The 72089-nt window shown below is 35.6% G+C and overlaps 1 protein-coding gene and 3 pseudogenes across 1 annotated transcript; 2 read left to right on the forward strand and 2 right to left on the reverse strand.

Moving 5' to 3' along the window:
* The first annotated feature begins 39167 nt into the window (after positions 1 to 39167).
* LOC149264353 (putative disease resistance protein At1g61310) lies at positions 39168 to 45561 on the forward strand. Its single transcript, XM_089398475.1, has 2 exons — positions 39168 to 41325; positions 45467 to 45561. Exons 1-2 carry the CDS (start codon positions 39168 to 39170, stop codon positions 45559 to 45561), a joined length of 2253 nt encoding a protein of 750 aa, XP_089254601.1.
* Positions 45562 to 45658: 97 nt separating this feature from the next.
* Positions 45659 to 46865, reverse strand: LOC149264354 (putative E3 ubiquitin-protein ligase ARI1 pseudogene; annotated as a pseudogene).
* A 297-nt stretch (positions 46866 to 47162) lies between these two features.
* On the reverse strand, positions 47163 to 48179 carry LOC149264355 (stomatal closure-related actin-binding protein 1 pseudogene; annotated as a pseudogene).
* A 57-nt stretch (positions 48180 to 48236) lies between these two features.
* Positions 48237 to 48628, forward strand: LOC149264356 (autophagy-related protein 8f pseudogene; annotated as a pseudogene).
* Positions 48629 to 72089: the final 23461 nt, after the last annotated feature.

The following is a 72089-nucleotide window of genomic DNA, read 5'->3' on the forward strand; positions in this document are numbered from 1 at the left end:
AGCTCCTCTAAAGGTATTAGACCTTTAGGAATGATGTTGTCTTTGAGCTGCAAAACTTCCATTTGATTTACTTCCATATCCGCATCACTGTCATTATACTCCACATCAATAGAAGTGTCGTTGAATTTACCTTTATTTTGCATAAAATCATCGATCTTATCATCATCTTGAAACACTTGCCAATATTGTTGATTGTCTGGGACAGCTGGGCGGTGTTTCACATGAATCTCAAATTTTTTGTTTGAATTCATTGGAACTTTCAAATTACTTGCTGCTGTTGCAAGTGAATCCGCAACGATATTCTGAGCACGAGGGACACATGTCAAAGTATAATATGAAAATACTCTCAAAATATCAAGTACCGCATTTCGGTAGGCCCGCATTCGAGGATGCTTTGCTTGGTATTCCCCTTTCAGTTGCTTGATAATTAGCTTGAAGTCGCCATACACTGAAATCCTTTTAGCATTCAACTTTCTAAGAATTTTCAAACCAGCAATTAAAGCCTCATACTCAACCTCATTATTTGAACAATCAAAAGCTAGTTTATAAGAGCATACCCTTACATTGATAGGCACTTTGTTTGGAGCAAATACAGGGTTGTGTATCCAAATGCCAATTCCAGCACCTTCCCTTCCTACCGCGCCATCAAAATCCATGATCCACAGGCCTGCTTCATCTTCTTCCAAATGCTGAAATTCTTTTTGTTCTGTTTCTCGTCCTTGCTTTCCATCATTATGCTACTGTTGTCGACTAGCTGATTGCTCAGCAGTACTATCAAGTCTTTGCCTTTCTTGCTTTAAGACCTCTTTGAAATTTTTAGTGATCTCGAGAATGTCTTCTACTTGAACTAATTGGCTATTTACATCACTAAAGCTATCTGAATATAAAACAAATGATTCCAAATCAATATGTACATAGTTTATTGGATGATTTACCAGTTTCTCCTTGCTAGTGATCATGTACTTCATCTTTTGTTCCCAGTATAGTTTCCTCATCTGACCAAACATGGGAATGGTAGCATAGGAGAAATCAAGTTGCATTGTCCCTTTAATCTTTGCTCCCCAAGATCTGGAAAGAAGCATGCCAAATCTAGGAGGTATATCTGCCATGACCACATCCATCAAAATATTTTTAGCTGGAATCTGATCCAAACTAACCACCAAGTCTTTGATAAGACCAATGCACCTTACTCTACTAGAATCGAAAGAGTAAAGGTCATGATACCTTCTAGTGATATCCAATCCCAATTTCTCCATGATGGCCTTAGGCATAATATTATGAGAGGCTCCGGAATCAAACATATCATTATGTAACACAAAGTCATGCACCCTAAGACTGATGTAGAAAGGAGCGACATCACTATCTTGAGACTCACCTTCCAATGCTGGCCCAAAAATCAACTCAGGACTGTCATCCTCCACGTTCACCATATCAGAAGATGGATCTAAATTCAAAATTTTAGACACCTGACCTTTATAATTGTTGTTCTTCATCAACTCAGTCAAAGGAATGGATATTTTAATCTTAGCAATTTCATTTTCCAAGTTAAAAACTGAAACTTTTTCTACCTCTTTCGCTGAAACATCCTTCTTTTCAGTTTTCTCCTTTGACCCACTAGGTTGATTGGAACTCTCATTTGCTGATGGCATTTTTTTGGTGGTAGGGTCAACTGTCTCTTTTTCCTTTTTCTGCACATTAGGAGGATCATTCTTTGACGCTATTGCCTCCTTCCTTTTCTGAATTGGATTAATGGGCACATCTCTATTTTAGAGCGAATATTTTCGCTGCTGAGCTGACAAAGCAATCATGTATCCTCTTTGGTATTCATCGGACTCTTCCTCAAGCACTGTCTCATTTGCCAAAATGAAATTTTCATCGCTTTGCTCAGCTGAATTCTCGGAGTACTCCTCATATTCAGTGATGAAAATTGGCATATCATCAGGAGTAAAGAAATGATTTTCTTCACCAATCACATTCTCCTCTTCATCTGATTCCGGTCCATGTACAAAATTATGCTGTAGAGGTGTCTGCACCGGCTGCTGCGCTGCTTGATATTGTGCTCATTGTTCTCTTTGTTTGATCCTAAATTGTGGCTGATGTTGACCACGGAAGTTAGGATTTCTAACTTGTGGTTTAGACTTGTCAAGCTTCATCCTATCAAGCATCTGCTCCACCTTCCAAAGCACTTTATCTGATGAGAAAGACTCTTCTTTTATTGTGACTTTCTTTTCATCTCTTGCTCTAGCTCGCTTGGCAAGCAGATTTGCTTCAACGCTGACCGCAATCTTCTACATGTCTTCCAAAGTGGCTGGATCTCTCTCTCTTAATTGATAAGCCATATCAGTATCAAAACCATCCGGAAACACGATCAAAGCTAGCCCCATGGGTGGCTTTATGTGATCAGGAATTGCATTGTAAACGGAATTGAATCTGATACAGTAATCTTGGACAGACTCACAACATTCCGCTTGATGTGCTCGTATTCAGAAAGGATCTGAAGAGGATTTTTCTTCACTTCCCAGCGGTCTAAGAATTGTCTCTGTAGATTGGCCAATGTAGTGATACTTGCAGCCGGCAAAGCTCTAAACCATTTCCTTACTTCACCACCAAATGTTTGTACAAACAGTCTCATTGTCACATTTTTTGCATCAATCTCATGGAGGTCGAAGAAATCCATCATTCTATCCACATGTTGTTGAGTTGTAACACTGTGAGGAGTGCCATCAAACAAAGGAATTTTGCTTTGATAATCGGCGGGCATATCATCCAAATTTTGAGGCAGCACAAGGGGTGCAAAATGAGCAGCCATCACTCTTGGTGGATTGGGTCTTGGGGATGTTGGGGGAGTGGGTGCAGCCGATGTAGGGGGTGTATGTGGAGGCGAAGCAATTTTGGATATTTTAGGAGCAGAAGGAGATGATGAAGGCAGTACTACTGCAGAATTTTGATCAGAGATAATAGGTTGCATGGGGATGGTGGGAATAAAAGGTGGTTCGGTGGGAATCCTTGAGCTAGATGCAATCGCGGAGGACCCAAGGGTTGCAGATGCAAATTCTAAGAAATCAGCGAGGTTTGAAGCCACAATTGAATTTTGGAGCTGTTTCAAGATATAATCATCGATCGATTTATTAGCCTTTTCAACTTCAAGAGATTTGACAAATTCTGGATTCAAGACAGTAGAACCAACAACACTTTCGGATTTTGTTTCAAACAGTGACAAATCAAACTGTTCATCAAACTCAAGATCTTCAAGATACTCAAAGACCACAGGACATGAATGAGATTTGAACATGGGAATTATGGAACTTTGCTGACGAAGGATTCTTGGAATAAGATTGGGATTTTCATACACAGGAGGAGGATCTGGATCTGGATTAGCTCTGGTATATCTTCTGGAAGCCAATGTGCTATTATTTCCAAGAGATCAAATGGACACTAACAACTTGTTCAGCCTATCAAATCCTAAAATTATCATCCAAAAGCTTAGAATTATCAGAAGTACTGGGGTTTATAAGACTAGACCGGAGATTGACTGAATTAGCTTTTATCTACTTGTGCTAATGCAAAGCAAAAGCGTTTTGAAGGCTACCTGGCTAATCTTCAAACTTCATCTATAGTTTATGAAACGAAGAATACTAACAAACAAAGAATTTCTTCCCCAGTATGGTCGCCACTATGTTAGAGCCTAGATTTACCTCAGGCTGAAAAAGGTAAGATCCAGGTCAACATCAAACGACGCTTGGCCTGGTAGCTAGCCCTACTAGGTCGGGAGAGGGCTCTCTCCGGGTCAATCTCAACGAATTACGATCGATGAGGGCTTGAGATGACTAATAGAAATACTGATTTTAGGCTAGGTATATGTGTGCAAGAGTTTGATTGAATAAAATGATGATTTGTTGGCTCAGATGAAAAGGCAGATTTTGGGTGCGGGGAATGAGGCTCAGTCTTGCAGAGGTCTCAATGGGGCAAGGTAGGCAATTGTTTTTGGCACTTAAAATTGAATGAGATGGATGGATTAGATAGGTGAGGAGCTGAAGAGGACAAGGAAAGTCATGGATCCTCTCCAAATAGCTGAAAACATCAAGAAACTAAAACAAACCTCAAGTAGAGCACTGCAACTTCAATGGATTCTACTTACACTCTTGCTTGTTTAGTTAAGAAAAAACAAGATAGAGAATGGCATACATAAACACATAAGAAAATGCACAATTACAAAAGAAAGAACTGTACCAAGACAAATTTCCACATGGATCCCAAAGAGTGCTGCAAACCCTGGTCTCAATTCCTTAGCCAAAATGTTGATATGAGTGTACAATGAAGCTCAAGGCTTTCTCAAAAGTCCAACCATGCCAATGACTGAAAAAATACATAATATTAGACAAAGCATAGCTCATCCTAGCCTCTAGGGGTTGACATCACATGTTTAGGAGCTGTTCCAACCAATTCTAAACTGAGAACTAGAAATCAGGCAGTGGAACAACATGCCTCTAGAAACAAGGAACTGATTCATTCAGTTTCAAACAACATTTTACCGCATAAATCTACCTCCATAAGTGAAAATTTGACAAATTTACATCATGATCCATCAATGTACATTAAATTACATCACAAATTTTCCATTAGGAAAGTGAAAAAGTCAAACTAGCCAAAGCTGGGCGAAAAACAAAGCAAAACTTGGTCAAACTGGCAATTTTTCCTCTATGCGTCGCGCCTGATTCTCTATGCATAGCGCCTGTTTGGACCCACTTTTGGAGGCCTTCCCGATGTCCAAATTCGTTCCAAGTGTGCTTTTTGGAAAGGTCTACCTGTCTACGTTCCAACCCAAGTGGAATTTTCCAATTTGGCCTCGATTTGCCCCTCCAAAATTTAGTTCTCCCAACACTACTTCCTGTGTGTCAAAATAGGGGCAGTAAGGTCATTTTTTGAGTGTTTTTGAACTTTTTGAGGGCTCAAAACCTGCCAAAATTTCTTCGCCATTGGTAGGCAAGCATAATGTTTGATGAAAAATCCAAAAATGTTGATTTTTTTTTATTTGGAGGCTCCTAGAAAAAGCGAGCGCCACGTGGCGCGACACATAGGGCAGAAAACTCTGTTTTTTGTGCCAAAATTTTCAAAAATGCAAAAATTGCTCCAAATTTTTTTGAAATTTGGGCTGAGTCTTCTCTACCAAGAGCTATGTTGGGCCAAGGAAGCCTCCGCCAATATCCGAAGTCGATCATGCTCCTTTTGCCTCTTTGATGCCTTCTTCAATTTTGCCTTTAAGCTTCTTATTCTCGCCTTGCAAACTTTGTTCCTTGCCATATAATGAAAATCCATGTGTCTCAACAAGCTTTTCTCCTTGTTGGCCTTATCCAACAATTTCTCTAAGTGTATGTTGTCTCTTTCAAGCCAAGACTCTCAATCGGCATTGATCTCTTGCTCAAGTGAAGTGAGCTCCACCCTCCGCCTTTGGGCAGCTTGGCGATTCTCCCGAATGTTTTGTAACTCCATAATCACCTGCTGATCTTCAAGCTGCTTATTTCTCTGCTCCAAATATTTTATAATCCACTTAGCCCTCTCCAAGTTGAGTGACAAGGCCTTGATGTCTGCATGTTGCTCTTGTATGATTTCCTTGAGATTTGCATTTTGTGGGCCCACATTTGTATCATCATCCCCTACAAGAATGAAATCAGTATCTCGCTCACCTGAAGGCCCCTCATCCTGTAATGGCCTCTTGCCGTTTTCCTGAACCTGTTGTGATGATGACGGAAGCGAGACCCCTTCCACCCCAGGTGGAGATAATACTCACTTTTCTGTTGCAAACAACTGTCTAGTGCCCTTCTGATAAGTGATAAACACTGGAATACTAGCAGTCTATGTCTCATGACCTTCATGCTGATAAGAAGGTCCACCTGTCTCATGTAAAGTCTCTGAAGGTCCTTGAGGAGCTGTGAAAAACTCAAGAGAGATGAAGTCCTCCCAAGTGATTCCCTGTAAGCCAAGCTGATGAATGACCACAATTTTAATGAGAGCAAAATGGTAAATACTGTTGAACTGCTGCTGAGGAGTCTTGTGCTACACTAGAGTGGTCATCTTTTCGATATTTCAGCACATGAAGTAAGGGATGTTCATCATCCTTACCCTGGTAAAATGCATCAGCAGCCTAATATGATAAGCATATAAACGGGAGAAGCAGCCCTCACAGCTGAAATACTTCGTGATCAATTTCATTAAGGGAGAATATGCATCTTTGAGATACTCAAAAGGAAAAACCCTCCTGAGCTGTCTCAAATAATCAGGCTTGATGTATGGTTCATAATGATGCCGGTCAATTTGTTGCCTCTTGTTCCATTGCTCTCCAATATTAGGAATACCGGTTGCTCGTGAAATGAATTCTGGTTTTAATGTAAAAGTGACACTATCTAGAGTGGCTTGACCATCATGTAAATGCAGCACAAATAAATGAGCCAACTCATGATGAAACTGAATGCTAGCAACCTTCTCACAAAATTCATAACAGGACTGGTGCTGGAAACAAGAGATGGCAATAGGGCAGGCCTGTAATTCAGCAAGAGTGGTTGGTTCCTCTTGAATATGTTTGCCTTCTTTATGAGGCCTCCTGGGTGCATGCACCTCTATTGGTGAGTCACTGTGGGTCTCCTCTTCATAATCATATGAAGGATCAGATGCCATTTCTACTAGTGGATAAACTGTCTTGGAGAAGTAGGTGATGATGTGTTGAACTATCTTGAACTGTCTTTATGATGTGTTTTTATTTTTGCCACCAAGGGAAGAGTGATACAAGGGACTATAGGGGAACGGAAAAATGAAGGACTTTAGGGACTGTTGGGATAGGGTTTAGTTAGAGAAATAGGGAATTAGGGGATAATTTAGGATTTCTGTATAGGAATAGGGTTTGGGATTTTGTGTTTGGGATTTTGGGAAATGGGAATTGGGGTATGGGATTAATAAATTTATGGGTATGTGAATTTAGGGAATAGGGAAAACAAGGGAAAAATGGAGTAAGGGAGTGGTGAGGTGAGAGGATAACTTGGCAGCCAAACAATTAATACAAAACCCTAGCACTGTTTTCTTTGATAGGGTTTGATTTTCTTATCCAACACCATAAGACAATCACCATGAAACAAGCACCAACATGGGATAAAACGCTATGATAGAAGCTCAACCTACTTGTAAAAAGGACGATCCACGTGCTTTGGGGGATTTGGAGCAAGTTTTGGGAGTTTTTTAGCTTGTCGGTTGTATGCGCCACGCATCAAACCCAATGCGTCGCGCCAGTTATGTGCGCCACGCCCATGCAATTCTAAACTAGAGGATGAAGCCCAGTGCACCGCACCTACTATGTGCGTCGCGCCACCTGCCCAATGTGCCGCGCCTTTGTCTTGGAGTGATTTTCACCCACTTTCTCTTACTCGCCCCCAAAATGACTTTGCTTTGCTTCCAAGAGTGAAAATGAGCTTTTCAAATTTGGAGACATGACTTGTATATGGAGCTTTTAAATTTTTGGTTGATGAAACCCACTTTTACAATGTTTTGATTTTGACTTTATTTTCAAACTCTGTTTTTTAGCTTTTTCATTTGATTTGAGCTTGTGATGAACTAAATGACCTGTGCTCTGTTTGTTTTGCAGGTGGTTGGAGCTACTAGGGCTAGGGAAAGAGACCAGGGAAGCAGGGGAAGTGAATTACGTTATGAGGAAAATAAAATTACATAAATTTGTACAATAAAAGCAAAAATCCTCTATTTTAAAGGCACGTCTTTGAGCACTTTGATGATGAAATTTATTGGTGCTGGAACCTCCTCATGTGCCTGCTGGTTATTATTGGAGCTTTTGAAACATTTTTTTACGAAACCCTAGTGACACCCTAGACCTAAATGACAATGAAACTTAAAAAAGGCTTTTGCAATCTTTAAGACAAAACGGTGACTGTAAATGCTTTTGATGAATAAACATGAGCCAGTAGGTAAATGACATGAGGGAAACTGTAGGAAAGCCACTACCGTCAGATGATCCATGCGCCTAATGGAATGCAGTTGACTGAGCGGGACACCTAATATGTAATGCAACAAGAGGATTTGATCTCTGACGGAGGGATGAAGATATCGACACTAACAGAGGATATAAAAAAAAAAACGTCCACCTGTAGTACTTTTTCCATCTGCATCAATGCTAGCCCAGTCTGAATATGTGTAACTCAATAATTGAATCTTATCACCTGTAAAATATCTTAGACAATGATGTATAGTCCCAAAAACATATGTCAAGATGTGTTTGGCTGTTGTCCAATGATCATGCCTTGGCTCCATCTGAAATTGACTAAGAGTGTTTATTGCAAAACATATATCTAGTCAGGTGTTCATAAGGTACATCAAGGAGGTAATAAACCATTGGTAGGATGTAGGATCAATGAAACTTGAATCTAGATTCCTTAACTTCTTCAAATTAGTGACCATAGGAGTTTTCATAGGGTTACTATCCATCATACCAAATTTCTGCAAAATCTTGATCACATATTTTTTTTTACCAAGATAAATCTCACCAAGTTTCAACCACACTTCGTATCCCAAGTACTAGTGCATTAGTCTAAGATTCTTCATATCAAATTCAACTTCTAGTTTCTTCTTGCATTTACGAATACAATACTCCACACTTATTATTAGTATGTAATCCATATAGATAAAATGATCACATGTTCATTCCTTACCACCTTGATGTAGAGATTAGGATCTGCACAAATTTTGATGAAACCAAGTTTTAGAAAATAAGCATCCATTTTGGTATACCATTCTCTAGGAGCTTGCTTCAAGCCATATAGAGCCTTCTTTAACCTACAAATGTGTTTCCTTGCCATGCACTTCGAATGCTTGGCTTTGCTCAATGTAGACCTTTTCATCAATTGTCCCATTCAGAAAGGCTTTCTTTACATCCATCTAATGAATGCTCCATCCCATGGTTGTTGCAATAGAAATGGGAGATCTAATGGTTGTGCATTTGGTTGTTGGAGAAAAAGTTTCTTCATAATCAATTGATTATTTTTTAGAGACTCCTCTTGCCACAAATCTTAACTTATATTGTTCAATACTTCCATCAACTGCATGGTTGATTTTGTACACCCACTTGGAAATCACAACTAATTTGTCTTTGGGTCTAGGAACAATTTCCCAAACACCATTCTTCATTATAGATTGGTATATTTCTAATGTTGCATTATTCCATAATTGATGCCTTTTCATAAGTTGTAGGTTTTGCTTCAATAATTTTAGTCATGTAAATTGAATATCTATTGGGTTTCTTGCTTTCTCTAATTGTTCCTGTTGTTTCTTCATGTCCTTCGACTTCTTATAGAGTTGATCTTAACCAAGTTGGTCTTTCTTAAGTTTTTGGGATGATGATTGGAAGTACAGGCTCACTTGTTCCTTTTAATTCTTCATGATTATGAGTTGTAGTTTCTGGAGAATTTCCTTGCCTTGAATTCTCTTCATTGGTGAAGATAGGTTCTTCTTATTCATTAGAGTCAATGGGGATATCCTTGGAATTATTGTATGCAAGTTTTTCATCGAAGGTAAAATCTCTTCTTACTTCAATATGATGTGCTTCCTTGATGTATACTTTATATGCTTTGGATAAGGTGCTATATCCAACAAAGATACATTTCATACCTTTCAGGTCCAACTTCTTCATTTTTTTCCTTGGGAATTTGAATGTAAACAAGACATCCAAAAAATTCTAAGGTGATCAACATTCAACTTCTTTCTATAAATGATTCTTTCGAGGTCATATCATCAATAATTATGTGAGGACTTATATTTTTTATGAATATTGTGTCACAACAACCTCTCCCCATAGAAATTTGGGAAGGTCTTGTCATGTAGCATGGCTCTTACACATTCTTTAATGGATCAGTTCTTTCTTTTGGTAACATGATTATGTTGAGGATTGTAGGGGACTATTAGCTCCCTCTCAGTTCCTACTTCTTTGAAAAAGACCTCAAGTTCTTTAGAAGTATGTTCTCCACCATTATCTGATATTAGGGGTTTTATCTTCCTTTCTATCATATTTTCCACTTATGCCTTGAACTCTTAGAACTTCTCAAATAATTCATCTTTATAATTTAAGAGTTATATCCAAGTATTTTGGATTGATCATTAATTAATATTACATAGTATTGATGACTAGAAAGTGACTTCTCTAACATGGGTCCACAAACATTGGAGTGTATGAGGTCCAATATTTCCTTGGATCTTGTGTCACTGCTAGTCAATGGTTTCTTCACATTCTTACCAAGGGCACATCCCTTAAAAACTCCTTCATACTCTTCTTTTAATGGGGGTGTGCCAGTAACCATTTGATTCAATGATGGAAATATCTTGTAATGGATATGACCATACCTTTGGTGCCATAATTTACAAGGGTTGTTGTGTAAATGTACTATAGCATGAGCCGGAGTAGTTAGAAGTCTATACAACCTCCCCTCACAAATCCCAATAGTCCTTGCATTTTCTATACTAGATCCCTTTGCCCAAACAATAACTTTTCCATCAACAAATGCCTCCCTATCTCCTTTATCTTCTAAGCAAGAAATAGAAGGAAAAATATTTTTCAAACCTAAAACATAGAGGGTAATGTTAAGATGAATATTATCACCAGATCCCAACTCCAAGGAGTAGATCTGCTCCCTTTGACCGACTAGTTATCTGTGTCTCCAAGTTCATGAATCAGAGTGAGAATAGTTTCCTTTTGATAGAGTTTTGAGTTAACCACGTTCCCTTTTCATATACCTTAAATCTCCACTGTTGATTAACCATGTATTGTCATCTTCAAATGAACTTGTAAGAGTGGAATAAAGACCCCCATCAATAAGTTCTTTAGATAGCTTGGAGATGAACTTCATGATGCATCCTTTAATGGATTCAAGTTTACTCATAAGGGTCTTGAGACCTTCCTTCAAGTATATTTCCATTGGAGAGGGAGAGAGAATATAGCTACTTCAAGAATGTCTTCAAACAATAGTGCCAAAAATATGTGATGTTGAAGGTTCCTTCCTTCATCTTACTTCTGATACCATATTAAGAAAATAAAAATAAGTATATAATGATGATTAATATTAACTTGAAATTACATGTGAATATTTGTTGGCTTCTTATCAATATTATGTTATCTTCGTAAAGCAATTATAAAAAACATGAAGATCACAAAGAGACAAAGAACATGAGAAATTAGGCTCCAAGCCAGGGAAAAAACACACAAAGTGGAAAACCTAAAAATATTCTTCTTATAGAATCAGATCAAAGTGATATATTCAAGAACTAAGAGAAAGAACAATACTGCCACAAAGACCCAAGTCATCCCTCCTTAAAATCTCCTCCAACCAAGTGAAAGTCAACAAAAGTCAATGCTGGTCAAACTTTGTCAAATCTCGTCAATTCTCATAATTTCATACCTATAGTTCAGACCTACAATTTTGGACATATAATTTCACAGAGTTTCCCTAGTAACTTCGCACATGTGAATAGAAACAAGCCGAAAGAACATGAATTCTCTCTCCTTTGACTTTTCTTCTCTATCCTTTGACTTCACTATCTTTCTTCTTTTATTTTTTACATAAATCAGTGTGTGTAATGAGACGATGAATGAGGTCGAAGTGTCTTCTATTTATAATTCTCTAGGAGGTCAAATGGCTACTTCTTCTAGGATGACTTGTCCAGGAAGGGCCGACTTGGTCTTATGGATGATAAATTGACCTTTTGAGTCAAATAAAATAATTATTCATTTACTTACAAAGAGTCCAAATAGAAATTTGACTCATAATACATTTTCTTTTGACTCAATAAACCCTATAAGCATGAAGCACATGCTTTGACTAAAAATAAAATAATAATAATGAATGTAATAAATGAATATAATAAGTACATCAATGATATGTTTGAATTATATTATGAAGACCATCACTAGTTACATTTTCAACAACTTTTGCACACGATTGTTGTGACAATCTCCGCACAAATTTTGCCTGTATACTAAAATATATGTACGATAAAATGACTATGTGGAGCAAGATGCAAACACTTTATCCCGCAATGTCTTGTATGTTCATATATATTTTTACATGTGACATATTTGGTGCCAATATTCAAACTTTAGTCATGATACAAATTAAGTGTGGAGATGCGCAAAAATCATCTCTTTTTCCAGAAAATTTCGTGATGGCGGCACAGATGAAATAAATTGGTGTGCTAGCCAAGAACCTATATGCTCTTGAGGTTCAAGATGCATGCAAAGCCTTGAGGAGAAAGGTAAAGGTTAGAGACTTGGTGGTTGAGAGAGAGAGTAAATTACCTTTCAACATGCAACCCCAGAAGAAGCAATCTCAGACAATTGTGGAGCAGCCACAATTGGAGAAGCCGAGAGGACACCAAGTGGAGGCATCCAATCATGCAAAGACCTCCAGTAGGGAGGAATTTCGAGCCAAGTGGGTAGAGGGATCACATGCAGCCATACCTCCAAGTGTGAGGTGGGACGATTTGAAGTGATAGTCCCAAGTGGGCTGAAATTGGGTAGGGTCCACTGAGTGGTTTTACCTCATGGATCATACCTTACTACGGGAGCCCAAAGTACATAGTAGCAGGAGGAATCAATGGGATTGATGCAGTCAGAGATCAAAGTGATAGAGGCTAGAGAAGTCAGATACTGAAGAAGTGTAGAGAGGGTTGATAACAATGCAGAAAGCCAGAGTCAACAGAAGCGCAGAGTTTCCAGTCGACAGAGGCAATAACAGTCAGAGACTTTGATGACAGAGGCATCATTCTGATTTAGGTTGGATTTTTTTTTTGTTTCTGGAGTTGTTGGAGCAACAACACTAGATAGAAGTGTTGCATGCATAAAATTCAAAAAGGTTCAAGATTGGGATCGAGTTGAATTCCTTTCTTGTTGAGAGGGAGTGTTGAAAATAGCAACAAGAAATGATAAAAATAGAATCCAAAAATTCTAGTTTAATTTTTCCTTGAATTAAACTGAGAATTAAAATTGAATTTTATTCTCATAGAAACTAATAACAGTTAACTAGAGTGAGTTGACTTAGTTAACTTAGGAATTTCGAGTTGGAAGTATTTCTGAAGTCATGTATACGTTCTCCATATATTATAGGGGTCCAGGATGAGTTAAGTATGAGTGGTAATTAGTTAACTCAGTTTATTGCATTAAGTCCAGTTAAATTAGTTCCAAAATGTTTGAGGAACTAATAGTGAGTTAATAGTCAGTTGATGCATTAGTGCACTCAACTAGTGCTACTCCAGTTAACTGAATATTCCCTCATCATAAAATCATGCATGTCGATTTTGAGAAAGACCTAGTTGAGACTAGAGTGCAAGGACAATGTACTATTTGTTTTAGATTTATTTGAGTTGCACTGATAGTGCATGCATTTAGGAATTGATCCTGAAGGGATTACGTAGTTATGGATGAGGAATTTCCCTTTAAATACAAGCTAATTCTCTCAAGAATTGTGAAAATAATTAAAAGCTTGATGGCTTGGAAATTTGGCTAAGTATTGGCCAAAGGAAGTCATCAAGCGGAGGATAGGAAATACTTGTGTAGGTTAAGCTCAAGGTTGAGCAGAGCATATTGTATTCATCTTAATTATTTTACCAAGGGTTCATTGGAATAGAGACTTGGAGAGCATATGAAGAGGCTAAGCTTTGGCCTTGAGCTTGCTTATGAGTTGGATATTGAATTTGCTGAGTGCTGGGATTGTTCTAGCGAGAACAAGCATTGTAATTTCATCTTGATTTTTCAGATTAATATAATAGAGTAGTGGGGTTTTGAGTTGTGGCTTTCCCCAGATATTTATTGTGTTATGTGCCATTGATGTTCTTCCTCTTGTTGATTATTGTTTTTCTCGATATTTATGTGCTTCCGTTGTGAAGAGTAGAAGTAGATTATTGTCTCTTATTTTAGTAGATTACATGAGCTTGTGTATCTACAGGATTTTCTACATATCCAACCTTGTCAGACTTTAAATGGAGACTTTGCAGTTTTCAAGATTTAAGGATTAAATTTAATTGAAACAACAGTAAGGCAATGCAATTTATAACTAGGTCTAAGAAAACAGCTAAGGATACCCTCAGTGGCCAAACAACTTGCAAAATTTCCATGTCTTCCCAATCCAAATCTAAGATGTCTATGATGATTATGAATAACAATAATGACAAACATGAGGCTAAACAAATTAATTAAAACAACAGTAACTACCAAATCAACATATTAACTAGAAAAGGAACTAGGTTTCACGTTTTATAGTTGACATTCCTCCTAGAGCTTCCTTCATGTCTGAAGAGTGTTATCTATAGGAATAACAACAATATTAACAAACTCAGAACCATTCCCTATAGAGCTTCTATTGACTGTCGTGAAACTAAACAATATTGACAAACATGAGGCTAAACAATCTAAGTCAAATAAAAGTTTATAAAAAATAACTAAACCATATCAACATATTAACCAGAAAGATCACTTTGTTTAGTTGAAATTCCTCCTATAACACATAAAACATTTTATCCAAAACATATATTGATATAATTGAAGATATATAACCAATTCTAGGTCAATTTCAACACACTCACAGTAGTTTTCCAAGTACAAATATAGTCATGGTATTTTAAGTGTAAAAACAAGTTATCAAAACAACAACCACTGATAATTTTGAAGACATACAACAAATTCATTATGTAGATTTGATTTTTCAAGGATACTGTAAAAAAGGCATATGTATGAAAACCTCCTAAGATGCTACTAACATACATGTTGATAATTAACATAGTTACGGATGAAACAGGAACTATTACCTCAAAACGGGTACTCAAGCCCAAAAACCCCCAAAAAACATGAAAAAACAACTCAAAAATGAAAATTGTTTATTCCAAAATGATGTTTTTCTTTAGGGTAAATTTTCAACATTTTTTTTAAATGGAAGTAAAAACCATTTTTTTTTAAATGGATGAAAAAAACACCCTTAAAAAAATTGTTTATTCTGGAATAACAAAAAAAAAAAAAAAATGGGTTACAATTTTGACATTTTTTAGCAATGGAGTTAAAGAGAAAATATCCGGACTTTGAAAAACTGTAAAATTCCAACAATTATCGGACATGATGTTAAAGATAAAAATATCATGTCTCGAATCCTAATAATTCCAGCTATTTCCATCCATGTTGTTAAAGATAAAATATCTTGACTCTAAAAAACCTTGAAATTGTGATCGTTTTCCACCATAGCATTAAAGATAAAATATCATAATTTAGAAACACCTTAACATTTTGACAACTTTTCAACCTTGTAATTAAAAACCTTCAGTTTGTAACACATTTCAACCATTAAATTATGGACAAATTATATGACTAAAACAATTTTTAAAAATGAACAAGTAGATGAAATATTCATTATTCCAAGAGTAATTTTTAGCAATGGAGTTAAAGATAAAATATCCGGACTTCGAAAAACTGTAAAATTCCAACAATTCTCAGACATGATGTTAAATATAAAAATATCATGTCTCGAATCCTGATAATTCCAACTATTTCCATCCATGTTGTTAAAGATAAAATATCTTGACTCTAAAAAACTTTGAAATTGTAATTGTTTTCGACCATAGCATTAAGGATAAAATATCATAATTCAAAAACACCTTAACATTTTGACAAATTTTCAACCTTGTAATTAAAAGCCTTTAGTTTTTAACACATTTCAACCATGAAATTATGGACAAATTATATGACGAACACAATTTTTAAAAATGAACAAGTAAATGAAAGATTCATTATTCCAAGAGTAATTTTTAGCAATGGAGTTAAAGATAAAATATCGTGACTCTAAAAACCCTTGAAATTGTAATTGTTTTCAACCATAGCTTCAACGATAAAATATCATAATTCAGAAACACCTTAACATTTTGACAAATTTTCAACCTTGTAATTAAAAACCTTCAGTTTGTAACACATTTCAACCATGAAATTATGGACAAATTATATGACTAAAACAATTTTTAAAAATGAACAAGTAAATGAAAGATTCATTTTTCCAAGAGTAATTTTTATTTCAAAGGATAAAACTATAACTCTTTCAAATTTTAGCCTAAGACAACTTATCCTATTATAAGAAAAACCTAGAAATCAACCATCAAAATGAAGTGTTCTTTTTAATGAGGCATTAAAATTTCAACAATTTTAAAACTATCTTATACCAAATGATAACAATAAATAATATCATAACAATATCACTGTATAATTTAAAAAATCAACATTAATTTCTAATATTTATTTACTTTTAATCAAAATATCAACTTTCGTAGATTGAATATCACATACATTAAATCATATAATCCAAAAAACATAGAAATGACCCATAACTTCATGTAAGATCTTATGGAAGTCAAAAATATTTATTTCAAGTTACCATGCAAACATCTCTAAATACATGAATTTCTTTTAATTAAAACATTAAATCCAACAAACATAGAAATGACTCATAAATTCATGTAAGATCATGGAAGTTAAAATATTTATTTCAAGCTACCATGCAGACTTCATTTACATAAAATGTCTTAGACATTTATTCAAAATCATCCATAAGATTTGGAACACCATTAGAATCTACATCTTCAGATGAATGACTAGATGCAGATGAAGATGACCCATATTCTTCTCTTTCATCAACTACAGCCCCATCTGAGTCAACATGCATGCCCACCATTTCAGGTTTCAAAAGTCTTCTAGATCTACAACTAGGTTCAACAAACTACCATCTCAACAATGTTCTTTCTGGTAGCAACTTCTTCAAAATATCTATGGCCTTGAACCAAAGAGTTCCTCTCTTTGTTAAATTGAAGTCATAGACGAGTGTGTCAACATCCTCCAATTTTAATAGGTCTGTACGGAAACTATTTATATTTGTACCCTCTCTTTTTCTCTTTTTGTGAATTCGTTTATCAACTACCATCTCTGGCTTGTACACACCATTGAATGGGTGGGTATTTGTGGCATACCAATGTACCTCAACCGCTGTAATATCTTCATTTTCTTTAATGACTTGTATAATCTTCGCAACCCAAAATAGATAGCCAAGTGGATCTCCATCTGCTAATACTGCTATCATACAACCCTCCTTAAAATCTTGAACAGAACCCTTGTAAAGGTCTTTCATAGCTTCACGTTGTGCACATGATCTTCTAGAACCAATATATATTTCTCTTTCCTCTTTCTGTTGAGAATTAATAATGCCTTGAGATTGTTGTTGTTTAACAATGTGTCTTTCCTCCTGTTCATTTGGCATATTTTGAGGCCAAATAAATGGAGTCTTCAAAAGTGTATATTCATTTCCTGATATTGAGATGATATCACTTTGATCATTGAAAAAAGACTCCCACCAAACTGAATCAACAATATCAAAGTAGCCATACGTATCTCTAATACATTTTTTTATTTCTTCCAGACATTCAGAATAATTTATCTCTCTTATGACTTCGTGCATTATTGATTTCAGCAACTGATTGTAATAATATTATCTTTGATGCAAATATTGGATGATCTAGAATGAACTTCAAAAATGCTAAACCTGATGACGGCCCCCATTCTGCAATAGTTGAATACTTCTTGCCCCATATAATTGTTTTTCCATCAATTTTTTTGATACGAAATTGATGCTAGAAGCTAATGTCTTTAATTTGTTCAATGCATTTCTCCTTGCCATGTGATCTCAAAATAAACCTTCGCATGTCGATAGTTTCCTTCAGCGCATGAAAAACAAGCTCTGGAATATATGCTTTCTTAATACATTCAATTAATGATGGAAGGCTCCCAACATTCTTCCTCCTCAATGTTTCTGAAAATCAACTAAACATCTAATCAATTTTGTCATGAGTGTGCCCAACAAGAAGGAAACCAACCTTTACCTTTTTAAAAATTCCCAATTGAACAAGCATGTTTAAATATCCAAAAAGAACTTGATTTTTATTTTCACGGCTTGTGTTGTTTATTTATAAATACAAAACGTCAAGAAGAATACCAGACCAATGAGAAAGCACATCATGGATTATAGTTATGGTAAGATTTGCATCATTATGAATATTTGGAGCTGCGAAGTAAACCCTTGACAACATCTTCCCGTTAAAGCCCATATAGCCAACCAAGTGAAACTGAATAAAATTTTCTTCATGTAAATTTTTTGGTGTGCGAAGAAAATGTGGTAGAAGTGTTTTCTTTTGGTCCATACCATCAATTATCAAATCCAAATATTTATTTGGATTATCACAACACTTTTTTCTATGTTTTATACAATTTTTTCTTTCACTTGTTTGTTGATTGCGATGCTCTTGAAGTGCTTTGACAATGGAATCTACACATAAAATAAAAGAAATCTATTAATAAATATATTTTCATAGTTAATAACTATCCAATTTTAAAAATAATGTTATGAATGCATACCTCTTTTTGCCCCTTAAAATTTATCTCTTTTTTATTTAAGAGAAGCACATGTACTGCAAATCCCCATCCTTGTCTTCTTAGGAATATGAACATTGTTGAATTCGTTCCTCCATATCCTTGTAAAATATGAATATGTGATAAAATTACCATCTCCTTCAGCACCTTCTGCATATTCTCTATATAAGTTGTAGATTTCTCATCCTGAGAAATTATCAGGAATATGTATTGTGTCTTTATTTGGCATACACTCTCCATGCTTTGAAAAGAAGTCTTTCATCCATGACATTATAGTAATTATTGATGGCCCAACCTCTCTTTTATAACATACTTTTGAATGGTATGTAGGGTCTTTTTCAAGTCTTTCTTGGATTCTTGACAAACGAAAATTACCAACTGAATGTAACATTTTGAAATCCTTTCTACAGATAAATACATTCCCAAGATGATAATCATAACATGCTAGTGTAGATTACATGCAACACACTAAAAATGAATTATGCATGCTTTTATTCATTGACAAATATTTCTTCCTTTGCTCCAAAGAAAAGTTGAAATCCATATGTTTCAAGCAATCTTTTCAACAACATTCACTTGAAATCAAATCACTGACAGAACTTCTACTTGTGAGATATTTTTTCCTATCCCTTGTATAACTGGAATATTTTGGATTGATATGAAAAGGCCTACTCCTACTCCTAGATACAATATTTTCTTGCAACGTCTCCCTCATTTCATTATTATCTGCAAAAACATTTTCATCATCAATAGGAGGAATATTGTATTGACGAAGATAGTTAGAAAATTCATCACCATCATTGCTTGGAAAATATTTATTACCATCATCACATGAAGGAAATTCTTCACTACCAACATCTGCGCTTTTGAAATCTTGACTCAGACGAAATTCTTCACCATCTTCATCCCTGCTTTTGAAAACCTCCCTTGGAGGACTCAATTCATCATCACCACGACTACCTTTGAAACACTCACTTAGAGAAAATGCATTATTGACATTTGTGCCTCTAAAATTATCATTTGCAAGAAACTCTTCATCCTCCCCTTCATCACCGGTGCTCGCATAATCCTTAGGATTATGACTAGGTGGAAAATATGACTCTCTATTCATAGTCAAATTATCATTTGCATGAAATTCTTCATCCTCCCCTTCATCAGTGGTGGTTTCATAATCCTTATGATTAGGAACAAGTGGAAACTTTGAATTTCTATTTAATGGAAATTTTTCATCCTCGCCCTCCCCTTCATCAGTGGTGCTCTCATAATCCTTAGGATTAGGACTAAGTGGAAACTTTGAATCTCTATTTACTAGAAATTGTTCATCCTCGCCCTCCCCTTCATCAGTGGTGCTCTCATAATCCTTAGGATTAGGAATATGTGGAAACTTTGACTCTACAAATTCTTCATCCCCTCCTTCATTAGTGGTGCTCTCATAATCCTTAGGATTAGGAACATGCGGAAACTTTGACTCTGAAATTCTTCATCCCCCCCTTCATCAGTGGTGCTCTCATAATCCTTAGGATTAGGAATATGTGAAAACTTTGACTAGACTACAAATTCTTCATCCCCCTCTCATCAGTGTTGCTTTCATAATCCTTAAGATTAATACTATGTGGAAACTTTGAATCCGCAAATTCTTCATCCCCCCCCCCCCTTCATCAGTGTTGCTCTCATAATCATTAGGATTAATACTATGTGGAAACTCTAACTCTGCAAATTCTTCATCCCCAACTTCATCAGTGATGCTCTCATAATCCTTAGGATTAGGACTATGTGGAAACTTTGAATTTGAAAATTCCTCATCCCTCCCTTCATCAGTGTTGCTCTCAAAATCCTTAGGATTAGGAGGAAGTGGAAGCTTTGACTCTGCAAATTCTTTATCCCCCCCTTCATCAGTGTTGCTCTCATAATCCTTATGATTAGGAGGAAGTGAAAACTTTGACTAGGGAAATTCTTTATCACCCCCTTCATCAGTGCTACTCTCATAATCCTTAGGATTAGGACTATGTGGAAACTTTGATTCTGAAAATTCTTCATCCCCCCCTTCATCAGCGTTGCTCTCATAATCCTTAAGATTAGGAGGAAGTGGAAAAATTGACTCTCTATTCACAGGAAATTCTTTTTGTTGCCCTTCATCAATGTTTCTCTCATCATCCTTAGGATTAAGACCAATTGGAAAAATTGTCTCTCTATTCATAGTGAAAGAATTCCTATTACATTCGTCAAAATGAATAGAGTTGTTGCATGACGAAGATGTCGATGCTAAAGAAAGAAAAACTTCACTATCAAAACAATCCATGGCCTTCAACCAGAAGATGTTGAATGATACAAATGCACTCTCTCCCAATGACAATATATAACTTAGAGAATGAAAATTTCCCTCTAATTTTTCGCCGAAAATTTTCCCTCCAAAGTTTGCCCCCAAAAACTTTCGCTGAACATTTTCCCTCCAAATTTTTTTTTTTTAATATTTCCCTCCAAAATTTTCATCCATAATTTACTTGAAAATATATTACTAAACTTTTGGTTTTGGAAAATTTCACCCTAGTTTCTATTCAAAATATTGATAGAAACTCAAAATAATTTTTCTATTTAAATTATTTAACATTGACTATGTAAGTAAATAAATTTTTATAATTAATATTTCTTTTATCCCATAATGAAGAAAAACTAACCTAAAGCTATAATATTAACTATAATATTTATTTTTTTTTTTTCTTTTTTCTTTTTTTTAATTTTAAGTTTAATCCCACATTCAAGAAACGATAAAACATTCCCACAATCATCGCTATAAAATAAAATTCATCGTTTCTATTCATCACATCACACCAAGTCTTATGGGTCTTGTTAAAAAGTTTGGAGCGATTTTGTGGAGGAGCTGCATTCGGGAGTTTTACGCATTTTAAAGGTTAGTTTTGTTTCTATCTTGACTATTTACAGATGAATTTGCGGAAATTTTGTGTTTTTATAGGAAAAACCACATAAAAACTCTTGTTTTATATATATTTTTATAGGCACAAAAAGGAAAAAAAACACAAATTTGTAAGATTTTTAAGAGAAAAATAAGAATTATTATTTATTTTTAGGCTTTTGAAATGAAAAAATGGGTGTTATTTTTATTTTTTTCTATTTTTTCTTAATTTCGTTTGGGGAGCATTAAAATTATTGCATGGAAAGAAAAAAAAAAAAAAAAAATAAATATATATATATATATATATATATATATATATATATATATATATATATAATACATTTCATTTAATTTTTTTTTAAATATGTAATATTTTTTTAATTAAAATTATATTTATTAAACCTATTAATAAAATTTAAAAAAAATATTCTTTTGTTTGTTATTTTATTTTTTATTTTTTTAAAATTAAAATATATAGGTTAGAAAATAATCGGAAATTTTAATTAAAATTTAATTTAAAATATATATATTTATTTGTTATATCTTTTTTTAATTATTAAAAAATAATTTATAAAAATAAATTATTAGTTTTTTTTAAGATTTTTTTTTATTATTTAATATTATAAAAAAAAACATTTAGTCATTTGTTTGTTTTTTTTATTTTTATTTTTTAATTTTTTTTAAACTTAAAATTATAAATTTTATTTTATAATTATTTGTTTTATTGTTCTTTTTATTTTTTTAACTTAACATTATAATTATAATTTTATAATTATTTATTTTATTTTATTTTTTTAAATTAAAATTTTCATTTTATAATCATTTGTTTTCTTTTTATTTTATTTTTTTTCATTTATAATTATAATTATAATTTTATAATTTTTTTTTTTTATTTTGATTTGCTTTTTATTTTAAATTCTATTTTTTTACTTTTTTTAATATGTTTTAATTTAAAATTATAATTTGAATTATCTAATTTTTTTGTTTTGTTTTTTTCTTTTAATTTTAATTTTTTATAAATTATAATTATAATTTATAATTTTTTTTATAATTTTTTTTTTTTTAATTCAAAAAGTTATGTTGATTTTTACATTTATTTTATTCATATAATTTATTATTTTATTATATTACTTATACTTATATTTATTTATTTCATTAAAGATGTCGAAGAAATATGTGAATGGATTACCAAATACTTTCAAAAGTTTCATTGAAAAAATTAAACTGGAAAGGCTAAAAAAACAACGTCTTAGGAATGTTGAACTTGATCCTACTCTTACTCATTTCATTTGGAATGGGTTGGGGACTATCCAATATCAAATAATACAAGGTGACTGTGATGACATTGCAAAACTCATACCTAAAAGGGAATATGCCCTGGTTATTGCATATATTCCTCATGGTTTCAATTTCCCAAACATTGAATATGATAGTGAGCCTTACACTTATCAAGATTTTAATAAAGTGGTTACGGACTTTCAAGAAGTCACAACCTCACCACTTTGGAGATTTGTGAGATTTCATTCAGACACACAATTTGCAATGTTATTAACAAGATTCAAGGGAAAATCAAACTCAAGGATGCAGCTTACATTGTAAGACATTGAAATTGTATGTTTGATTAATGTAATTTTTTTTATGTACAAGTGAATTGAACTTTGACTATGTCGTGTTATAGGCAAAAGTCAAATCTTATTTCTTCCAGAGATCAGCCAATTTCAAGTGATTGTGAGTTCAGCCATGTTGAATGTTGGGCAAAAGATGATAACTATAAGTCCATTCTTCTTAACCAAGTAGATGGAAAGAGTCATAGCCAAGTACTGGCTCATGATGTTGTCGTTAAAAAGTTAAAATGTAAGGATAAATATGCAAAAGGAGAGATAGTTAACATTTATCAGAAACCACAAACATTGATTAACTATCTTATAGATTTATGTTCAAATGAAGGAGATTGGGTTTTGGATTTATTTTCATGTTCAAGTAAGTTTTATTATGTAAAATTGAATCATATTATATTATTTTTTTGTTTTTATACTAATTTACTTATTGTTTTTGTGCTTGATGATTAGGTACAACACTAGCATGTTGCCTACAAAAAGGAAGAAATTGCATTGCGATTGAAAGAGACCCTCTACAATGCAATTTTATTCAACAAAGAATTAATGCTCTTTAATTTCTTCCAGATGAAATACAAGAAGTTGGTTTGAAGAAAGAAGATTTTAATGAATCACACGTGGCAAAAAAGGCAAAGGAACCTCAACCACCATTATATGGAATGATTGGAAAATGACACTTTGGGATATTTGCAGACATGAAAGATCTAGTAGACGAGGAAAATGAGGGAACTCAAGCAGGAAATATTGTGGAAGAAGAAAATAATGAAGTTGCAGAAGACGATGAACATGGATTATATGATATTGTTGATGACATTTAAGTTATGATTGCAAATCAAACTCAATTTTGAGAGATCTTCATTATTTTTACGTGTAATGTTTTGAATTTGAGATTTTGTGAGAAGAATGAACATTTGATTATTGTTGTTATATGTTCAATATTTGTATTATCTAATTTTCACTTTAATTTTTATGTGAACCAATTTTTTTTTTAAACGCTGTGATTATTATTATTTTTAACATAAAATTCATAAAAAAAAATGTTGTTTTTTAAAGTTTTTTTTGTTAGGATTTTCCCATAAAAATCATATATTAGACATGTCATTTTGGAAAAATTTCTGAAAATGTGTATTTTTTTCATTATATGTATATAGAAAATGTGTTTTTTTGTCAAATGTTTAAAATTATTGTGTTTTAGTGACAATTATTTGATGTCCATTGAAATATTAATTAACATTACATAAACATATAGAAAATAGTAACTTTAAAATATTGACCATTTTTTTTTAATTTACATGAAAAAATGAAGATTTCATTACAAACAAAATTGAAAAGAAAAATGAAAATAAGAAAACACAAAACATACACTTAAAAAAACACTTACAGGAAGAAGAAGGCATTAGAAAATTTAAAGTGTCAAAAATCAACCTTCTAAAAAAAAGGGGTTGATGTTGCATCAACACTTTTCAAAATCAGCATGAAAATCACTAACATTGAGAAAAAAAATGTTCATACTTGATACATAAGAAAATTAAGTGCCAAAAATATGCTAAAAAAAAAATTATTTTAGGATCACCACTTTTCAAAATCGGGTGACTTTTTGCTACCTCAAAAAAACGAGTACCAGTTCACTTTCTTGTTTGATCAGTAACTATGTTAATTGCCTGTAATAAAACAGAAATATTTTTGGCTTATATGAAAGCATAATTTTCAATTATTCTTAACTAAATGCATGCAATAATTCTGCAGGTAGTTGCATCTATAGCAAGAGTTAGTTATGTTGCTCGTACAAGGAGAAGTGGCAGGAGAGTGACAAGGGGTGCCCAACTGAGGATAGGACAGGTGATGTGAATGTCAACAATGCTTCAAGCAATGTTGTTGAGGATGACCATGCAACTGAAGCTGATTTTCTCACACCATCGCCCACAGAGCCACCGTAAACCACATTCCAAGGGGCAAGTTGAACTAAAAATATCAGTGCTATAAGAGGTTGGAAAAAAGAAGAAATTTTGGTTGCAATTGACGACATAAATTGTAATGGATATTCAGTTTAGGCATCTGCAAAAAAAATGGTATTCCACCCTCATCAATACATTATTGGATAAATGGGCTAACTCATACAAAATGTAGAGGGCCTCTTACAATTATGACTGAAGAGGAGGAGACCGAGGTGGTTGAGTGGTGTAAAGAGATGGCAGAATTGGGACATGGGCTAGAGTTGCTACAACTAAAATCCACAGTTGCTCAAACCTGTCAAGGGAGGCCAAACCCATGCAAAGATGGGTTTCCTGGTAAATCATGGTGGTTTGGGTTTAAAAAAAGGCATCCAGACCTTGTATTGTGTACAATTGAGGGTCTTGACAGAGACAGAGAATTAAATCTATGTCATGTAGTCGAATGTAATTTTTATGACACTCTTTCTAGTGCATACAATAAACATTCTTATGGTGCAAACCATATATGGAGCTGTGATGAAACATGTTTACAGGTAGGATGGAATTGTGGTATGCGGGTAATTTCCAAGAGAGGAGCCGAAACGTGCCAAATATTTTGCCTAAGAGAAAGGAGTGGATAAATATTCTATGTTGTGTCAATGCAATTGGTGCTTCAATCCTAATATTTTATCTATTCAAAGGTAAATATCAACTGAAAACTATATACAAAATTGTGAACTAGGTGCATGCATGGCTGCACATCCCCATGCATGGATGACTAAAGAACTTTTTTTAAATTGGCTTTGCCACTTTTTTTCATTTGTACCAGGTGGTGTCTCACCTAATAACAGGCACATATTGATGTTAGATGGCCAGGGAAGCCACATTGTTGTACAAACAATTGAGGAAGAAAATAATTTGGGCACCGACCTGTTAACATTTCCCCCTCATACCACTCACAAATTGCAACCCCTTGATGTTAGTGTGTTTGGCCCTTTCAAGAACTATTTCAGCTTAGAGCGTGTTGCATGGATGGAAAATAATCTAGGGGTTGAGGTGAAAAGGTTCAAGCTAGCAGTGCTTGCAAGTAAAGTGTTTAAAAGGGCTTTGACGCCATCAAATATCAAGGTTGGCTTTAGGAGGATAGGAATATGGCCACTAAATTATGATGCTATTATGCATGATACTGGTTGTAGCCAGGAGTTTCATGTGGATGGTCAGGAAGAAGGGCATGTCCAAACAGGTGTTGAAGTGCAAGAAGAAGTAGATGAACAGGATGATGTGGTTGCAGCTGGTAATATGATTTCCCTCTCTCAAGGACACTTATATGGTGATGATGATAAACATGTATGTGAAGCATAGTATAATCATGAACAAATTCACAGTAACATGGAGGTCATTCTATCAACTCAATCACATGAAACTTATGTTGTTGATATTGGTAATGAATTTTTGAACATGTAGTCGACAATGAAGATGTATTTGAAAATGACATTATTGATATTTCACTAGGAAGAAACAGTGACCAATTGACATTTCCAAGCCAAGTAACCCCACCATCATGGATGACAGAAGCCATGATTAATTTGAACGAACATAGTGTCTCAAGAACCAATGAACAAAGAATGAACATTCCTTCACAACCAACAAAATTGAACAAATTGTTCATTTTTTTGTGGACAATAGATCAATGGAAGAAGATGAAGAACATAATGAGGCATCAGGTGAAGATAACAATATAGTTCAATCAGTTGCCTCAGATACTGAAAGGGACGTACCAAGCAATGACATGTAGGTGGTAGGGTGGAGAAGGTACTTGGTCAGTTCCTAAAGCTACCAGTAAAGAGAGTGTCAATGAAAAAAAAAGCAAGGAACACCAGATAATCTTCATTTGGGTTGAATTTCACAATTACTCACCTTAGAATACTATATAAACCTATTAGTTGAGTCTGAAAATAATAAATTTGAAATTCAGGAATTAAAACAGAAAAAGAAGTATCTAGCCAAGGAGAAGAAGACAACAAGGATTGTTGCAACACAACGTCGAGCAGATGAAAGGATTGAAAGGGAGAAACCAAGGCAAGAGAAGGACCAACAAAACCAAATGGCAAGATAGGAAAATGAATCAAGAAAGGTTGAACAAATGATTAAAAAAGAACAAGGGATGACCGATATGGTTGAAAATGATGCAGGCACAGCTGATGAAACCAGGATTATATCAAACACATTGGACAATACTGCAGATAATACACCATTATTCCAAGACCTCATAAACATTCAAGTGCCTCACTATCAAAATGGGGGTTTACCCACTTGCCTTATTCCTAACGGTGGATGTATCAATTCTATGTATGCTCATCACACACCTCCACTTAATGCAGTGGTTAGTAGCGCAAATGTGAGGTATGGGTACTCAATTCCTCCATGGTTGCAAGGTGAAAATTGGACTTAATCATATGGCAACAATCAACCATTTCCCAATCAACCCTTTTTAGGTAGGCCAACATACTTGGCTCAAACAGGTAACTCAGGGAGTTTTGGGATTGAATATTCTCAAGGCCATAAAGAATAGGGGTGTCATATGTTTTTGGTTGTAACCACATTATGATGTGGATTTTGGATGGACTGTCTCTTTTTCTTGTCACATAAAGATTTTGGCTTACAACCTAGGTTGTTTTATTTCATATTGTTTGCGACATTGTAACCAAAATCCATTTTAGAAGGAACATCTATAGTCTATTATAATGGAGAAATATTACGTGAGAATGCAAATGGGATTTTCTGTTATGCCTCTACACACCAAATGATTTACAACACATTTATAACTGAGATGTAAATGTATTGACAAATGAGTGAATAATGAAATCTTGAACAAGTCACTTCTTTTAATATGAAAAATCCATAAAACAGTGAACAGTAAAAGTACCTAACCTCACACCTCATATGAAACCTCATTTACTATAAGTTAACTTAGAATACAAACAAAGTGCATGTGAGGTGAAGCATCAACAAGACAAATAAAACATCAACTTTCCAAGAGAATAATTAAATGACAAACAAGTGAATAACTAAATCAAAAAGCATCAACTGTGTTGTTAATTAAATGATAAAGCATCAACTAAGTCTTTAATTAAATGACAAACGAATGGATACTGAAATCTTGAACAAGTCACTTATTTTAATATGAAAAATCCATGAAACAGTGAACAATAAAAGTACCTAACCTCACACCTCATGTGAAACCTCATTTACTGTAAGTTAACTTAGAAGACAAACAAAGTGCATGTGCAGTAAAGCATCAACAAGCTAAATAAAAAATCAACAAGCTAAGAGAATAATTAAATGACAAACAAGTGAATAACAAAATCAACAAGCATCAACTGTGTTTTTAATTAAATGATAAAGCATCAACAAGCATCAACTGAGTCTCTAATTAAATGACAAATGAGTGAATAATGAAATATTGAACAAGTCACTTCTTTTAATATGAAAATTCCATAAAACAGTGAACACTGAAAGTACCTAACCTCACACCTCATATGAAACCTCCTTTACTGTAAGTTAACTTAGAAGATAAACATAGTGCATGTGTGGTGAAGCATCAACAAGCCAAATAAAACATCAACAAGCCAAGAGAATAATTAAGTGAAAAACGAAATCAACAAGCATCAACTGCGTTGTTAAATAAATGATAAAGCATCAGCAAGCATCAACTGAGTCTCTAATTAAATGACAAGTGAGTGAATAATGAAATATTGAACAAGTTACTTCTTTTAATATGAAAATTCCATAAAACAGTGAACAGTAAAAGTACTTAACCTCACACCTCATATGAAACCTTGTTTACTGTAAGTTAACTTAGAAGACAAACATAGTGCATGTGTGGTGGAGCATCAACAAGCCAAATAAAACATTCACTTTCCCGGGGAATAATTAAATGACAAACGAGTAAATAACGAAATCAACAAGCATCAAATGTGTGATTATTAAATGATAAAGCATCAACAAGCATCAACTGAGTTGTTAATTAAATGACAAATGAGTGAATAATGAAATCTTGAACAAGTCACTTATTTTAATATGAAAATTATATAAAACAATGAACAATAAAAGTACCTAACCTCACACCTCATATCAAACCTCATTTGCCGTAAGTTAACTTAGAAGAAAAACAGAGTGCATGTGTGATGAAGCATCAACAAGCCAAGAGAATAATTAAGTGACAAACGAGTGAATAATGAAAACAAAAAGCATCAATTGAGTTGTTAATTAAATGATAGAGCGTCAACAAGCATCAATTGAGTTGTTAATTAAATGATAGAGCATCAACTGAGTTGTTAACTAAATGAAAAATGAGTGAATAATGAAATCTTGAACAAGTCACTTGTTTTAATATGAAAATTCCATAAAACAGTGAACAGTAAAAGTACCTAACCTCACACCACATATCAAACCTAATTTACTGTAAGTTAACTTAGAAGACAAACTGAGTGCATGTGCGGTGAAGCATCAACAAGCCAAATAAAGCATCTACAAGCCACGAGAATAATTAAATGACAAACGACCTTACTAAATATGGATAATCATTTGTATATTTCATGAAGTAAGAGGAAGATGGAGGACAAAACCAAAATTATGTTTAGAAAGGAAATGAGGCAATATTGTCTCATAGAGGTGATAAAGAATCAAGGTTGCTAAGAGAACCAGAGGTAGAAGAAGAGATGCCCATTGCATCTAAAGGGAAAAAGATTATTTTTGGTGGTAAAACTGATTATGTATATGTACGGATTTTAATTCAAGAGCATGAACAATTTTTTATCCAAAACGACCATATGAAAAATAATTCCATAAGGGATAGACAATCCCAAAAGGTTTTCCTAAAATAGGAAGAAAGTGTAGGAATTGCTTCTTAGAAGCAGAGGCAAGCATAAACAAGTTTTCAACCCTACAAGCAACATATGAAGATAGCCATGGCCTCCAAAAGAACAAAGATGACTTGTGGAAGTTTCCATGTTGAAGGGGGACAATAGCTCCAAAAGTTGAAGTGGAGAACCTCATAAAAGAGAGGAACAACTATTAAAATTTATGAGAGACTTCGACTTTGTAGATGATGGATAGTCATTTGTAGATTTCATGAAGATGGAGGAAGATGGAGGAAAAAACCAAAATTATGTTTAAAAAGGAAATGAGGCAATATTGTTTCATAGAGGTGATAAAGGATCCACTATAGGTCGGCCACCTTCGAACTCTCCTTTACCATGTGTTGTCAAGACATGTAGAAGGAAGATTTGTAAGTTTATGTGTAAAGTCAAGATGCAACTGCTTGGTGGGAATATAAAGCTAGCTTGTTAGCTGGTAGTTATGCCCTTGCCTTACAGGTACAGGTTCAAGCTTTTACAAGAGCTCGATAGAGTAAATTCGCCTTTCGTTGGTTTATGTATATGCAAGGTTTTTAAGTCAAGAGCATGAACACAATTTCCTCCAAAATGACCATAAGAAAAAGAACTCCATGGGGGATAGAAAATCCCTAAATATTTTCATAATATAGGAATAAAGTGTAGGAAATACTTCTCAGAAGCAAAGGCAAGCAGAAATCGTAACAGAGGAAGAAAGTGCAGGAATTATCTGTGAGGGAGGCTTTGTTTGAGTTTCTGAAATCAACGTAGGTCTGTAACCCCCATTCTTTTTTCTGATAGGCACCAAGTTGGTGACCCAAACCACGTATCTGACAGGGATAATTCTCTTGGCATCACAAAGATGTTTTACGTCCTTCTATAAAAGAGGACACAATAAGAAACACTACAAGCAAGCAAAAATCGCAACAAAGGAAGAATGTGCAGGTCCTTCTCAGAAGAAAAGGCAAGCATAAAACGTAACAAAGGAAGAAAGTGCAAGAATTCCCTTTGAAGAAGGCTTTGTTTGAGTTTCTGAAGTCAACGTAGGGCAGTAACCCCCATTCTTTTTTCTGATACGCACAAAGTTGGTGATCCAAACCACATATATGTCAGGGATAATTCTCTTGGAATCGCAGAGATTTTTTACATCTTTTTATAAAAGATGACACAATAAGCAACACTACAATCAAGAAGAAATCATAACAGAGGAAGAAAGTGCATGAAATGCTTCTCAGAAGCAGACGCAAGCAACAGAGGCAAGGATAAACACATTTTCAACCCTAAAAGCAACATATAAAGATAGGCATGGCATAAAAAAGAGCTAAAACCATGAATCAATAACCATAAACCTGCTACTGTAAACCATGCAAAAAGAGTTAATTTCCCAACACCAAATTCAAGTGTTGAAAAACGCAACAGTGTGACAAGAGATGAATTCCCAACAACAAATTTAAGTGTTGAAAAACACAGTGGATGGTAGGATTTAGAATCCTACCAAAGAGTTGTGGAAGCCACCACCATGTCCAAACGTTGCCCCAAACCTCTCCATACATCTTCTGTGACAGCCATACAAATTACCTGCAACACAAACTTGCAAACACAGAAAGAAATTAGCATTTGGGAAAAAACCTAAAACAAATTATAGCAAAGTCACAAAAAAGACCCATGAATTTCAAGACTTACCTTCATGGACCTCGAAAGCTGCATGTCAACCACCTAACGTGCTCAAATATCCCACTGTCTCCTTCACAAACAACAGGCCTCGAGGATGAAACAACAACAAAGGTATTTGTAAACCCCCAACGAAGCAAAAAGAACAATAACAACAACATTGTTAAACCCCCTCGAAAAAGGTAAATAAACCACGCCCTAAACCCTAAACAAGAAACTAACCACTGCAAACAACATTGCTCGATGAGCAGTGCCAGAATGGAAAACCAGGTGAACTAGTACTGGAGCCGAGAGGAGCCATCGTCGGCGGATCGCATTGCCCGCACACTAGGCCCGAACAAGATAACACAGTGAAGTGAAGACATGCCACAAAACATGCTTGAGGAAACCCTAAATGGTAGGAAGAAGGGTTTATTTAATGCATGCACCCACCACAAAAAGTGCCACCTCCAAATCAACAAGTGTCGTACGACAGAAAGGAAACTCCACTTCAGCATCCAGCGTGGAAGGGAGGGTGCAAAGGTAATGGCGTGATTTGAGGTTGCATCGAACTTGAAACATGAAAAGATACCATTGCCACTATCTACCACCGAAAAATTAAATTATGAGTCACACCAAAACTTTATTACTCATGCATGTGATTTCCATATTTCCTTTATTACTCATGCGCATGATTTGCAAAGATACCAGGGCCTTATTTCCTGGCATCCCTTTGCAAGTTCTTTCCACCTCCTCCTGAGTGATTTCATGGAGCATGGCCTCGTTCTACTTGGTAATGACTAGACAAGGTAATACTTCCATGATATGTTGGAGCCACAGACCTATAAATTTAATTGCTTGTCCCTCGGTGAGTTTTTAATGGAGGATATACAATTGTGATGTCGATGTTGAAGCATAGATTTATGGAATAAAGTTGTATTCATTTCCCCTTCTTTATTCTAGCAAACTCTTAATTTTTGATGTTATAAGAGTTCTTCTTGTTTCCTGCATTCCTCAAGATTAGTGAGGGTAGTGCTTTCTTTTATGATTAAAGTATGAGGTTGACCATACAAAATGGCTTCTTGTTGTATGATCTTCATTTTTTGCTTCATTTACGTTTTTCATCTAGAATATTACAAAATTTGGTTTTGTTCCAGCCTTTGAGCTTCCATTTGATGTATTTCAATTTTTGTTGGAGTTTATACATGGAATATCCTTCTAAGCCTTGCAATTCTCCCCATGGTGAAGCCATAAATTTTCAAATTGAAAATATTTGATGTCTATACTTAAGCATATAAGCCAATGGTCTAAACCATGGCTTGAGAGGATAGATGCCTCTAAGAAGATGTCCCAAGCCATTATAGACTATATGACTAGAAAGAAATCCAATTTTGATGCCACTTATTGTACCCCTCCCCAAATGTTATTTGAAGAGAAGGTTGCATTGATGGTTACACGATCTACCAGGTGCATGTTTTTCATTATATCCTAGAAGAGAGCAAACTCCTCATCAAGTTGTCTTATGCCTCCATGCTTCTCATCTAGTGATTTGATTAGATTGAAGTTATCACCAAGGATGGGAAAAAGGGAGGAGTTTGTGCATTCTAGTGATTGACCAAAGGAAAACAGACTTATCCCTTGAAGAAGTTGGGCCATATACATTGGAAAGGAAGTAGGTCTCTACATACCCAATTAGTTGAAATTGGACAATAAGGATGCAAAAAGTGATGAACATATTATAATTTGAATTTTCTTGGAATTCCATATTATAACAATACCACATGAGTTCCCTTAGGCATATGTGGAAATCAAACATTACTCTTTTTTCCCATTTTCTTATTATATTGGAGATTGTCTCACCAGGGGATTTGGTCTCCCAGATCATAATAACTGCAGGGTTTTCATATTTCCATTTTTCTTTCAGGCCTTTGTTTACCTTTGCAATTGAGGCCCCTAATATTCCATGTGAAGATCATAATTTCATAGGCATGCTAGAGATAGAGAAAACATATCGTATTGTCCTTATGCATCCTGAATTCACCAACATACCCCCTAATTCATCCAAAAGTTGAAGATTTGTTTTATGTCCCTTTCTCTTTTCGTCTCTATACAACTTGGTTGAGTCCTTCGGAGGCTAGGATTAGAATTCAATTAGTCCAAAATTATAATAAGCAAAAGCATATTTTAGGCCAAATTTGTGTAATTTCAAATACACCCTACCTAGTATTTTAACTTGGTGTTTAAGAAGGGAAAAATGGTCTTTTCCTTTCCATGTTTTTTCCAAGCTCGATAAATTGAGGGAATCGAGATCCATTTTGTCGATTAGGTTAAGGGTTATGTCAGGAGTTTTGATCAGAGGAATTTGAGATATGGATTGAGAAGGTGGAGGGTGTGGGGGATCAGAATATGTAGGCTGAGTGACAAAGGTGGGTAGGGGTTGGGAGGAATTGTACATCCTAGCTTCCAAGGGTGGTACAACTGGAGGATAGTTAGCAATATCTAGAGAATACATGGGTTCAAAAAAAATTTTGGAGGGGGGCATATTTGGAGGAGGGGGGTTACAAGACCAAGGGCTTAGGATTTGAGCATTTATAACGCACTTTGGTGAGACCATCCTTGTCATGAGAAGAAGGGGAAGAAAAGTTAGAATTAGCAGCAAGTAAAGAAAAATTATGTCAAAGATGGTTATATTGATGGCATCTTTGGCACTAGAATGGGATGTTCTCATAATCGAGGGTTTGCTTGTAGAGCTCATCTTGATAATAGATCTCGGTGCACACTAGAAGCAGCTCGAAAACTTTCATATAAATGTAAATGTAGGTGTAGGAGATATACCTAGCCAACTTAGTAGCTTTTGAAGACTTGGCATAGTTTTCGATTACGTTTCTAGTGCCTGCCAAGGTTTCCTCATCCCAAAACTCCCATGGTAATGAGTTCATTCTAATCTATACTAAGGCAACTGCAAAGTCCTCCTTTTCCAGCACAAAACGGTCCATCCAAAAACAAAGATATAACCATGCTGAATTGAAAAAATACAAGTTGTTCTGAAACACTCACATTTGGTCCTCAAGACTGGGAAAGATGATAATGAAGAAACTCTTTGCACCTAGCTCTAGCTTTATCTACCCAATATATTTCCATTTGAGTTGCATCCATTGAGTGAGGGTTTTTCTTGAAGGCCAAATATTGTGAAATTTCCCAATGAGGACATGATCCCACATATATTGAATATGGTCCCCCATGCAGCTAGAATGGACTTCAAATTTTGGGTCTATCGCTGCTTTTGCTGGACAACTTCTAGGTGTGTGCCTCCTTAATGAGGGTGGTTCTTGCTAGGTTTTTTGTTGATTTCCATTAGGGTTTTACACCGGGTTAGTTCGAATAGTAGTAGACGGTTCCTCGTGTTCTTATAGTTGGCCACAATCTTGTTGTAGGAAGAGGATTTGCTCCCTCCCATAGCATTTTCCATATGAAGAGTGATAGAGGAGTAACTAGATGTTCAACAACTATGGTTTATTTACAGTTCAAATTTTGCAGAGTTGTTGGTTAATTTTTAAAATTTTAATAAAACTAAAAATAAGAATAATTCATATATAAAGAGATGTGAAATTTATATAAATATGAATAATATTATTAATAACTAGCATAAATCCATTTTAATCCTTATCCATCAAGGGTCCAAATTTTGTAGGGTTGTTGGTTAATTTTTAAAGTTTTAATAAAACTAAAACTAAGAATAAGTTCATATATAAAGAGGTGTGAAATTTATGTAAATATGAATAATATTATTAATAACTAGCATAAATCCATCTTAATCCTTATCTATCAAGGATATAAAAGAATCAAATCTCTCCAGGTGCAAACTTTTCCTCAAGTTTTATACTCAAAATAAAATTTGGATCTTGGAGATTTGATCCCTCTAAATTCTTAGTAGATATAAAGTTAAGATGGATGTATGTTGGCTATCATCATCATCATCATCATCATGTATGCTAGCTAGTACACAATTTCCATAATTTTTTGGGAATGTGATCTATTTATTCTATTAAACTCATTTCTTAACAACTTGTATTACAAAATTTATTGATCACATTACAAATTTGATGTTTTTTTATAATGTTACCTATAGTGTTATTAAATTTTCCTTTCACTCTCTACTTAACCATATTAATAGAGTAAAGTAGTGATGTATAATTTTTTCTTTCAATTGCTACTTAATCATATTAATAGAGTAACATAGTGATGTATAGTGCTTGATATGTTATCTACATAATATAAAGTTGTTTTTGTGTTAAATTTATTGTGTTTTTTATTTATTTTTTATTAATCTAGAGGAAGTGGCTAATGGGTGTGATTTGTATTCACACTCTTGTGCCATGGGGTTGATTTTGACTAATACTATTAAACTTCTAAGTGAATCGGCTTGTACACATATTTGCGTGACATGGGGTCGATTCTAACCACTATCACTAAACTTCTAGGTGTGTCAGCTCATACTGGCACTCACATGACATGGAGTCAATTCCGACTACTACCACTAAACCTCTAAGTGAACCCTTCGACATCCTCACACATGACCCACAAAGCTTTTAAGAGAGATTTGAACCTCGAACTACATGCATTATAAAGACTTCATATCACAACTATCTCAAATTAAATTGCTTCATAGAAACACTTAAACTCGTGACATTCATCCTTTATCTCTAATTATAATGTTTTCTTTAAACTTTCATTCATAAAATAAAATAACAAATCATCTTTTATAAATTTATATAAAATGTAAAATAAAAAATACTAAAAGCTTACATAAAAAATTGTTTTACAAAATGGGAGGTTTTGAAAGTTCAAACCTACTTAAAAAAATCATAATGTATGATAGGTGACTTGAAAATAATTCATTTTCTTTTATTTCCTCTATTTATAAATCACTTTTATGTTTATTAGTTTTGATCAAGAAGTAAATGGATATAAATGTGAGGTTTAAGGATACATTATATCTAAAAAAATTGTGGAAGAAATTTGGGATAATCCAAAAACTATTATAATTTACAACCCTAAAATAAATAAAAAATAAAAACATTACCTAAAAAAAGCATTAATCATTGTTAATAATATATAAATTAAGTAAAATTTAATTTAATATTTTAAATATTTATTATTATTTTCTTATAATTAGAAAAATAATCATTTTATAAAAAGCACAAAGGTTTGTATATTAATAATAAACACATCACTACAAACTAGTTAATGTTCCATGCCCTAAGTTATGTAACATTGAATTAGTTTAGATTTATGGATGTATAATTTAATATGCCCTAAGCTATGTAACATTGAATTAGTTTAGATTTATGGATGTATAACTTAATGGGTGTTATTCTAGAGCAACCTATATCTTTCAAGTTATTTTATGATGTGAAACTAAAAATAATATTGTGTGCAGATATTAATTACCATGCACAAAACTAATAATTTGCGCTTTTTTTTTATTATCTTTTTCATTAAATATTACTTTATTCTCCTCCCATCGAAAAACAACCAGAGCTACTCGGTGTTCAGTGTTTTCAGTCCAGAAACGTCACACCAAAATTATGAGTCACACCAAAACTTTATTACTCATGCGCGTGATTTGAGGTTGCATTGAAGTTGAAACATGAAAAGATACCATTGCCACCAGGCCTGGAATTTCAAAAAAAAAATTGCCTGTCAACTGGAAATTTGGAGACGGCTGTTGGTTTTCCATGCTTGTCAATTTACGTTTTCAGTGAACGTATGACTGTCATTTTTTTCTTTTGTGTTACATATTAAAAAAATTAATAAGAGTTCCTGTAGTTTGACATTCTCCCTGTGAAAAAATCTTCCAGTCTTCCATCATGGCCACCAAAACAACAAATTTCTTGGTGGTTTGCAATTTGTGTCTCACGCTCATCGCTACAGTTTCCACACCCGTGTCGTGTTAAATTATTATTATTATTAATTATAAAATGAATTAATATATGAGCTAAATAGTTAAATTATATTATTTTTTTATGGTTTTTTGAATAATTTGTTTCTTCAATTAAATGGATTCAATTCTATGAAAATATATTGTAATTGGTTCATTTGTAACATTTATGAAATATAAGATTGCAAATCATAAAAATTCACTCTCACATGATATTTTAAATTATTATTATTATTAATTATAAAATGAATTAATATATGAGCTAAATAGTTAAATTATATTATTTTTTTATGGTTTTTTGAATAATTTGTTTCTTCAATTAAATGGATTCAATTCTATGAAAATATATTGTAATTGGTTCATTTGTAACATTTATGAAATATAAGATTGCAAATCATAAAAATTCACTCTCACATGATCATAGAAATTCTTAATTTGTTAATAAACTTTATCACAATATTATGAGAATTTTTTTATAATTAATAAATTTAATTAAAAAACATAAATAACCTAATTAATTTAAAATAATTATGAACATTTGATTTATCAACCATATTTTCTTAATATTTAGTGGAAATTGAAAATTTAAAAAAAAAAAAAAATCAAAATTCAAACCAATGAACCATATTTAGTGGAGATTGAAAATTTTAGAAGAAAAAAATAAATCAAAATTCAAATTTATAATATTTTATAGAGATTAAAACTTTACCTCCATAATTAAATTAGAATAAAAAAATTAATTAAATAATTAATGAAAAAAAAGCAAAGTTAACTGAAAATTCAACTCTACCGTATAGATCTAAACGAAATATATGGCAAATATGAATCCTATTCTGGCTATGGCTAATTGATATAGACGCGTGTTGATCAGAATGTTTTCCGAAAAGAGGAAAGGAGGGACTACTAGAAACTGGGGCTGTAGCTACATGGCTGCGAACCACAGAAACAATCACGAATTTATATCCTTATCTTTTTTAAGGCAGAAAAAAAGCTATATTTCATTTATATCACTAATATAAATATTGACGAATTATCAGCTTCTAGTGATTTTGAAAAGAAGAAATATATAAAATGTTTTATCTTAAGGCATATGTCAGGAATAAAACACGAAAATGTTTCACATATATTTGTCTAAAATCTTTTGTTGAACAATATAGTCCAAAACCACCCAATAAACAGCATCTTGACTAAACTCCCAATTAAACCAAGAAAGCTATGGCTAATACACAGCCCATAGCAAAACACAAAACACGAAAAAAGAAAACAAAAAAAAGCTAGGGCGAATACACAGCCCATAGCAAAGCACAAAACACCCAAAATAAACAAAGAAAACTATGGCGAATACACAGCCCATAGCAAAGCACAAAACACCAAAAAGGAAAACAAGATCTGGCATACAGCGTCCATCGACTGAGGATTGAAAGCACAACCTGCGATCACTGGAACAGCATAATTAGCGAAAGGAAAAATTTATATCCATATCTTTGTGCTGAATAGATAGAATTTATACAGGTTCTCCTTACTGACCACCTGCCTGGTTGGGTTTTAGTTGCACCATTGCATTCCGTGGTTTTCTCGCTCGAGGCTCTGTTTTGTGGGTGTTATTGTTGGAGTTGAGTGATTGCCATAGAAATTCCCATTTTGAGATTTTTCAAAATACATATTCGGTCGTCTGGTCTGTGTTAGTGAATTTATGTCGTGTTATAGCGCTCCGGGGATTGCATAATAGTGATATCATGCCTGATCCTGGCTTCATCCCTGGCTTTATTGGTGTTGGCATCGACATCTCAGTCCACTATATTCTAGATCAGATTAATATTGCGCGCCGCTGCAAGAAAGAGCTGAACTCTCTTAGAGAGCAGTTACGAAGAATCGAGCCTATTGTAAGCCAGATCCAGCAGTATCGCCACCAATTAAATTGGAAGAAAGGAATTCGTAACGAGGCACCAGCTGTTAATGAATGGCTTACAAAGTTGGAGGGCCTTCTCCGACAAGCATCAGCAATGGCGCAAAAGTGCACAATACCCAGCTGGGACGTTGTGTCTCGGTATAAAACAAGTAAAAGTGTCATGAAGATGAGTTCAGAGATCTGCCAACATCTTGACTCGGTTCCTTTGATGAGCTGGGCCAGCCTGTTAAAGGAACTTGGGGATATTAAGGAAATGCTCCAATCCTCGGCTTCTTCTTCAGCCATTTCTTCTGCAACTGCCTCCCAACCTCTAATTGCTTCAACGGGCTTCTTCATCAAGGAACCCTTGATTGTGGGACAAGACAGTGCTCTTTCAGCACTCCAGAAGTTGGTGATGGATGAAACGGCTGACTCTCCTTTCTCGCGCATTGGCGTGTTAGGGAAGGGTGGTTCCGGCAAAACACTCCTGCTGAAGGCACTCCTAAACTGTAAAGAGGTGAGGGATTTCTTTTCCGACCAGTTATTTCTTTGGCTCACTGTCTCTCACTCTCCGTCTTTTACATGCCTTCTGAATGAACTCTCTACACAAGTGGCCTCTTACATGAAGGTGGATCTCGATAAAAATATGAGCCAAGAAGCATGGTTGAATGAGAGGATGAAGGGGAAAAGGTTTGTGTTGATCTTAGATGATGTTTGGGAAAAGGGTGCAGAAGTGCTGGAGGAATTGGGCCTACTCAGGTTAACAGACCCCTCCAACTCCAAAGTTATCGTGAGTTCGAGGAGTCGAAGCGTATTGTTAGAGATGGGAGTTCCAGAGAAGTTCATGATCAGAATGGCGGATCTGGACGAAGATGATAGCTGGCAGTTATTTGCTTATCATGCGTTTTCATATAATAATGGAAATCTGCCAACAAACATCCACGAAGGGACGGCCAAGCTTGTGTGTACAAATTGTGGGGGGCTTCCCCTTGTAATCAAAGCAGTGGCGAGAGCAATGGCAGGCACCTCGTATGCAGACGACTGGGAGCTGGCAGTCCAGAGGCTGCCAATCGCCAACAGCGAAGACAAAGATGCTGTCTTTCATCGGCTAAGGTTGAGTTACGATTCGCTCGCCCGCAGCTACGGCGTTAATCTGCAGATGTGCTTTCTATATTTGGCTGCCTTCAAAGAAGATCAAATCATTCGGGCCGACATCCGGGTGATTCCGTTGTGGACAGGGGCGGGTCTTCTTGGAAGGAAGAAGCTGCAAAATCGATGTGGCTTCTCTGATCCATTGGAGATGGGGAAAAGATACATCAACATTTTAGCAGATAGTTGCTTGATAGAACCAATCCATAGAGAAGTTGATGGGAACGTGGCCGTGTTCAGGATGCACGACGTCATACGTGATTTGGCAATACAGATTGCCGAGCAAGAAGAAAAATTCTACTGTGGCACCAGTCGAGGTTTGGCAACGTTAGCGGAAACTGAATGTTCAGGATGCACCCGGATTTTGTTGAACCACAACAGTTTGACTTCGCTTCCCAAATCACTGAGCTCTAATGAAATTTGCTCATTGATGGTTGGAAACAATAATATTACAGGTCTTCCAAGAACGCTGGTTTGCGGTATGAGCTCTCTCACGGTTCTAGATTTGAGTTACACATTTCTTTCATCATTACCAGATAGTGTTGGCCGTATGAAACAGCTGGTATTCCTGAACTTAACAGAGGTGCCCATTACCGCGCTGCCTCCATCTCTGACAAATCTGGTAAATCTCCAAATCCTCAATCTTACTGCAACTAAAATCACAGAATTACCATATGACATTCACAAGTTGATCTCTCTCACATATTTATCCCTCGACTTGTGTACAAATTTGCGATGTCTGCCTCAGGGTATATCACGCCTTGCGTCCTTGCAGTACTTCTTTTGCTCCCACATTATGTGGACGAAACATCGTGCAAAACATGGGTGCAAAAGAGTGGCTTCCATTAATGATTTGGGTAAGTTAACGCAACTCAAAGCCTTATATTTAGGCCATAACGGACAAGCAATCAGTGACGGGACCTTCGGTAATCTTGCTCACTTAGAGACACTTCAATTGAGTCTGACAGCGATGACAGGTTTACCCCATGACATCACCAATATGGCAAAGTTGAGAAAATTCTCTTTAACCTGCCCTGATGTGGTTGAAATGGGGAGTAACTTTGGCCAATTTCAGTCTCTGACTCATCTGAGGCTTAAATATTGTATTAATTTAGAGGAGCTCCCTCCCTTGCATGAATTAAAGAACCTAAGGCAACTCGATATATTTGACTGTGATAAGATTAAGACAATTCCCAAAGAATTTGGCAAGAGGGGGTCATTTCCTTTGTTGGAAATATTTTCATTGGTGGGGTTATACCAATTAAAAGAATTGCCAATGGTAGAAGAGGGAGCGTTGCTTTCACTAAAAGTATTTACATTGATGAAATGTGAATCATTAGAAAGATTTCCAAAAAGTTATTTAGATCTTAGAACACTCCAAAAAATAAGAGTGTATGGTTGTTCAATGATATTGGAGAATTTAAATAGAATGGAAAACACAAATAGTAGTATTGAAGTGGTAGCAATGCCTATGCAGGACACAATAGCGGCAAAAAACAAATACTATCTGTCTACATTAGGAACGTATGAGATATTTTATGATGAATCTTGGTGTAACGAACTTCATGTCTTTCTTCATGAAGTAAGTGCAAGGATATATATGTGAAGTTTTACATTAGGCTTGGAATTTCAAATTCAATTTATATGTCAAGTGAAAATTTGATGAGAGGTTATATGTTTCATACCTGCCATGTTATGATTTCTACAATATTGTTTTTAATTATATGTAAAAAATATGTGATTTTTGTTGAAGGGGTTATGGATCTTGGTTGTTGGGTAAAACTACAATAAATGCCTTTTATTTTTTTGTGAGTTCTACTTAAAGAGGAGATATTATGCTTCAAATGGAATTAGATTCAAAATTTTAGTTGTTGTTTTTTACAAAAATGTGTTTTCCAATAGCAATATGTTAAAACATATTAACATTATTACTTGTTTTTGTTTAAAAATATGCAAATTCACAACGTATACATATGACACAAAAAAAGAATAATGAAAAAAATTCACAAGAAGATGGATTTATTAGTGGAATTGAGATTAACAACATGTTATTTTGTCACAAGATTCCAACATTTTTTTATTGAAACAAAAAAAGTATCCATCATAATAAGAAAAAAAATCAATCATAGTTATGGAACATAATTTGAAAATCAAATCCTCATATTTAGGATAGTGACCACTTGTTCACTATGAAATTATTTTATTTGGTAAGCAAAAATTCATGACATGCCTAAAAAGTGTTACCAATCTCAGAAAATGTCTTTGTGTGAATATTTCACGACATGCCTAAAAAGATGTCTTTGTGTGAATATTTCATGACATGCCTAAAAAGTGTTACCAATCTCAGAAAATGCCTTTGTGCGAATATTTTTGGACATGCCTTCTGCAATGCTGAAACTTCTCTACCTATAAATTAGGTAACCTAAATTATTGGATCTTAAATTTATGAATTCATTTTAGTTTTACTTGTCATTTTTACTTGGAAGATAGTAGCCAATAATACTTTTTCTAGAGTTAATATGATAACTGAATTATAACCAGCGTAAATCCATCTAACACTAGATCTATCATGCGTCGAGAGGGATCAAATCCCTTGAGGTGCAAACCTTTCCTAAAGTTCTACACTCCAAATATAATTCGAAATCAACATCTATGTTGAAATCAAAGGATCTAGTGCAATCAATCAAATAGGATTAGGAAACACCATCTATACTAAAATCAATGCATATAGAGCAAGAAATCAAATAGGATTAGAAATCAGCATCTACACTGAAAATCAATGTATCCAGTGCAAGCAATCAAATAGGATTAGAAATCAACATCTACACTGAAGTCAATGCATTTAGTAGAAGAAATCAAGTAGGATTAGAAATCATCATCCATACTGAAATTAATGCATCTAGCGCAAGAAATTTCCTTCCCTCTTTCCCTTCCAAACACACACACGCACACACACACATCTCCATCCATACCTCCTTATTTGTCTCTCTATCTCACCTATCCCCCCCTAACACACACGTTCTCTCTCCCCATATCTATCTATCTCTCCCTCCGTCTCTCCCTCCCTTCATCTCCCATCTATATCTCTATCTCCCTCTGCCTCTCCTTGGTCTCTCTATATCACCCCCAAAACATACACACTCTTTCTCCATATCTATCTATCTCTCTATCCCTCCCTCTCCCTCTCTCTTCCCCTTCTCTCCCTCTCTTCCCCTTCTATCTCTCTTCCCTCCTTCTCTCCTCTCTCTCTCTCTCTCTATGTATTTCTTCCTCACCACTCCCTCTCTCTCTCTATAATGCCCTACTTAATCTTATCTTGCAAATTTCATTAATGTTTAAATTACCTGAAAATATTGATTTATAATTATCAAGAAATATTGGTACGTGCCTACATTGGTGAAATTGTAAATTTATTACTGATATAAATTTTATTATTGTTATTACTCAATTCCCAACTTGTCTTCTCAAATTTAAATTTGATAGTATATGATCTTCTTCTATTTATTATAATTTAAATATACCTATTTCCAAAATGTCTTCTCAAATTTACTTGGGAGAAGATATGGTCCTATCCAATTAATTACCAAATTAAATATTCATATCTTATCCCCAAAATGTCCTCTCAAATTTACTTGAGAGAAGATATGGTCCTCTCCAGTTAATTGCGAAGTTATATATCCATATCTTATCCCCAAAATGTCCTTTCAAATTTACTTGGGAGAAGATATGGTCATCTCCAATTAATTACCAAATTATATATCCATATCTTATCCCCAAAATGTCCTCTCAAATTTACTTGGGAGAAGATATGGTAGGAAAAGTCAAATGAAAGGATGAGGGGGTAGTTATGACATTAATGATAGGTGGTTAAGGTGGATGGGAGAAAGAGGCATAAAAGGGGAAGGATGATGAGAGGAGAGGGGGATCCTTGGTCTTGGTTTTGGTTTTGGTTGTGGTTTTTTTGGAGGAAGGTGGAGAGAAAAGAAGGGAGAGAAAGAGAGTATTTGTTTAACTTGGACACATTATATTTGGTTGGACTTGGACTCGCAGGGCTAGGGAACCTGTGGACGTTTCCTAGGCTAGGAAATACTTCCTAGTTGGCTGGGAGGAAAATCCAGTCAGGTAGTCAAGAGGAGCATCCCAACAGAGTCAAGAGCTAAGGAGCATCTCAACTAAGCTATTGGAACATGTATTCCTCTGTTTATTGATTACTTATGTAAGTGGTTGTAATGAAATTCTTATTTAATTTGTGGGAAATAATTTTTAATGGTAAATTATCATCAATTAAATGTTTAGATAGTAACAAGTTATTTCCCATTTTATTGTATTTAAAATTAGGGAAATTTAGTTTTTAGTCAGAGGACCCTAGGATGGAGCCTTACACGTGGTATCAGAGCGGGTTTCAAATCTGAGGCCTAATAGTGGCTCTCCTTCATCTAAGCAGCCATGAGTAGGGGTATCTATTTTGCCAAAGTTTCTTACCCCACCAATTCAAAAGTGAAAATTTCCTTCAGAATCTTCCATAGTATAACATAGTTTTACCGAATAGATTACAAACTGGGGCTAGGTAAATTATTGTTGTGAGAAAACCGTGGTACTTGGCAATCAATTACTACAATAACTGCAACATAAACAAACATAGTGTATAAGTGATCCATTTCAGTGTTAAATTTTAAGTAGCAGATTGAACTAGGATTAAAGAAAATAGGAAAGAAAAAATCCTACTTGAGTTTGGACAAAAAAAAACCTGTGATATAGAATGGAAAATATTACAGCTACTGTAAATCCTATGTATTCATCTCCTCTCACCATCGTAAGATTTCGAGACCATTCTTGATTTCTGTTATTATATTGATTGCAAGGGCTGCTTGCCTGAAATTCAACTTTTTAGTTTGGGGAAATTCAATATCCAAATTGTCATCTATCTGCTAAATATGTTGTTGTTGAAAATATAGACTTTGAATATTCATTCCACATTTTTATTGTTTTTAATTTCAGGGTCTCTAGCATCATTTAAATTTATTATCATTTTGTCCATCCGGGTCTTAGGGTCTCTGACATCGTTTAAAATTATTTCCCTGGGAATAGAGTGATTTTTTAGGATATCTAACAGAAAATCTTTCTAAAATATAAGTTAAAAGAAGAGGATTTTTCTTGAGATCCGCAGGGAAGTAGTTGAATCAATTAAAATCATGCAACCCAGAATAGAGAAGCCCAATCATACATTTTTCTACATAAAGTATCAGTCAGGACACTAAGATTAATGACTTTCATTCGGATATCCATAACACGTCTTTCACTCTGCTCAAGAGATCCCTCAATAAACTCTGAAAGGCTTTCTACTTTTCTCTCTAATTGTTGTTGTTGATCTTCAAAAGGTGTTGTTTCATTTCCTTTTCACTAGGTGTCATTTCATCCTTGAATAAGTCATCTCCAAACATGTGAAATGCAAAAGGATAAGAATAGGAAAGGGCATGCCTTGCTCTAAATAGTCTTTGCAATCCATTTGTTAGCCAACTGTAATCCTTGACACCAGATTCCTTCCTTTCTAAATCTAAAATTGTTGCCTCTAATGTTTCCCTCTACTTCGATTCAAGTTTCAAAGAATCCATATGTTCTTTCCAATGTGACTGATAATGTATGTATCTTTTCAAATCATGTTTTTCCTTCTCAGACTCCTTCTCTCTATCTTCTTTATATCGGCCACAATTGTTTCCCTTAATGCTTGTCTAGGTATAATCACGACTAGTAGCACTGCCACATAACCAACAGAAAGCTTGGCCACAGATGCAGCTCACCAAATTGCAAAAACCATTTTTTTTATTGGTTTACGACACTTGGGATAGGCCTTCGTATTAACTGTAAGCCAATTAATTGTCTCTGACTCATCCCTACACTTTTGTCCTAGAGTTCCCACATCAAGCAGGAACAAGGAGAGTGTGCTACAACCAAACAATTGAAGCAAAATTGTTTTCCACAAGTGCATTCAATCTCACAGTATGCAAAAATTCATTCCCATGGATTATTTGATCATGTGGATGTCTAAATCTATATCACCCTCTCTGTTGGTCCAGCCATGAATAAAAAACATAGTATATTATATAATAGATTCATATTAAATCTTGAAAGATTTCTAGATAATTTATTTTTTGTCTAAACTCTAAAGAAATTGTCTCATATTTTTAGAAAGTGACTTCAAGAATTATGAACTCAGATACATGACCTCCATAGAAAAAAAGGGGGGCAAAAACTACATGCCACAAACAGCACAATTGTAGAGGTCAATGTACCATTATGGGCTTGAGAATGAAGGTGTGTCTGAATACTTTGCTCTCAGAACTCAAATCCGTGCACATAAATTACTTAGCCTCTATACTTCTTGAACCTCAGAGACCATGTCCATAATTTGGATCCTTCGGCCCAATAGCACGAATGTCGCTGATTAAAAAATCACCCGTAGTTGATGTCTGTACACATAACCGGGTTATTCTCATTTGCCCTGGAAATCCAACACACCGACTTAATTGTGCATATATTAACCGACATTCATTGTTTATTAAACACAAACCCTAAAACAAAATCTTTCGAGAGAAAAGCAACCTATTTAACGCAAGAACTAAATTAAAGTTCAAATTCATTTGATGCCCAGAAGAACAATCTCTGCTACAGGACAGGTGGTTGATTAGGTCAAAAATCATGACCCCATTGGACACACAATGAACATAAAAGTATAAGAGAATTTTCCATAAAGTTGCATTGATGCCGATTAAGGATCCTTAGCCTTTGTGCTTCTTCCTTTGCAAAGTTTAATCCTCATTTTTCTCACATGAAAATTGTGGAATGACTGTGTTGAAACATCATCTCCATTTATCTGGATTATAATAACATTGAATTCAACACCCGCTTTTCTAACAAGAGCCTCCACATAATTTCCTAAACCGGGAGCTAGATCTATAGGTGCAGCTGTTGAGGTAATTTCCTTCTATCCATTTGAAAGATGAATCTCAGCTTGTACAAACCTTCCAACATCAAAAGGATCGGGAGCGTAATCTGCTTTTGTGTCACCTGAAATAAGTTCCTTCTTGCTTCCTTTTTAAGTTATACGATACCATTGAATGCTACACTTGGAAATGTCAGGAGCAGTCTCAGAACAAGAGATTATTCGCAAATGTGAACCTAAACACTCAGCACCCTCTAATTCATATAAATGCCCTTTATCCTGTTCATGTCTTCTGGTAATGGCCAACTCTTTCTGCAGCCTACTGGCTTCAGCATACTTTGCCACAAACTGAAGCTTTAGTCCTTCAAGTTCATGCTCCATGTCCATCACCCTACTTGGTTCATGTAATTTTTATTCTCCTTTCCCCTTTCACTTCCTTCCTCGTCTCTTCAAAATCCTGCTTCTTTGTACTTTTGCATAGCTTTTGTTGTTCCTCTAAGGCTTGTTCAAACCAGAGTGCAGTTAATCTAGAAAATTCAATTTCAACATGGGCAACAACCCTTGCCTCTTATACCATTCGTCTTGCATCATCAGATGCCTGTTCACCTCGGACATGAATGTAATCTTATGAAAACCATTGTCCCTTTTGTTTGGTTGGGGAAGGAGTTCGACCCCAGGATCTTTGTAGATGAAAGACCCACTGACAACACACTTAGGGGTGCCTGAAAGTCCATCGAGAATCTTAATACGAGATCTTGTCTCCTCGCGCATTTTCTTGACAAACTCACCCTTGCGACCTATTATGCCACCAACCTTATGACTTGGAACAAAACAATGGCAAGAAGTTCCTTCAAGGAAGAGCATGACCTAGAGAAGAGGAAAGCTAAAGCTTCTAGAGCAAGGGACAAATATCCTTATATAATTTCGGTTATTTTCGAGAAAGATGAGAGAAGTGACATCCCGAACATTGACAAGAAAAAGTACCTTGTTCCTGCTGATATGACAGTTGGGTATTTTTTTATTTCATTCGAAAACAGATTAAACTAAGTGTGGAGAAGGCTATCTTTAATTTTGTTAACAATGTCCTACCTCCAACTGCTGCTATAATGTCCTCAATATATGATGAACGCAAGGATGAAGATGGATTTCGCTATGTGACATATAGTGTAGAAAACACTTTTGGTGACGAGGATGTATTCCTTGATGTCACATCTGGTTAAATTTAAACTTCAATATCGAAATCATTGCCTCAAAGTGAGGTTGGGTGCCGCTCAAAAAAAATGTAGGTATTTGAACGTTGAATTCCACGCTGTCAGTGTTGTTAGTAATAAAGCTATTAGATATACTGAAAACACTGTACAACAGTGATTTGTAAATAACAAGACCAAGATGGTACTGTGTATGTGCTTTTTGGAAATGTAAATCTTATCTTTGTCTAATAATTATTTCATTGTAAGTACAAGTCCATATTTCTGTTTGGGGATTCTATTTGGTGAAAAAGCAAGTAATTGATATATGGTTTGACTTTTCTTGTATACATTACGTGCAAAATTATGAATTTCCAGGAGGAAATTCTTGTTTCTTTAAAAAAAGAAAAAATCTCTATTGAAATTAAGTCACAAATATTGACCTAAAAGCTTCTCTCAATTCCATTAGTTTCAATGAGTTAAAAAGTTAGGAAAATTATATGTTAAATACATTTTGAAATTTAGATTTATGTGTTTTTCGAGTATATAAGTGATATTAATTTTCATTCTCCATTCTATTAATATCACAAAATGGCATTCTTTCATCCCACAATATTTTAAATTTTGTCTATGAAGCTCGTAAGAATTCACATTCATTTTAGCAATGTAATTTTTCTTCTTTAATCTAATTATTACAAATAAATAGATATGTGTGTGTGTGTGTGTGTGTGTGTGTGTGTGCATTCATGGATAATTTCTTAGGAACCTTGCTTCAAGGACACTACATCTTCAAGAGGTGAGACCAATTGTTTATCTGTCCTATAGGAGATCCCAAGATTCATAAAATGGACATAAATGATTTTAAAAACATAATATAAAGGGTGGGAAGGAACAACTAATGGCCATAGAAGGAATACATGACTAAAAAGGGTATTATTCACATTAGTATTTAACTTAATTATTTGAATATATTAAACCAATTTATTAATTAGCTTAATATTAAATTATAGCTATGGTACTAAATAAAACAATTTGTGTTAAAGCGTGACTTACAAGTAAATTGAACTAGTACCCTAGTGAGTATCAAGAGAAAATTTGTAAGTTATGTAGAACTCACACATGAGAGGATTTGGTAGATCCTTGGGAATCTTCTCAATACTAATAGTGCTTGTTTATGAGCATAGTAAAAGAAAAACTTATGACTATCGTTATACACGTGTATGTGAGTAAGCTAAGAGGGACAAGTCCTAATATGGATTAATGAGTCTTATGTATCATATAGATATTTGAACAATTCAAAATGGCGAGGACGCGAAGAAATCAAGGTCAAGGAGGGTCATCACAGGGATCTCCTACAAATAACCCATTACCTTCACTGTAGTTGATTCTCATCTTGCATTCCCTAGAAGCAATTAATGAGACTTTAAAAAGGCACCAAACAAATGAAGTGGAAGTGGAGCACCCTCCATCGGGGTTAGGAAATATCTAGGGATGAAGAGACTCTGATAGAGGACCTCCAATCTAGGACATTACTAGGGAGCTCCAAAAGATTAAGCTGCTGGATTTTGCAAGAGGTCGTGCCAGCAAACGTGCAAAAGCCTGGTTAGAAGGAATGAGAAGGTTCTTCACACTAAGTGATTATAATTCCAATTCAAAAGCTAAAATATCAATATTCCAACTCAGAGATAGTGCTCTGAATTGGTGTGGTAACTTAGAGCATCAACTACAACTCACTCCGGACACAGTTACTTGGGAGTTATTTGAGGAGAGATTCAGGAAAAGGTACCTACTAGCATATTATGAAGAACAAGAAGTAGGAGCCTTCCATGCCTTGGTACAAGGAAATCGTACGGTAGAAGAATATGAAATTAGGTTCATGGAATTGGTCAAGTATGTCTCCTACATGGATACTGAATAGCGCCAAGCGGATCGTTTGATTTATGGATTGAACCCTAAGATCATGGCAATGGTGTGGATGTGGAAACCATCCTCAGTTGTGGAAGCTATGGAACAGGCTCGTTATGTTGAAGAATACTTCGACTTAATGGGTGGAAACAAAACAATTTTTCCACATCAATCATGGTTTATGGGGAAGGCCCCTCATACCTTTCGCAGGGGAGGAAGTTTGAGGCCACTGCCATATGGAAACATGGTTGTACCTAGAGCACCAACAATGGGGATTTCAATAGTTACTAGTGTAGCTTCACCCACAGCTTCAAGGGTGCATGCAAATCAAGGTCATACGTGAGGAGCAACAAGTAGGGGCAAGGGTCCCAAGGGAAGAAACTCTTTGCAAAGAACTCCACAACATTTGGTTCAAGGTCTACCACACATCACTTGTTGGGGATGTGGGGAACCTCATTACCATCGTGATTGTCCTGAGTTACAAACTGGTAACAACCTTAGAGAAGGAAAAGCACCAATGGGGGGGACAAGTAGCCACCATCGAATCTATGCAGAAGTTGATAAGTGACAAGTTGAACACCAGCCTGTTGTGGTAGAAACCTCAGGTATGATAAACAAAGTAAAAGTTAAAATTTTGTTTGATTTAGGTGTTACAGATAGTTTCATTTCACCAGTTTCATTAGAAAAATGTGGGTTGGCAGCCTATGAGCACAATGACTTTAAGCAAGTTGAGATGGATTCTGGGATAAAACAAGTAGTAGGACCTTGTGTTTACCAATGTCAGGTAAACCTTGGGGTGTGTATAACAAAGTTGAAGGCATACGTCACAACATTGGGGATGAATGATGTAATTATTGGAATGGACTGGATAGAAGCTCATCAAGCTTTGGTAGACTATTTCAAGAAGAAGGTGATTTGTTTAGATGATGAAGCTAGGCCAATTGAGATTTTTGGAATCAAGAGAGGAGTGTCAATACGATTCATATCCATGATGAAGGTAAAACCTTGTCTCCGACAAGGTTGCAAGCTATATGTGGTCGAGGTTGTAAGTGACTAGAAAGGACCCTCCCTAGATCAACGCCTAATTTTGTCAAGGATGTCTTTCCTAAGGAATTACCTCGATTACCTCCTATAAGGGAAATTGATTTCACAATCGACCTAAAACTTGGTGCAAAACCAATATCTAAGACACCCTATAGGATGACAACTCCAGAACTTTGTGAGTTGCAGATGTAGTTAAAAGAGCTCTTAGACTTATGATTTATCAGACCTAGTATTTCACCTTGGGGTGCGCACCTTAAGGCTAGCATATATTATAGGGACTTTAATAGAGCCACAATAAATAATAGGTATCCAATACCTAGAATATATGACCTATTTGATCAAATGAAGGGAGCAACAACTTTCTCAAAGATCGATCTACGATTTGGATACCACCAATTGAGGATTAAGGAAAGTGACATCTCAAAAACTACATTTCAAACTCGGTTTAGGCACTACGAGTTCATAGTTTTTCCATTCGGTTTGACCAATGCACCAATGCTATTAATGAGACTCATGAATGGTGTGTTCAGGAAGTATTTGGACCAATTTGTGCAAGTCTTTATGGATGAAATTCTTGTGTATACCAAGAACGAAAAGGAGCATGAAAAGAACCTAAGGGTTGTATTGACTAACTTAAGGGAAAATCAATTGTATTGAAAATTGTCAAAATGTTCCTTCTTTCAGAAGAAAGTTCAGGGCACATCATTTCAAGAGAAGGGTTTTCAGTTGACCCGGAAAAGCTAAAGGCTATAATGGATTGGCCAGTACCGAAAAATGCTCATGAGGTGCATAATTTTATGGGGCTAGCAGGGTATTATCGCAAGTTTGTGGAAGGGTTTTCATGGATTGCAAAACCCATCACCACATTACAGTGAAAGGGGGTCAGGTATGAATTGGCAATGAATGTGACACTGCATTCACAGAAATAAAGAGGTTACTAACTAGTGCGACGATCCTTCGAGTACCGGACATGGAAAAATACTTCACTGTCTGCACTGATGCTTTGAAGCAAGGATTAGGAGAAATATTGATGCAAGAAGGTGGAGTAATAGCTTACGCATCTAGAAAATTGAAGAAACATGAAGAGTTGTATGCTAGCCACAACTTAGAATTAGCAGCAGTGATGTCAGCTTTGAAACTGTCGAGACACTACCTCATTGGGAGAAAATTTGATTTAAGAACAAATCATCAAAGCCTAAAGCATCTCTTCACTCAAAGGGATTTGAATGCTAGAAAAAGGCAGTGGAGCGAATCATGAGTGAGTATGATTTTGAGATCTCATACATTAATGGAAAGGAGAATGTGGTGGCTGATGCATTAAGAAGGGCACCACGAACCTTCTCCCTAGTAGCCTTAAAGGTAAATTTGAGGGAAAATATGTTGGAGAAACTCTTTGAAGATAGTTGGTATCTAAAGGTTATATCAATACTCTAGAGTGGGAAGCAGATATAACCAAAGTTTAAGGGATATGTCCTTGAACCAGATGGACTATTGATATTTCAAGGGAGAATGTACATACCTAAGGAAGGGGGCATAAGAAGGACCATCCTTGAAGAGTCACATAGAGCACTCTATTGTGCACATCTTGGATTGAAGATGTACGCAGACACGAAGAAACTCTTCTTTTGGGAAGGCATGAAGCACGACATAGTCCAGTTTGTCGCCAAATGTCTTGAATGTCAACGAGTGAAGGTTGATCATCACCATCCAGCAAGACTCCTACAACCACATGACATCCCTATATCTAAATGGGAGTTGATTTGTATGGATTTTGTTGTGGGTTTGCCACTCACTTCACAAAGGCATAATGCTATATTGGTTACAGTTGATAATTGACCAAAAGTGCCCATTTCATTCCAGTAAGAGACACTTACGATGTTACTGATGTGTCATGAGTTTTTATAAGTGAATTTAATTGACTACATGGGTTACCAACGAAGATCATTTCTAATAGAGACTCTCCATTTACATCTAGGTTTTGGACAAGTTTGCAGTCAGCACTAGGGACTCAGTTGAACCTAAGCACTGCATATCATCCATAAACAAATGTGTAGGCCGAAAGAGTAAATGAGGTTATGGAAGACATGCTTCAAATGTACATCATGGATAATCAAACTTAGTGGGAAGGGTACTTACCATTGGTAGAGTTGTCTATAATAACAGTTACCACAGTTCAATCAGGATACCTCCTTATCAAGCTCTATATGGAATGCCATGTAGGACACCATTGAGTTGGGAAAAGTTGGAGGATCGAGTAATACTTGGGCCAGAATTAGTTCAAGAAATGGAGGAGAAAGTAAGTCACATTCAACAAAGGTTAAAGGAAGCATAAGATAGATAGAAGAGTTATGCTAATTCACATAGGATTGATCGCAGTTATGAAGTAGGGGACCAAGTTTTTATTCGTATCTGACCCAAAAAAAGCACCATTCGGTTTGGGAAAGGGATGAAGTTGTCACCTCGGTTCATAGGACCTTTTAGGATCAAGGAGAAGATTGGAACAGTTGCCTATTATCTTGTACTGCCACCACATTTGCATAAAACTCATGATGTTTTTCATGTATCTATTTTACGACATTATGTTTTTGATGAATCTCACAAACTAGATTGGAGGGAATTGCAGGTCTCGGACATGGGAACCATAGTGGTCGAACCATTACGCATATTGGACCGTAGGGTTCAACAACTCAGACGTCACATGGTGGACCAGGTTAAGGTCCAGTGGGACAAGTATAGCCCAAGATCTACTACCTAGGAGGATGCAGAGACTATACATCATGACTACCCCTCACTTTTTGAGCATCTGTGATGCCCATTTTTACTTAGATAGCTACCTCTACTAAGGCTCTATTTTGCAGTTCCATGTTATTTATTTATGAACGTTGTGTAATATTGATGCATTTAGTTGGACATATGAAACTATTTATATAAATCATTATGTTATGATCTTAACCTGCAAAAATGATACCCAAATACATAATATGCGAAGAAAAGATACCCAGAACACAGAATAGCAATGATTTTATTATTCAGAGAGTAATGTTCACTTGCCTCTTCGAGGGGGAAACCTCCAATAGAGCAGAGCTCGATTACAAAATAAGACACGATGCTCCTCGTAGGGAGTCTCTATCCTTTATATATGACTCATACATGCAATACCACGGACCAATACCGTGGGTTTTATTAATACCATCTATCTAATACTACGGCCCATTTGCAACTAACTGTGGTCCCGTCATTAATTGCTGATTAACCACTTACAATTATTAATATGGGTTTTATTGACTCTTGACTATGACATGATCCCATTACATAAATAAGGGGGTTAGGGTGGGACCCTAACATGCCCTCCCCCTTAAGACTAGCCTTGTCCTCAAGGCTGAAGCTGCGGAAACTACTGAAGAATAGTGGTTGGTTCCCAAGTTGCATCTTCCAGAGAGGTGTCTTTCCATTTGACGAGGACTTCCTTAATCATGCGGCCGCACAGTTGCTTGTCTCGTGTGTCTAGGGCCTGTTCGGGTTGAAGCCAGATGGACCCTTCTTCGTCCAATTTAGGTAGACTGGTCTGAATTCTGCAATTGTTTCCAATCACTTTCTTGAGGCATGAGACATGGAAAACTGGATGGATTTTTGCAGTAGGTGACAAGGCCAACTTGTAAGCCACTTCTCCAATGCGCTGAAGTACTTGATATGGTCTGTAGAATTTGGAGATAGTTTCTGACACCCCTTGTCTTTGAGTGATGTTTTCTTATATGGTTGTAGCCGTAAAAAGACCTGATCCCCTTCTTGAAATTGGCGCTCTGAGCGATGCTGGTCTACCTGTTGCTTCATGCGGTTCTGAGCTTGATGAAGATTCTCTCGAAGATGGGCGAGCATGGTTGCGCGTTGTTGTAGGAGTTGATCCACTGCTTGTACATTTGAGCACCCCTTGAGATACGAAGTAGGTGAAGGTAGGAGTTGACCATATACTGCTTCATAGGGAGTCATTTTGGTGGTGGCATGATAGTTGGTGTTATACCACCATTCAGCCAGAGGTAACCACTGTACCCAAAGGTGTTGCTTTTCTGAAGTGAAACACCTAAGGTAGGTTTCTAGACATTTGTTGACGGCTTCGGTTTGACCATCTGTTTGCGGATGATAGGAAGTACTGAGTTTTAGTTGAGTGCCTTGTATCCTGAAGAGTTCCTGCCAAAAATTACTGGTGAATATCGGGTCGCGGTTGGACACAATAGAAGTGGGCATGCCATGCAATTTGAAGATCTGATCCATGAAAGATTGAGTGACCAAAGTTGGTGTAAACGGGTGGGGTAGGGTGCAGAAATGAGCATACTTCGACAGTCGGTCCACAACCACCATGATGACTGACTTGTTCCCTGACTTTGGAATACCTGTAATGAAATCCATAGAAACCTCCGTCCAAATTGATGCAGGAATGGGCAATGGTTGTAATGTGCCTGGTGTGTTGACAGTTTCCCCTTTGTGGCGTTGACAGACATCACATTTTGCTACGAAAGTAAGGATGTCCTTTTTCATGCCTGTCCAAAAAAATGATCTTCTGGTGCGAGCATACATCTTCTGAAATCCCGAATGTCCTGCAATGGGAGATGAGTGCAATTCTGCCAAAATGCGACTTTTGAGGGTGGAAGTTGGTGATATTACGACTCTGTCCTTGTAGCGAAGAATATCATCCTGCCACGAGTAGCCCTTGGCAGAATTTTGATCTACCTGCAATTGAGAAATGAGTTGGGAGAGCCCGGGGTGTGAAAACCATTCCCTGCGAGCCTCTTCAATCCATTCTGGAATGGGGAGGGAAATTGCTAGCAGAGTACTTTCCTCCTCAAATTGGCGAGATAATGCATATGCTACACTATTGTCTTTCCCTTTCTTGTAAATGATCTCATAATCATATCCCAGCATTTGGGCTAGCCATTTATTTTGTTGTGGGGAGGATAGGCGTTGCTCCAAAAAATATTTAAGACTGTGATGATCTATGCAGATTTGGAAACGTCGCCCCAATAAGTAAGGTCGCCAGGTCTCGACTGCATGTAAGATGGCCATCATTTCCTTCTCGTAGGTAGATTGGCCCAGATTCCTCCCACTTAGTTGTTGGCTTGTGAAGGCCAAAGGTCGCCCTTCCTGCATTAAGACCGCCTCAATACCTGTACCCGAAGCATCACAGTCAATGACAAAAGATTTGGTGAAGTCAGGTAGTGCTAAGACTGGAATGGAACACATGGAATTTTTTAGAGTTGTAAAGGCTTGTTGTGCTTCCTCATTCCAGAAGAATGAATTTTTCTTTAGGAGTTGGGTGAGGGGCTTCGCTATGCGACCATAGTTGCGGACAAATTTACGATAATAGTTTGTGAGACCCAAAAATCCTCTCAAGCTCTTCAAGGTCTTAGGTTGAGGCCATTCCTGCATTGCCTGGAGCTTTTTGGGGTCCACCTTGACACCTTCACGCCCCACAATGTGGCCCAAATACTCTACTTCTGCCATGCCAAACGAACACTTGGACATATTGACAAATAATTTATGCTTGCGGAGCAGTTGCAAGAGTAGATCTACATGCTGAAGATGTGCGGCCCAAGTGCAACTATAGATGAGGATGTCGTCGAAGAAGACAAGGACAAATTTCCTGAGATATGGTTTGAGAATGTGGTTCATAAGGCTCTGAAAAGTAGAGGGGGTATTACAAAGACCAAATGGCATGACCAGGAATTCATAATGGCCTTCATGAGTTCTGAAAGCAGTCTTGGGAATGTCGACTTCCTTCATGCGAATTTGGTGGTAGCCTGAGCGAAGATCCAGCTTAGTCAAGAATTGAGCCCCATTGAGTTCATCCAGAAAATCGTCAACCACCGGGATGGGAAATTTATCTTTGACTGTCAACTTATTGAGGGCCCTGAAGTCGGGACACATCCGCCACTCCCCATCTTTCTTGAGCACCATGACCACTGGGGATGAATAAGGACTAATGTTGGGACGAATGACACCTTCTTCCAAAAGTTCCTTGATTGTTTTTTCTATTTCATTATTTTGGGTGAACGGATATCTGTATGGGTGCACATTTGGGGGTTGGGCCCCTGGAACTAAGGTGATGCTCTGATCATGTTCCCCTCACGAGGGTGGAAGCTCATGAGGCTTGTCAAAGACCGGCAGATGGTTATTTAAAATCTGTTGCATCTCAGGATGAATTGGCAGAGGCTTGGTTTCGACTGCCTGGATGGCATTAAATTGAGCTACAACTCCATGATTGCCCTTTTTTAACAATTTTTCCATCCTATGCGAGCTGATGATAGAGGGGGCTCCTTCCTGGAGTCCACGGAGGGTATGTGTGTAGTTGTTCTGCTTAAAACTCATATATAACTCCTGGAAATCCATTGTGATTGGCCGAAGAGTGCGGAGCCATTCAACGCCGAGGACAATGTCGCAAACCCCCATGTGTATGGAAAACATGTGGGTTTTCAACTGATAATCCCCCATTTGAAGTTTGACATTTTCACAGCAGCCTTCACATTTCATTGTGCCTCCATTGGGAATTTGAACTTGGAAGTTAGAAACTGCTCGTACAAAACAATGCACTGCTTCTGTGACTTTTTGATGGATGAAATTATGTGTACTTCCACTATCAATCAAGACTACTACTGGGTGATGTTTAAGAAAACCTATGATTTTGAGAGTTTGAGGGGAAGAAATCCCTGCCAACGCATGCAGCGAAATAACTGATTCATCAGAGACATTGTCCTTTTGGTTGTCATCTTCTAGCACCTCATGTTCCTCAAGTGGTGGATCTTCCTCTGTTGAGCTGTAGCCAGTGGCATCTATTTGAAAAAATTTGGGCTCCTTGCATTTATGACCTGGGGAGTATTTTTCATCACAGTAGTAACATAGTCCTTGATTTCTTCTGTCGGCCTTTTCCGCAGGTGACACCTTTTGGACCTTAAGTGTTTGAGTCGTGTTGTGATCCTATGGGGGGTGACCTTTAGCGGAGAAATTTGGGCGACTGTATTGGGCTACTAATGCACGTTCCACGTTACGAGCTACCTTGCAAGCCTCCGTCCATGTGGGAGGGTGGTGCAGTAGGACTTGACCTTTGATGGCTTCTTTAAGACCGCTGATAAAACATTCCGTGTAGAACACATCTGAGAGACCCCAAGTGCGGAAGGCTAAGGCTTCAAAAGTTGTAATATATTCATCCACTGTACCAGTCTGTCGGAGCTTAGTAAGACGACCCAAAAAAGATGATTCCTGGTCAAAGCGGTCTTGAAGAGCTTTGGTGAATTTGGTCCAAGTCCTAAAAGGTCCAGTGCAACGTTGATGCCATTCCCACCATTGCCACCTTTCATTGTCCAAGTACATGCTCCCCAACATAAACTAAGTCTCATCATCTAAGATGTGATTCAGTTTGAAATACTGCTCCATTTGTGCTATCCATGCCGACGGGTGAGAACCGTCAAATTTATGCATATCCAACTTGGGAGGTCGCTGACTGGGTTGTTGGTGGGTGTGCCAGACATGAGGAGAGTGGATAGACTCACCCTCATTGTGTCCATTGCCATTATATGCCTCCTCGTGGGCTTGCTCCTTGCCCTTCGGGATTATTTTCTCGACCATGCTACATAGTCCGCTAAGCTGAATGTGGAGTGTTTGCACTGATTCTTCAAGTTTTTCCATCCTTTCATTGGCCATCGCTTGAGCTCTAGTTTCTACCATACACCAACCTGATTTTTTGAAAATTGGGACCGCCTAAAAAAAATTTCACTAAGAAGTGAATGGTACCACCGTGCTCAGCTCGTCGTCCTGATTCTGATGGGCTAGATCACCAATAAGCGCCCCGAAAGATCTCAGACTCCTAACGGAGTTTTACTCCTTCCTTATCAATACTGCAGTCGCCAAATCCTCAAAATGTCAATGCGGCCAAAAGTCCTACGAAAATTATACCCCGGTATAGGAACCCTTCACAATGACTTCGATCTGGTGGATCTGAGAGATCTGAATGGCGGATTTGATAGCTCTGGGCGGCGGAACAGACTGCTTCTGCGGATCTGATGGATCTAATAGATTGGAAGGGCTGATCTGCGAACTCGAGACTGCACGACTGATGTCTGCTGCTGCTGCACCCCTTTGAACAAGCGGATCTGGAAGAGATGATGTGTGATCCCCCGATAGAAAAGGGAACTATGGTCTTGAGGAGTGTCAGGTGCTACAGATCGCAATATACATAAGGGTCTGGCAGTAGTACTCGACCCAATGTTTCAGGGCTCTAACTAAGGAGGATCGACCGTACTCTTAGCCGTACAACCTGACTACCCTATCGTACGGGCGAGTAATCTCTTCGAGTGCTGTTCTCGGTGTACTGTAGCCGCAACACGGTCGACGGTTTATCTATGGCGAGGTTTTAAGGCAGCCTAGGGGGCTTCCGATATACCCAGAGGGTACGTGGAAGACAGTCCGTGCGCGATTCTGTCTAATGTGCTACTACTTGAATGGGTACCCACAAGGGTTACAAGGGAGTCCAACAGACGTGACCACCTCTTGTATTTCTTGCGTGCATGCCTCCCCAAATCCGCAGGTTTATGGGCTCAACGATAGATCCCGTGGTTTAAAGACGCCGGAACACGTCTCTAACTAAAAAAAAAATTGCTAAGAAATCGAGATCCCACCGGCCTTGGAAAGTGCTCTAATACCACTTGTTATGCTCTTAACTTGCAAAAATGATACCCAAATACAGAATATGCGAAGAAAAGATACCCAGAACACAGAATAGCAATGATTTTATTATTCAGAGAGTAATGTTCACTTGCCTCTTCGAGGGGGCAACCTCCAATAGAGCAGAGCTCGATTACAAAATAAGACATGATGCTCCTCGCAGGGAGTCTCTATCCTTTATATATGACTCATACATGCAATACCACGGACCAATACCGTGGGTTTTATTAATACCATCTATCTAATACTACGGCCCATTTGCAACTAACTGTGGTCCCGTCATTAATTGCGGATTAACCACTTACAATTATTAATATGGGCTTTATTGACTCTTGACTATGACGTGATCCCATTACATAAATAAGGGGGTTAGGGTGGGACCCTAACACATTAGATGGAGTAGGTATTAATGATGGAAACTTTTGATGTATGACCTAATGTATGACTTACTTGGTGATGATTTATCTAGTGCGTGACTTATTAGAGTTATTGTTGTTTCATGTATGGCTTAAGGGGATATGATTTATCTAATGAAAGGCTTAGTGAAATTATGATTTATATAAAGTAAGATTTATTTCCAATATGAACTACAAAATTGACATGTGGATACTAGACTTAATAACATGATGTTTAAAATCACTTATCTATATATATTTTGTTGTTATATATATATATATATATATATATATATATATATATATATATATATATATATATATGAACGGGAACTAACCTGCAGATTGGAAAGAACTATATGATAACCAAGATCTACTCTTCCATTGGGGAAGGTCAAGACATCTAATGAAGAAAGGTATGATGTACATCGTTCTATTACATTTTATATCCACTTGATATGCACTCTTATGACATGGGTAAAATGTAAATGGAAGGTGACAAGACTACTTGACGGGATTATTCGATGACAAGTATCAAAACAGTGCTGTAGTGTGGTCCATATTAGGGTGTTGACCCTAGTTGTGAGGAGGGGTGGAGGTATTTCCCACCATGTAACCTCCAAACCTGGAATTGTGGGAAGGCAGTGATGGACAAGCTCCCCCTAGACGTGTGATGATGATTTCCAGTTGCCTGCTAGGGAAGTTAGGTCGATATAGTCGACGCTTCCACCATATTGGTTTTATTAGCGGTTAGATTGGTATAGACGATGCCACAATATATAGAAGCAGAGGATGGATAGGGTGGGAACGGAAGTAGGTTAGGAAGGATAGGAGGATATAGATTAGTTGGAGACTCTTGATGGGATGTGATGTCATTGTCTAACTTATCAAATTTTACTACTATAACTCTCTCTGTATTTTGTTATGCCTTATTGTCAAACTGCTTCGAACTCCTTGTATTTTTTTCACTCTAACTTTGGGACGAAGTTTTCTGAAGGAGGGGTGTATGTAATGCCCTACTTAATCTTATCATGCAAATTTCATTAGTGTTTAAATTACCTGAAAATATTGACTTATAATTATCAAAAAATATTGGTACATACCTACATTGGTGAAATTGTAAATTTATTACTGATATAAATTTTATTATTGTTATTACTCAATTCCCAACTTGTCTTCTCAAATTTAAATTTGATAGGATATGGTCTCCTTCCATTTATTCCAATTTAAATATCCATATCCCCAAAATGTCCTCACAAATTTACTTGGGAGAAGATATGGTCCTCTCCAATTAATTACCAAATTAAATATCCATATCTTTTCCCCAAAATGTCCTCTCAAATTTACTTGGGATAAGATATGGTCCTATCCAATTAATTACTAAATTATATATCCATATCTTATCCCCAAAATGTCCTCTCAAATTTACTTGAGAGGAAATATGGTCCTCTCCAATTAATTACCAAATTATATATCCATATCTTATCCCCAAAATGTCCTCTCAAATTTACTTGGGAGATTCAGATATGGTAGGAAAAGTCAAATGAAAGGATGAGGATATAGTTATGACATTAATGATAGGTAGTTGAGGTGGATGGGAGAAAGAGGTATACAAGGGCAAGGGTGATGAGAGGAGAGGGGGATCCTTGGTCTTGGTTTTGGTTTTGGTTTTGGCTGTGGTTTTTTTGGAGGATTTTGTTTTGGAGGAAGGTGGAGAGAAGAGAAGGGAGAGAAGGAAAGAATTTGTTTAACTTGGAAACACTACATCTGGTTGGACTTGGGCTTAGAGGGCTAGGGAAACTCTGGAGGTTTATTGGGCTAGGAAATACTTCCTAGTTGGCTGGGAGGCAAATCTAGTCGGGTATTCAAAAGGAGCATCCCAAAAGAGTCAGGAGATCAGGAGCATCTAAACAAAGCTATTGGAACAGGTATTCCTCTATTTATTGATTACTTATGTAAGTGGCTGCAATGAATTTCTTACTTATTTAATTTGTAGGAAATAAATTTTTACGGTAAATTATCATAAATTAAAGGTTTAGATAGTAATAAGTTATTTCCCATTTTATTGTATTTAAAATTAGAGAAATTTGGTTTTTAGTTAGAGGACCTTAGGATGGAGTGTTACACACTCTCTCCACCTTTCTGTTTTTATGTATTTCTTCTTTCCTCCCTCTCTCTCCCCCTCCCTCTCTTCTTCTCTCTCTCACGTCCTCTCTCTTCCTTCCTCTCTCTCCCCTTCTCTCCCACCTCCCTCTGTCTCCCTCTCTCTCTCTTCGCCCTCCAACTCAGTCATTATCTCTCTCCTTATCTCCTTCTCCCCCCCTTCCTTCCATATCTCCTTCTTTGTCTTTCTATCTCACCCCAAAACATACACACACTCTCTCCATATCTCCCTTGTCACTCCCTCTCTCTCTCTCTCCACTTTTCTCTCTCTATGTATTTCTTCTTCACTCCCTCTCTCCCCCTCCAACTCCATCTCTTTGTCCCTCCCTCTCAAGTCCTCTCTCTGGTCCTTCCCCTCTCTCCCTTTCTCTCCTACCTCCTCCTCTCTTCCCCCATCTCTTCCTCTCTCTCTCTACCCTCCAACCTTGTCACTATCTCCCTCCCTCTCTCCTCCTCTCTCCCCCCTCCATATTTGTGTCTCCCTCTCTCTCTCTTACCCTTCTCTCCCTCTCTCACTCCTCTCTTTCTCTCTCTCTTCATTACTCCTCTCCCCTCTCCTTCATTCTATCTCCATCTCTCCCTTGTCACTCTATGTCTTTGTTCTTCCCTCCATATTATCTAGAGTTAATTATATATCACAATATATTAATATATATTATAATATACCAAAATGAATATTACATTAAATTTAATATTACATTTATCCAAAGTTATTAAATTTAATAATATTAATATTATAATATATTTATATAAATAATATTTAATATTAATATTAATACTAATACTAATATTTTAATATAATGATATTAGATTTAATGATGTTTTTTACATAGCATGATAATAAAATTTATAATAAAACTACATCAAACTAATACATATGGTTTTTCCTTTTAAAGGTTCATTTTACAAATATTTAATTAAAAGAAGTATCAAAAGATTTTGGAGCAAGATTTTCGATTCTTTGTGTTGAATTGACCTTTTTTTCTTTTCATCTAAGAAATGGTATTAACTTGAATAAAGAGTAAAGATGTTTAAAATTTTACCTAATTTGAAACTTTAATGTGGTAATTTTTTTTGTTAAAGGTAAATTGATTATCCATTCAAATTCACGTATATGATAAAAGAGCTATTAAACACATTAGAGATTTAAGATTCAAGTGAATGTTTTGGCAGGCATTAACGAAAATTATTTTTAATGAAAAATATTATTTTTTGAGGATGTGACATACTTACACATCGGGGTCATATTGGGCTATACAATGCGCCTCTTGATGCAATAAAATCTATATAATATATATATGATTTCATTAAAATTAAATTATAATATAATATAATATAATTATAATTATTTATTATGATATAATTATATTATAATTATTTAATTATGATATAATTATATTATAATTATTTAATTATAATATAATTATAATTAAATATAATATAATTACGCCGTAAGGTGTTCCCCTTTGAAAAAAACTCTCCTAGCTGCACCCGTGTCATAATTTGTGCCATTGGATCTTTTGTTAGATGATTAGGTTGTGATTACCCGTTGATTTAAATTAAATGGTGTGACTCAATAGTTGGTTGGATGAACTGTTAATCGACTTCTTTATGAACCTTCAACCAAGCTCCTTAATATTTTATGTCGATGAGGCACTATCTATGGAGCAGTTGTGGTTGATTGGGTAAATTCCCTGATCTCAAAACTAAAATATTAAGAGGCCACAACATGAATCTTGGGCGATTATAGCATAATATTTTGAGGGTGTAAAAACATTGTATGGGTTTTGAGGGTTTTGTTTGTTTTTTATACAAACAAATTCTACAAGATTCAGATTAACCCATGGAACTTCATTTGTAAAGTGCCATATGAATTTCTGGAGCCGAAAACTGATTTTTAAATGGATTGTAAGTTATTTACTATTCCAAATATTCAAGGCATATATCTTTGTTTCCTATTTGCATTAATTGAGAAATATCAATATCTGATTTAACAATATCATTCCTCAGATTTGCAGGGATGCTTATTTCGTAGATTTTTTCAGACCATAACCAAAATTGATTACTTGAACTTACGACATGGCTTCATTGTTGTAAGTTTTGATTAATGCCAGTACCAATGCCGATACAGATGCCAATCCAACCGCCAGTGTCTCTTCCATTGTTGGATTCTTAAGGGTACACATCAGCCTCAAACCATTTCTTACTCAATGAATTATTCAATGTGACTATTTAGAAGTTTGCTAGACCTTTATGTTTTGTATCTGTCAATTAATGAGCATAATTTTGATCAATAACGAACTCATTTTATGAGGCTTTATTTTTACCTTATATTTATCATGCAAATCAATGCAACTAAGGTAGGCACCTCATACACCTTGCCAAGAGTATATTTATAATTATTGTTACTAATGAAAAACGTAAAGCAATTTTTTATGCATCAAATTATATACATAGAAACAATCCAAAAATTGTGATTACTAATTTTTTTTGTTTAATGATTTTATTTTGTTGCTGGTTTGGAGAAACATTAGTTGATTATATGTTAGGAAGAGTGTTGAGCCTCAAAACTGCCCTTTCCTTAGCAAATTTTCTCCTCCCTTTTCTTTGTTTTTCCATGAAGAAAATGCATCACTATCATCAATAACCAGTATACATTGCCTTAAGGAGAACATTTTAGTGATTTACGTGTTATGCTTTTATGTTTTGTTGTTTGAATAAGTTTTTTTCTTTTAGCTATGGAACGCAGCCTATTCTGCAACTAATTGGTTGTTCCACAACTACTTCCATGCTTTAACAGGTTCCAGGTGTCAGAAGGAGAAAATAACTACATGGGTAGCTTGGAAAACATCATGACATGGATCGTGTCCTATTCATCCCGCCCAGATCGACAAGGAAGATGGTACAAGACTCCGATCAAAGGAGAAGTCAAACGTAGAGACCTAAAGCAAACAGGACTTTGTTTTGTACATGTTTCACAATGATAGGATCCGAAACAACTTCCCGAACCCACGGACTTCAACAACCATCTGTGCAACCGAATCCAACAACCATCATGTTAGATTTATGTCTCCAACAGCCGAGGAAGAGAATTTAGTGTGTCTGTCTGCTACATGTTTTTGGCTGTAGCTTATTTTTCTCCATAAACAATTGTATAATTTTCTTATAAATACCTGTGTAAAGAACGCAAAACCAATTGGAATTTCCTGATGTATTAAGCTCAGATCACTGCTCTCTAATTTTGAAAACTCATTCTCTGTTTTTAATATGAAGACCATGTGTTTTATGGACATATGAAAGCTTTTCTTGGAGTTTTGATTGAGTACGCATAACCTAAGCAGTTGCAGAGGGCCCCTGCGTTGACTGAGGTTTCATTTCATTTTGTTTTGTCTTTTATAGTTAAATTGTAAATTCATCATTTCTTCCATAGTGTTCATAACCATTTACTAACCTTGTTTATAGTGCAGTCCTTATCATTTTCTTACTAATGCAGAATAGCTTCTTTCAGTGCAGAATAACTTTCTCTATGCTTAATTTCTTTTTGGTTTTTATGAAGTTGAATTTAGTAGTGTAGAGCAGTTTGTTTCATTTGTTGTTTCATTAGTATTTAGGTCTTCAAGTAAACTGATTAGTGCCATTATGATTCTTGCCATTTTATTACTAGTTTAGTGACTCATGGTGTACATGAATGTTTATAAAAAGCCCTTCTAGTTGATAACTCATCTTAAATTAAGTGGTTGAATACTTCATTCATGCAATGAGTCTTTTTTGCGTTTTTGCATTTATCTTCTCCTAGAATAATGAATTACAGAATTCCTCAAAATGTCATCCCAAGGAGGTTTGTCTTCCAAAATTGAGAGACAGAGTAACTAAGTATTTCATTTAGTTTTGTTGCAACTTCACTTTTAGTTTTTTTCATTTAGTTTTGTTCCTGCAATAGACTAAACATCAGTTGTAATATCACTTTCAGTTTTAGTATTTCATTTTGTTTTTGTTTCCATAATAGATAGTTGCAATTTCACTTTCAGTTTTAGTATTTCATTTAGTTTTATTTTTGTAATTGAATAGACAATAGTTGCAATTTCACTTTTTAGTTTATAGCTCATGATTTGGAAATAATGATATGATTAGAAATAGAAACTCTGTTTCATTTTCTGATTAAACTTTGCTTCCAAATCTTACTTAAGCTCTTTTAGTTCTCATTTCCTTAGGGTTTTGGCAGTCTTTACAGAAGTAGATTTAAGATTTTGTTAGTTACATTGTAAATTATTAGGGATTAAAAGATCAAAAACCCCCAAAACAACATAAAACTCAAAAACAATGAAGTAAGAAGGGTCATCTAGCACATATAGTGCACTACACTTCATCAGTTTATGATACCCGGATTGATAATTTATGTAGAGAAATTTAGGACACTAAATTGACCAAACAAAGAGTACTAGCCTCTTCACATCTTATGAACTTGGATGAAAAATATCAAAAGTTTATGAAAGGTAAAAATAGTTAATTTAGATGAAAATGGTGTCTCAGAAATAATGAGGTCTAGAAACATTTGGGGTGCATGGGATAATGATAATTCTAAAATAAAATCCTAGAAAGATATTACAGAGTGGGTACAAATTAATTCAAAATATTGAAACCAGCAGCGGTGCTAATATCTACCTTGGTGATGATAGAGGGTACCAGATTAAGGGGTATGGAAATATTCCTATGGTATTACTTGATGGTAATATTAGGTGTATTCAAAATGTGATGTATGTACCAAGAATTAAAAAGAATATGATATTTGTCTCTATGATAACAGATCATAATCTTAAGGTAGATTTTTTTAAGTCTTATTGTGTTATTACAGATCTGTTGGATCATGTGAAGCCAATTACATCAGGTATTTGATGGCCTATACATGCTGAATGCACGAAGCACACCACACCAATCCTTGACTTCAATAGTTATGATTGCAGAGAATTTTTGGCATCAAAGGTTCGGTCATATAAATTTTCATGACCTACTGCTACTTCAGAAACGAGGTATTTTCAATGGTCTACCTATTTTAAAAAATGTTCATGTTTATTGTGAAGGATGTGCCCTTGGGAAGATGCATAGGGAGGATTTTCCTTTAAATTTAGATAGAAAGAAGAGAGATATACTAGAGCTTGTGCACACTGATATATGTGGGCCGATGTAGACAAGGTCATTAGGAGGTGCCTATTATTTTTTATTATTTGTTGATGATTGCACAAGATTTACCTAGGTATATTTTCTCATAAAGAAGAGTCATACTTTTGAATATTTTAAAGAGTTCAAAAGCATGGTTGAAAAACAAACAAGGAAGTTCATAAAAATTCTCTGCTCAGATCAAGGGAAAGAATACAAGAAGGGTGGATTCATCAAATATTGCAAGAACCATGGGATAGTTCAAAAATTCACAATACCCCACACTCCTCAATAGAATGGGGTTGCATAGAGGAAGAATAGAACCTTTGTGGAGTGTGCACACAACAAGTTAAAAGGTAAGAACCTGTCTAATGGTTTTTGGGCAGAAGCAATAAATACTCCAGTGTATTTAAAGAATAGGATTCCAACAAAAATCCTAATCTTAAGACTCCATTTGAAGCTTTATTAGGTTTTAAGTCTACAGTTAATCATTTAAGAGTTTTGGCTCAAAATATTTTTATCATGTTCCAAAAGAGGATAGGAAGAAACTGGCTTCAAAGGCCATTAAATGCATTTTATAGGGTATTGTACATATTTTAAAGCATATAAAGTGCTTAATCCCTCTACTCACAAAGTGTTTGCGAGTAGATATGTAGTATTCCATGAGCAGGTTGATGATGGAAACTATGATAAAGGCAATCAAGAGTGGCAGATGCCTTTGCTGGTGGAAGATGGAAGTGATGAAACAAGGGACAACCATGAGCAGCAACAACAACAAAAGGAAGAATCAAGTGATGTAGGTATAGTTAGCAAGCCAAGTCAACCAAGGAATGAGCAAAGCAGATTTGAAGCAAGTCCACCACTAAGGAGATCAGTTAGGCAAACTCAATTTCCAGCAAGATATAAGGATCATGCTCTTATAACTAGTATGTTAAATGTTGTTAAACCCTCAAATTATAAAGAATCAAGTCAATATGATGAATGGAGGGAATCCATGGAAGAGGAATATGAGTAAATACTTTAAAAAAAACCTGGGATTTAGTTGAATTGCTAGAAGGAAAAGAACCTATAGGTTGCAAGAGGTTATATAAACCTAAATTTAAATCTGATGGTAGTGTAGACAAATACAAAGCTAGGTTGGTAGCTAAAGGTTACTCTCAAAGAGAAGGAATTGATTATGAGGAAACCTTTGCTCCGGTAGCTAAGATAAACACTATTAGAATGATGATGGCTTTAGCTACAAAACATCATTGGAGTCTACACCAACTAGATGTGAAGTCTCCATTTTAAATGGAGAATTAAAAGAAGAGGTTTATTTAAAACAACCTGAAGGGTTTATCAAACAAGGGCAAGAGAATTTAGTCTGCAAATTAAAAAAGGCATTATATGGTTTAAAACAAGCACCCTGGTTCTGGTATGAAAAAAATGATTCATTTTTCCTGCAGCATAGTTATAAGAGGAGTAAAAATGACCTAAATATGTATACTGTGTTTGATGAAAAGGGGCAAATTTTTTTGATTTCTTTATATGTAGATGATTTAATTATCACTGGAAATGCTGATGATTTGATTAAAGAAATCAAAGTGCAGATGTTGCAAGTGTTTGAAATGAAAGACCTCAGAGAATTACAAACTTTTCTCACTCAAGGGAAGAATGTCAGAGGTTTATTAAAAAATTTTAGAATGGATTAGTGCAAAGCTGCCTCAGTACCTTTACAACAGAATATAAAACTTCAGAATAATGATGGTTCCTTAACACGTGGTTCCATTTTTAAAATGTGCTTGTGAGTTTCCTTAAAGAAGTAAGATAAGGTAAAAAGGTGGCTACTACGCTTTTTATATGGTTTGGGAGTGGATTTATATAAGGAAAGTGACTTAATTTTATATGATTAACTAATATTTCTAACAAGATGTTCAATTCCATTATTCATAAAATATTTCTTTTTTTATGAATTTTTGAAAATTAAATCTATTTATTTTTTTTTTATTATAAAAGACAATTTTATTACTCTAAAGGTTGTATATGTTTATCCATGTTAGATTTCTACTCCAAGATTTGTTTTACGAATTTATTTTAAAACTTCAATCCAGGGGTTTATTTGCATCTTTCTCCTTCTTGGTGAAACTGATCTTAAATCTATATTTCCCTATGGTATCCTAAGGGTGCTCTTCTTCCCCTAGAATCCTTGGGTTGCAAAGGATGTAAAGATTTTTCAACAAAAAATTATGTAACTCTTCTAGTGAGAAAATATTGAACCTCCATCACAATATGAATCAAACATAACTGAGATTTTGCATATTAAAACCACACTTATCACATCCATCTAGCATTAAGGATCATAAATGTCTCTTTACTTATAGAAATTGTCACATACCACTTAATGGATAACTGCTATTTTTTAATTAATATTAATATTATCCACTCATCTCCTAAGTACTCTACTCTACCTTTTTCACCCACTCTCACCCCAACATTAAAAAAATAAGATGTGTGTCTATAATACTAGCCTTTTTAATTATTAAATAATGATTGCTATTATATTTGGATGCACATTTACCATTTTTAATATAAAATAAAATCTATTTTGCCCAAGTGTCCTCTTACCTCAAAGGAATGCATTATACCTATATGGACAATAATTTCATCAACACAATTTTATTATTATAAAAATATAACTCAAAATGCATGCATATAAATGATACTTTTATCTTATAACAATGTATCTCAACTAGCATTAATACCAAAGGTAAGGCTATTATTATAAAAATATCATTCAAAATGCATGCATATGAATGATAATTTTATCTTATAACATTGTATCTCAAATAACATTAATACCAAAGGTAAGGCTATGGACCCAACTGCCCTACTCAACCAATAACAAGGGTAAGGATGTGATCACTCCATTATATATACATATTTACATTGAGGGGAAACCAATGTAAGACATTTGAGATCTCATTGACCTCGTCTCATTTATTGCTGGTGAGAGACTCATTGTCACCTAGTAATAAGGGATTTGTGTCCTTATATTTCTTTTCTTCGTTAAATGTCATGAGGATTTAAATCCATGGTGTGCCCTCACAACATTATGTATCTACCTAGGTGAGCACATGTTTACTCCAATCCATTACACAAAAGGAGTTACTAATAGGTATGAAAAAAACTACATCTCACCTTGTGATAAGTCATAAATCACATGTAACCAATATAAAGCATAATCACATGTATGTAGCATAATATTTAAATTAGGATATAAATATCCTAATTGCAACTCGGGTCCATTTAATTTGACTCATCCCATGTAGTTGTAGGCCTTGCTTGAAATTGACATGGGCTTGAAATTGACAAGGTTTTACTGCCAGTCTCCCCCTTTTGACACTATATAACGGCCATTTTTTGACCAATGACATTATCCCTTCATGCCTCTTTCCATGAAAAGTCACCAAATGAAGTCTACAAGGTTATTATCTATATTATATATTTATTCGAATGTTTTAGCTTGATTAGGAGAATTAATTAGGGATTTATGCTACTAATGAGGGTTTTTTACCAGGTCCGGTAACCATCATGGGATCTTGTAGTCGACCTCCAATTTCAGGGAGGTTCCACTACTCTAAAAAAAATGACAACATGGGTTTGCTTCCACGCATCATCATTACGCTCTCATATTCGCTAGATCAAATCTAGGGTCATTGTGCAAAGAAATGGTTTTGTGTCAAACATGAGTTGACCAGACCTCCAAGTTTGAGACGTTGCCCAACTAACATGCCTATATCTAATAGATTCACCAAAGTTTGCATATGGCATAGTTTTAGTGGGATAAGGTGGGTTCATTGTTTATATCAACCATGAAATCCACTCATATCTCCATTCCTGGTTTTCAAATGAAATCAATTTGTATTCATTGAGCGAGACAGGGATCAACTCAATCCACCTATTCACTCTTCACGTTTGTACATTTGTATAAACCTTGACCCTTTGTGCATCAGATGAGAGACAAAGGTGGAGACTAGTAAGTAGATTTATCAATTTATCTTATAAAATGTTCATATCAAATTTCCGTTAGGGTTTTCTGATGCTTGTTGGCATGAAAATTATTTGGTAATAGGTTAGTACAATGT

This window comes from Pinus tabuliformis, chromosome 6 (assembly GCF_031772625.1).
Source record: "Pinus tabuliformis cultivar Carrire ecotype Pingquan chromosome 6, CPIR1, whole genome shotgun sequence".
NCBI lineage: Eukaryota > Viridiplantae > Streptophyta > Pinopsida > Pinales > Pinaceae > Pinus > Pinus tabuliformis.

Bases quoted from the DNA above. Each gene is read 5' to 3' on its own strand.
- LOC149264353 (XM_089398475.1), top strand. From the start codon at position 39,168: ATGCCTGATCCTGGCTTCATCCCTGGCTTTATTGGTGTTGGCATCGAC. The intron at 41,326-45,466 runs GTAAGTTAACGC...TTTTAATTTCAG, and splicing joins GGCTTCCATTAATGATTTGG to GGTCTCTAGCATCATTTAAA.